Source organism: Schistocerca piceifrons, chromosome 7 (genome assembly GCF_021461385.2).
Source record: "Schistocerca piceifrons isolate TAMUIC-IGC-003096 chromosome 7, iqSchPice1.1, whole genome shotgun sequence".
In the NCBI taxonomy this organism is placed as follows: Eukaryota; Metazoa; Arthropoda; class Insecta; order Orthoptera; family Acrididae; genus Schistocerca; species Schistocerca piceifrons.
Window position 1 is genome coordinate 507,500,844 of NC_060144.1, and position 72,089 is coordinate 507,572,932.

A 72,089-nucleotide genomic window follows, 5' to 3' on the forward strand; every position below is an offset into this window, starting at 1 on the left:
TCCAGAAACGGATGACCAGAAGGGCTCTTGTGGCGGGACCAACGGCGCCATAGGTTTCATTTCTATGCTTCCGTAAAAAATTAGGACACTTGGAAAGATGGGGTCGACTCTGATCCGATGACAGCATATGTCACCCGGGGAACAGTAGATGATGACTGCAAAGTCGTCCGCCAACAGATATCGAATTAGTATAGCTATCAGAGGGCCACATGTATCTACCTTTTAATAGAGGTTGCTCACAGTCAGAAGCCTCAGTGTGGTGCAAACTTGTGAAACAAGCAGGCCACCATGCTACGTAGACGCACTCGTGTTCCCTACAGCCAACTGACCGAGTCTGAAAAGGTCAAACTATGGCCTTCCGAATGGCGAGATGGTCCTTTCAGAGAATCACCACAGAATTGCACGTGCTGCCTCAGTTGTGCAACGATAGTGGTATCAGTAGTCATGTGAACATTCTGGACAGAGCACAGACGCCCGCCAGGATAGTTGTACTGTTAGGACAGCAGTGGCAGACTGGTACATCTACTACAGCACAGATACGAGGGCTTGTGAGCACAGACGTGTCAAGAGGAACTGTTGCGAACTGATTGTTAGCACACCTCTAGCCCATCCTCTACTCATGCCGCAGCATCGACGTGCACAGCTTGAATGGTGCCGTCGTAGCGTCACTTGGAAGATGAAATGGCGCACCGTGGTCTTCAGCGGTGAAAGCAGATTCTGCCTGCATGTAAGTGACGGTCGTTTGGGCGCACGATGGAGACCTGGGGAGCGCTGTCTCGTAGAGTGCATTCGTCCATGACACACTGGCCCTGTCCCAGGCCTTCTGGTGTAATAAGCTACAACTCTCGTCCACCTTTTGTGTTTCTGGAGGGGACGCTAACCAGCACTCGGTACGTGTGTATGTAGGCTGTTTAGGTTTTTATGTTGGTAACGCCATGTAGCGCTCTATATGAAAATCACTGACTTGTGCTGTGTGCAGTCTGTGGCTGGTTTGCATTGTTGGACTTTGCTATTGTAGTGTTGGGCAGTTGGCTGTTAACAGCGCGTAGCGTTGCGCAGTTGGAGGTGAACCGCCAGCAGTGGTGGATGTGGGGAGAGAGATGGCGGAGTTTTGAGAGCGGATGATCTGGACGTGTGTCAATCAGAGACAGAAAATTTGTAAGACTGGACGTCATGAACTGATATATTCATTTGCTAACTATGCCTATCAGTAGTTGGTGACTTCAGTAGTTAGAATCTTTTATTTAGCTGGCAGTATTGGCGCTCGCTGTATTGCAGTAGTTTGAGTGACGAAGATTTTTGTGAGGTAAGTGATTTATGAAAGGTATACGTTATTGTTAGTCAGGGCCACTCTTTTGTAGCTGGGTGGTACCTCAGAAACGCTTGTGCTATTGATCTGTAAATCATTTTCACAGTTGCAGCAGTAAATCTTCAGTGGTTGGAAACCTCTAAAAGGGTGTCCGGCAGTGTATATACACTGAAGCGCCAAAGAAACTGGTATAGGCATGAGTATTCAAATACAGAGATATGCAAACAGGCAGAATACCGCGCTGCGGTCGGCAACGCCCTATATAAGACACGTGTCTGGCGCAGTTGTTATATCGGTTCCTGCTGCTACAATGGCAGGTTCTTAAGATTTAAGTGAGTTTGAACGTGGTGTCATAGTCGGCGCACGAGAGATGAGGCACATCACCTCCGAGGTAGCGACGAAGTGGGGATTTTCCCGTACGACCACTTAACGAGTGTACGGTGAATACTAGGAATCCGGTAAAACGTCAAATCTTCGACATCGCTGCGACCGGAAGAAGATATGCAAGAACGGAACCAACGATGACTGAAGAGAATTGTAAACGTGACAGAAGAGCCACCCTTTCGCATATTGCTACAGATTTCAATGCTGCGCCATCAACAAGTGTCGGCGTTCGAACCATTCAACGAAACATCATCGATATGAGCTCTCGCAGCAGGAGACCCACTCGTGTACCCTTGATGATTGCATGACGCAAAGCTTTACACCTAGCCTGGGCCCGCCAACACCGATATTACACTGTTGATCACTGGAAACATGTTGCCTGATCGGACGAGTCTCGTTTCAAATTCTATCGAGCAGATGGAGGTGTATGGGTGTGAAGACAACCTCATGAATCCATGGACCCTACATGTCAGCAGGGGACTTTTCAAGCTGGTGGAGGCTCTGTAATGGTGTCGCGCGTGTGCTGTTGGAGTGATATGGGACTCCTGATACTTCTGGATAAGTCTCTCACAGGTGACATACGTAAGCATCCTGTCTGATCACCTGCATCTATTCAGGTCCATTGTGCATTCCCACTGACTTGGGCAAATCCAGCAGGACAATGCGACACTCCACACGTCCACAATTGCTACAGAGTGGCTCCAGGAGCACTCTTTCTGAGTTTAAACACTTCCGCTGGCCACCAAACTACCCAGACATGGACATTATTGAGCATGTCTGCGATGCCTTGCAACGTGCTGCTCAGAAGAGGTCTCCACCCCCTTGTACTCTTATGGATTTATGGACAGCCCTGCAGGATTTATGGTGTCAGTTCCCTCCATCACTACGTCAGGCATTAGTCGAGTCCATGCCACGTCGTGTTGCGCCACTTCTGCGTGTTCGTTGGGGCCCTGTACCAGTTTCTTTGCCTCTTCAGTGTATATTGCGCATTACAATGTGTACGCACAACGGTCGTCGATCTACACGTAACACAATCCAGGGGCTTAATTTCTATGTATCACGTATTACAATGTGGAGTCACAACATTCGTCAATTAAATAATAGCACACTGGTCTGCACTGTGATCAGTTGTCACGCTGTAACGGAACGCATCTCGATAAGTATTTACCGCAACATCTGCTTGTGTTTTTGCACGTTGTCACGCGATTGGTGTCTATTAAGTGATGATATCATATTCCGGTTCGAAATTGATCAAATGGCTCTGAGCACTATGGGACTCAACATCTGAGGTCATCAGTCCCCTAGAACTTAGAACTACTTAAACCTAACTAACCTAAGGACATCACACACATCCATGCCTGAGGCAGGATTCGAACCTGCGACCGTAGCGGTCGCGCGGTTCCAGACTGAAGCGCCTAGAACCTCTCAGCCACTAGGGCCGGGTCTTATTCTGGGACTATAATCTTTGCATTACTTTTGAATGCATTATGGGAACAGCAGTGATCAATGTCTTGTAAATAATTACTATTAAAAACAGTCTTGATCACGATTTATTTTATAAGGTGACCGGTTTCGACCACTACTGTGGTCATCTTCAGACCATTGAGTGGAAACCCCTTTCTGTTGATTCTCCAACAGAAAGGGGTTTCCACTCAATGGTCTGAAGATGACCACAGTAGTGGTCGAAACCGGTCACCTTATAAAATAAATCGTGATCAAGACTGTTTTTAATAGTAATTATAATCTTTGCATTGTCTCTTTCTTCTTGTACGTGTGAACGTATTTGTGATAATAGATTTCGTTGAATTTCACTTCGCTTTTCACGTTGCTCTGGAGTTGATTTGATCGAAAATTCTTTTGAAGGGTACCATTGCTGGTTCTGTGGCCTAAATTGCTCCATCTTATCGACGACATTGCATTGCGGTCGTACTGTGTCAGTTCAATTCAGTTGTGTCGATTACGACACAATGTACGTTGCGAATAATCGCAATTCAACTTTAAATGAACAATTGATTCACTTTGTTGTTACTAAGTAACATTTTGCTACTTTAAAGCTCACAGTAGTTCGTAGGTAAATCTGAAATTTTGTTTGAGAGAAAACGATGAAACCTAATTCATTTCATGAAACTATTGTGATGGGCTTAAAACACAGTTTGAATTCAGGTGAAAATAAACAACTGAATCAGCTTTTCCATACAACGTAACAGACTGGATTGATTCGCAATATGACAATCAGCTGTCAAACGACATTACCGCACGCAGTAACGAAATAAATTGGAGTTCGGATAGAAATAAAGTTCCGTACTGCGTTTGTTGGACAGGTTCCGAAACATTCGTCTGTGTCGATGTGATCGGAAGGTGGTGTCTGTGGACCTAAATCTATCATCAATCAGTTTTTGTGTCATCGACTGTAACTAAAGAAACAAAATCTCTGTGTCCTGTATCACTGTCATTACAACCAATACAAGAAGCTCGTAAAAGTGTGATAATGGCTGTGACGATAAACTAGAATTCTCAATGATACAATTGTGGAATTTAAAAAGAAAAAATATATTTACCTACATATATGTTGCAACATAAAAGGGAAACACCCTTCCAACACTGTAGAACCGTTATTTATTTAATCACAAACGGGTTTCCGGCATGTTAGTTAATCATATAGTGGTATCTGAACATTTCAAATACCGATAAAATGACGTGTGACTTACTGAAATATTTATGATACATATAAAGACGGTAATTAACCTATAAAACAGAAGTATAAAGGAAGTTTATTAAATAGGAAATATTAATTTTTTGTGTGTTATAAGGGAAGGCGTTATCTTTAGAAAATTGAAATAGAATAGAATAGGAATAAAATAGAAAAAAAAATAAAAAAATGTTTATTTTGCTGTTATACAGGGTGATTCAAAAAGAATACCACAACTTTAGGAATTTAAAACTCTGCAACGACAAAAGGTAGAGCTAAGCACTATCTGTCGGCGAATTAAGGGAGCTATAAAGTTTCATTTAGTTGTACATTTGTTCGCTTGAGGCGCTGTTGACTAGGCGTCAGCGTCAGTTGATGCTAAGATGGCGACCGCTCAACAGAAAGCTTTTTGTGTTATTGAGTACGGCAGAAGTGAATCGACGACAGTTGTTCAGCGTGCATTTCGAACGAAGTATGGTGTTAAACCTCCTGATAGGTGGTGTATTAAACGTTGGTATAAACAGTTTACAGAGAATGGGTGTTTGTGCAAAGGGAAAAGTTCTGGACGGCCGAGAACGAGTGATGAAAATGTAGCACGCATCCAGCAAGCATTTGTTCGCAGCCCAGGAAAATCGACTCGCAGAGGTAGCAGAGAGCTGCAAATTCCACAATCAACTGTATGGAGAGTCCTACGAAAAAGATTAGTTATGAAACCTGAACGTCAACTACCCGACGCGATGGATCGGCCGCCAGGCAGCCCGTGACAGAGCACTTCATCACTGGCCTCCAAGAAGCCCTGATCTTACCCCCTGCGATTTTTTCTTATGAGGGTATGTTAAGCATATGGTGTTTCGGCCACCTCTCCCAGCCACCATTGATGATTTGAAACGAGAAATAACAGCAGCTATCCAAACTGTTACGCCTGATATGCTACAGAGAGTGTGGAACGAGTTGGAGTATCGGGTTGGTTGATATTGCTCGAGTGTCTGGAGAGGGCCATATTGAACATCTCTGAACTTGTTTTTGAGTGAAAAAAAACCTTTTTAAATACTCTTTGTAATGATGTATACCAGAAGGTTATATTATGTTTCTTTCATTAAATACACATTTTTAAAGTTGTGGTATTCTTTTTGAATCACCCTGTACTCTACACCCGTAAGGGAAACTTAATTTAACAGAGCTGGCAAAAGTAAATTGTGCTTGGTCACTTAAAATAAAGCCAGCGATCTGTGCCAATTGTTTACTCATTTGAAATATTTCCACATGAGACAGAATGCCAGATTATTTTTTAATCATGACGTTAGGAAGAATCCCGCTACCAGGTGGTAAAATTAGTGTTTATTAAAACACAACCGGTTTCGCTGCCAAAATCCGCATCATCAGTTGCAATCTACTCGGTAAAAAGCGAAGGACAGTGTCACTACTTATTCTGGATATTGAAATTAATAAAAGAATGTCTAAATTATACTCACAAAGTTAAAATATCATAGGCGTACCCACAGATCCTAGTCAAAACTGACTATTCAGATAATATTGCCTATACTACGACGAGCGTAAGGTAACGAAGACGTGCTCCACTGATTCTGGACAAATTGCTGATAGATGTAGATGAAAGTTGCGCTTACAGAGCCAAGTTTAAAAAAATTGCCTCCGTCTACCAAGAAAAAAGAAAAATATTTTATAGCTCGAGGATGCTTTACGTTTTTAAACTTTTCAAGGGGTCTTATTGGCGATAAAAAATCGTCACTGCTAACATGGTTAGTCAGGGCCCTATGTAAATTACTATGTTGAATGTATCAGGTAGCAATGTCTTACTGGTGTGGCTGCAGTGAAAGCCGGTTCTGGGCAAACGGCCCGCAGGAACGACAAAGAGAGACTAGCTGTCTAGCGCAACGGAAGCTATCCATGGGGATAGTGTATTGGCAATATTCCCTAGACGTACACACTACTTAATCTAACTTAAACTAGTTCTCGCTAAGTATAACACACACACACACACACACACACACACACACACACACACACCCGTGCCCGAGGCAGGACTCGAACCTACGACGGAAGGAGCCGCTCGAACCGTGGAAAGGCGCCGAGACCGCGCTGCTACCCCGCGCGGCGTATTATCCTCAGAGATCGTTTGTCCTCGGAGGTTGAAAACAGAAAAGGTTAACGTGATATTAGTAAACTGTAGGACCATCCGCGGTAAGGTCTCAGAATTAGTTCAAATGGTTCAAATGGCTCTGAGCACTATGGGACTCAACTGCTGAGGTCATTAGTCCCCTAGAACTTAGAACTAGTTAAACCTAACTAACCTAAGGACATCACACACATCCATGCCCGAGGCAGGATTCGAACCTGCGACCGTAGCGGTCTCGCGGTTCCAGACTGCAGCGCCAGAGCCGCGCGGCCACTTCGGCCGGCTCAGAATTAGTATCACTTATAATAACGTGCATACACTATGAGGAACAGAAAGTTGTTTGAAACCGGAAGTGAATAGTAAGGAAATCCTGAATACAGATAGGAATATAAACTACACTCCTGGAAATGGAAAAAAGAACACATTGACACCGGTGTGTCAGACCCACCATACTTGCTCCGGACACTGCGAGAGGGCTGTACAAGCAATGATCACACGCACGGCACAGCGGACACACCAGGAACCGCGGTGTTGGCCGTCGAATGGCGCTAGCTGCGCAGCATTTGTGCACCGCCGCCGTCTGTGTCAGCCAGTTTGCCGTGGCATACGGAGCTCCATCGCAGTCTTTAACACTGGTAGCATGCCGCGACAGCGTGGACGTGAACCGTATGGGCAGTTGACGGACTTTGAGCGAGGCCGTATAGTGGGCATGCGGGAGGCAGGGTGGACGTACCGCCGAATTGCTCAACACGTGGGGCGTGAGGTCTCCACAGTACATCGATGTTGTCGCCAGTAGTCGGCGGAAGGTGCACGTGCCCGTCGACCTGGGACCGGACCGCAGCGACGCACGGATGCACGCCAAGACCGTAGGATCCTACGCAGTGCCGTAGGGGACTGCACCGCCACTTCCCAGCAAATTAGGGACACTGTTGCTCCTGGGGTATCGGCGAGGACCATTCGCAACCGTCTCCATGAAGCTGGGCTACGGTCCCGCACACCGTTAGGCCGTCTTCCGCTCACGCCCCAACATCGTGCAGCCCGCCTCCAGTGGTGTCGCGACAGGCGTGAATGGAGGGACGAATGGAGACGTGTCGTCTTCAGCGATGAGAGTCGCTTCTGCCTTGGTGCCAATGATGGTCGTATGCGTGTTTGGCGCCGTGCAGGTGAGCGCCACAATCAGGACTGCATACGACCGAGGCACACAGGGCCAACACCCGGCATCATGGTGTGGGGAGCGATCTCCTACACTGGCCGTACACCACTGGTGATCGTCGAGGGGACACTGAATAGTGCACGGTACATCCAAACCGTCATCGAACCCATCGTTCTGCCATTCCTAGACCGGCAAGGGAACTTGCTGTTCCAACAGGACAATGCACGTCCGCATGTATCCCGAGCCACCCAACGTGCTCTAGAAGGTGTAAGTCAACTACCCTGGCCAGCAAGATCACCGGATCTGTCCCCCATTGAGCATGTTTGGGACTGGATGAAGCGTCGTCTCACGCGGTCTGCACGTCCAGCACGAACGCTGGTCCAACTGAGGCGCCAGGTGGAAATGGCATGGCAAGCCGTTCCACAGGACTACATCCAGCATCTCTACGATCCTCTCCATGGGAGAATAGCAGCCTGCATTGCTGCGAAAGGTGGATATACACTGTACTAGTGCCGACATTGTGCATGCTCTGTTGCCTGTGTCTATGTGCATGTGGTTCTGTCAGTGTAATCATGTAATGTATCTGACCCCAGGAATGTGTCAATAAAGTTTCCCCTTCCTGGGACAATGAATTCACGGTGTTCTTATTTCAATTTCCAGGAGTGTATATCGGAAGTACAGTTCAGACGCCAATGGTGGTGGAGTGTCTGTTACAGTACGCCGAGCTACTGAATTCAGTCTTTCGAAACTGTTTCAACGAGGAAGTTCGTAATACGTTCCCTCCTTTCAGTTATCGAACGAACTCCGAAATGACAGATCACAGAATAAAAAAGCAGCTAAAATTACTTATTAATGGAAAGGCATCTGGACCATGTAAGATACCGGTAAGATTCTACAGAAAGCGCAGGACATTCCTGTTTTGAAGAAGGCTCGTAGCACACATACACATATTTTCAGACGTATATTGCTCACGTCAATTGGTTGTAGAGCCAACGGCCATGCCTCAGTGGTACCAGTGGTTCCAGTCAGATCACCCAGACTAAGCGCTATCGAGCTGGTCTAGCACTTGGATGGGTCATCGTCTGGGTCTGCCGAGTGCTGTTGGCAAGCGGGATGCACTCACCCCATATGAGACCAATTGAGCAGCTACTTGATTCAGAAGTAGCGGCTCCGGTCACGAAAACTGACACTTACCAGGAGAGTGGTGTGCTGTCCACATGCCCCTCCGTATCCGCGTCCGCTGAGAGCTAAGAACCAACGATGACACGGCGGCCGGTCGGTCCCTTGGGCCTTCAAGGCTTGTTCAGACGGTGAAAAAAAATTATTGCTCTAGAATCACAGACCATGTTTTATGCTCACGTATTATTTCGTTTTTTAGAACGGATTTTCATCTACAAAAGTCCAAATGAATTCAGCAAACACAAATTCTGCGAAATTCAGCTCGCTCTGTCCCTCCAGGAGATCCTCAGCTCCGTAGACAACGGCGCTCAGGTTTATGCAAGTTATTTTACTTCTGGAACGAGTTTCTCGCTGTCCCGCCCTGGCGCTTACTGAAAGAAATGCAGGATTACTGAGTACTGGCACAGATTTGTGACCGGATTCAAGACTTCCTTGCAAACAGATCTGAACACATCGCTCTTAACGGAACAATAAAATCGGAAATGTGGAGAAAATTTCGGGAGTACCCCAAGCAAGTGTGACAGAACCGTTACACTTAACAATATGTATGAATGACGCCATACGCTCGATGATGCTGTTGGGAGATGAGGTTGTATGAAAGAAGACAGACTGTACCGAAGTGTAGGAAGACCTGCAGAGGATTGGTAAATTATTGAGGAAATGGTAGTGGACCTCAAGGTATGTAAATGTACCATACTGCGCATACGTAGGAGAAGAAATTCTTACTATAAAGTTAGACTATTGGTAACACATTGCTGCAAACTGTAACTATCCTAAAATAACTACGAGCTGCAACCAACTTAAGATGCCTGCTCATATCGTCTCCTAAATCTCTTATACTGTATAGCAGAGGAACAGCAGAGGATCTATAACACTACCTTGGGGAACGCTAGAAATCGCATCTGTTTTACTGGATGCCTTTCTGTTAGTTACTACGAACTGTGACCTCTCCAACATTACGAATCCAGCCACATAACTGAGAGGATATTCCATATGCACGCAATTTGACTGCAGGCCGCTTGCTTGGTACAGTGTCAAAAGCCTCCTCGACATCTATAAATACGGAATCAACTTGAAATACCTTGTCAATAGCACTCAACATGTAGTGTACCTTTTGCAATATTCACCATTATCGAGGTGAAACATAAATAAAAATGACTGTATGTGACTCAAAATGAATTGCAAACATCGATTTATCTGCGAAAGGTAATAACACTAACTGTAAAAATCTACAATATAGATCGATAGATGAAGAAAAGACATCATTTTTATTGTATGAGATTATAATGTGTAAGTAATTAAAAGAAATATTATCATTGTAAGAGTATAAAATACAATGCAATGCTCATTCTTCTGTCTAGTCTGTTTTGTTCTGTTCGTTCTGGTGTTAGCTGGAATAAGGTACGCAAGCTATTTTGCTGCGCTAGCATTTGTTTCTGTCGTAACGTAATTGAAAATATTTAATGGTGTAAACTGTGTCCTAGTAAGAATATATTCGTATAAAGTGATCTCCGTGTGTTATTTCAAGAACATACGCCACATTTATCTTACGAAAAGAATATTTAATGAAAATTATTTAGCATGTTTCCAGCTGCTGCGGAGCGAGTAACAGTGATCTCTGACTGTTAACAATTAGCCGCCATTACGCGGTACATTTAAAAATATTTTTTCACAGCACAATGTCTCATAGCCGGAGCGGAAGAAATTATGTAAAAATATTCACTGAGATTAATTGAAGGAATCCAGTGAAATAATTTTATTAAAACTTGTCTATTTTCTGTGATAGTGAACTGGAGCTGAGTAATACTACGCTATTGCATTTACAGTAATTTGTAGGGAGCCTGGCGCTCGATAAAACCAGATATAATACGTAATTGGCAACCTACGAAATTCATTATTTTGCTTATTATATCTCTTTTGTATTTTTGTTGAAAGCTAAACGTAAAAACTAACTACACTAAAAATCAGTAACATATCACGATAAATCAAAGGACAAACAAATTTACTAGGAGAGTGTTTCCCCTCTAAATAAATAGTGTATTTTTTTTAAGAGATATAATAAACACTGTGTGAGTAAAGAGCTAGTTCTGTTTAACAAGATCGAAGTTTTCTAAATCCGTGTTGACTGTTTATCAATAGACAGTTCTCTTCAAAGTGCTTCATAATGCTCGAACACAATATACGTTACAAAATCCTGCTGCATATCGTCGTTAATGATATGGGCCGGTAATTTAGTGGATTACTCCTAGTACACTTGTTGAATATTAGTGTGATCTGTGCCAGTCATTAGGATATCTACTTCTGCGTTACGCATATTGGCAGCTGTTCTTGATTCGAACTGCGGAATGTTTACTTCGCTTTCTTTTCTGAAAGAATTTAGGAGGGCTGTATTTAGTAACTCTGCTTTAGCAGCTCTGTCGTCGATAGTATTTCCATTGCTATGGCGCAGAGAAGGTACTGAGTGTGTCATGCCGCTAGCATACCTTACATACGTCCAGAATTTCTTTGGATTTTCTGCCAGGTTTCGAAACCAAGATTCGCTATGGAAACTATTATAAGCATCTTACATTAGAGCCGGCGCTAAATTTCGAACTTCTGTAAAATATCGCCAATCTCTGGAGTTTTGCGTTCGTTTAAATTGGGCATGCTTTTTTCGTTGTTTCTGCAGCAGTGTTGTGACCCATTTTGTGTACAAATGGGGATCAGCTCCGTCGTTCGGTAGTTCATTTGGTATGAATCTCTCAATTGCTATTTATATGAATTCAAGCCACATCTGGTCTATTCTTAAATTGTTAATTTGGAAGCATTGGAGGCTGTCTGTCAGTAAGGCGCCAAGTGAATGCTTACACACTGTTTTGCCGGGCGCTGTGGCCGAGCGGTTCTAGGTGCTTCAGTCCGGAACCGCGCTGCTGCTACGGTCGGGGGTTCGAATCCTGCCTCGGGCTTGGATGTGTGTGATGTCCTTAGGTTAGTTAGGTTTAAGTACTTCTAATTCTATGGGACTGATGACCTCATATGTAAGTCCCATAGTGCTTAGAGCCATTTGAACCATTTGAACAATTTGTTTATTACACTGGAATTTATATGGACAAATTCGTTCGTTTGGAAAACAATGACACATTGTCAAAGGAAGAGTCCGCCATTGACGCAAAAGTTTAACAATTCTATTGCCAGACATAATAGTTTTTCTTATAATTGCTGGTTCCGACTATTATTGTTTAACGACTGAGCTAAACGCAACAATACGAATATAGCAAAATTAAGAATACGACCCTTCCAATACAGTGTAACGAAGTACACTGTAACATACTGTGCCACATCTTGGCAAAACATTGTGCATGCTATCGCAACTGAGGTACATGCAAGTCTTCCATTGATACAATCTGTACTGTTTGATGGCTAACATTCTTGTGCTAATACAAAGATTGGCACTTCCAAGTGTGTTAGTTACCAAGTAACTCCGGAACGTGTGACACTCAGACAAATTTACAAATTATACAGGTAACGCAGAGGTTTTCTTGTAATGGAAATACCATTCCTTGTAGTTGTTATTTGGGTGGTACTAAGCTGTAATAAGTTTGGCGGAGTAAAGTAGATAGCACTCAGGGATAAGGCCATGGGCCTGTTCCCACTGGCCCCTGCGTATAAAGCAGTGAGAGGAGCGATCTGTGATCGCGGGACAAATGATCAGTATGTCGCCAGTCCACCCAGCAGTCATTTCCAGTACAAGATGCCTGGTGGTGCCCTTGCTTCTTTACCCAAGTAGCTCCTCATCTGGCCGCAGGGGGCTGAGCGGGCTATGTTCCGGAAGTCCGTACCTCTGAGGATTCTGAAGAGGTACCAGGAATCGAACCCGGGTCGCTCTGCACGGGAGGCAGCGATGAAACATTTTGCAGCCACAGAAATAGTTCATATGACTTTCGAACATCTATGTCCTTTTATGTTTAACAAAAAGAGTAAGGAGGAAAGAAATAAAAAGTGATTCTGTCTTCTCAAAATTTCCTGCCCTCTAAGGAACGAATAAAATTTACGTTGTTCTCACAACATTTCGCCGAAACAGCCCACAAATTGCTTTATTACGTTGAGTGCAGCACTCAGGCTATATTAATAATCATACGCATTTCCGTTAGTGCGTATGTTGTGAGGCCGTAAACTCGCCCACAGGTGGAACTGCGTGCCCGCTGCCAGTAGTGCTATCTAATCTTTGGTCGATACTCACAATCAGCTGCCCATTACCGCCACAGGCAGACATCCAGCGTAACAGCGGCCCCCTTCACCCCGTTGATCCCTTTCCCCCTTCGCTTCCCATACTCCTCCTCCTCTAATTCGTGCTCCACAGGCCAGCATCACTTAAGGTTCTGTGTGCTCTCGCGACGGAATCCAGCTAATTGACTGAAGCTTTCCATTTGCACACTATTCTCTGTAATGCGGGGGACAACACCTTTATTTACGTCGCCTCACGCAACAGAGGTATTCACGCAGCTTACTAGCATGCAGGCACACTACGTTCTCCTATAATTAACTTCGTAGTTCACACAGAGAAAAGGTTATTTAGTATGCGATTGCCGGCTTTCTCGGCGTATTTCAGCTATGGAATTTTCACAGGTTATCAGCCGAGTGGCGTCGTCTTCTGGTCGCAACGTTTCAATGTGTTGCGTATCCATTATCTTCAGACTTCGCCTGAAGATGATTGATACGCAGTCGATTCAAACATTGCGACTAGAAGACGACGCCACTCGGTTGATAACCCGTGGAGATTTCAAAAGTTATTTAAGTCACACTGAACAGTCTTCTGGTATACCAGTTTTCCCACTTGTGCCAACTATCCATTAATGTCAGTCGTTTGCAGGAAACTGGAAGAACAAAAGTGTGCACCAAATGTTTGTTTCGAAAGAGTGAGAGCTACATGTATTTTGTGTAAAGGTTATTTTTTTTATGTTACCGATACCAGTCACAAACTTTGTCAACTATTGTATTACTTATTTATTTAGCGACATGTTTCAAGGTAAACCTCATCTTCAGCCTAAATGGCATTACAAAAACAGATTTAAAATTGGACCATAATCATGTTACATAGTCTTTTCGTAAATGCTGTGGTCATCTTTTTTCTTCTGGCGTGGCAGTCTCGTAGTGATGCGCTGGGGTGAAAAAGAAAAATCTTATTTCTTTTTATAGTCAGGGTCGAAAAATGGTCAAAATGGCTTCACATTCTACATGTCTCTTTCTTTTTTTTCTAAATGTTCAATAGACAGCACATGAAATGTAAGGGGCCCCTCGCCGCAAAGTACAGTAGTTTCTCGACCATTAATCCCAGAGGATGGCTGCTGGAACAGCGATAGAAACACCGATTTTATCCCTTTAGTGACACTTATAATACGGGGTGACGTGGCCCTACACCCAGAGAGTTATTGTTATAACACATATCTGCCGCTGAAACCTTCCTAATTTCTGCATAATTGTGAATAAAAGAGAAATGGCAGATTGGTTGGTAGGTTGATATGGGGAAAGGAGGCCAAACAGTGAGGTCATAGGTTCCATCTATTTTTGGAAGGGGAAGTCGGCCGTGCGCTTTCAAAGAAACCACCCCGGCATTTGTCTGAATAGATTTGGGAAATTTACGGAAAACCTAAATCAGGATGCCCGAACGCGGATTTAAACCGGCGTCCTCCCGAATGCGAGTCCAGTGTGCTAACCACACCACCACCTCGCTCGACATAAAGTACCTGATCCGATGATAGCAGTTAGATGAAACGTGCAGCCCAAATTGGAAATAATGAAGTGCGACCAAGAGTGAAAAATTTAGTGTGCTCTAAATGCACTGGGTCCTTACAGTGTCTCGTGCACCCTAATCAAACTTGATTGTGGTGAAAATCACAGAAAAAACGCGCCAAAATAACATAGGATGTTTTGAATGAGAAATAATTGTAAATTAAAATTCTTTACTTCGAGATTATTCTTCAAAATGTAGTTCAGTGGTCTTACTAGTAATTGTGTGAAGTCACACACACACACACACACACACACTAGGGCTACATAACTGCAGACATAAATAATGCTATTCATTCGTGTGGTGCCGTGCTTAAAGTATACCGTGCATAGCAAACCAGCGCTATCCAAATAGGCGCCTTGGCCATTGCGGTGCACCACTAGCCATAGATGACAGTGTTGAAAGGCGGCTGCGGAGATGTGTACCGAAAAATATACGTTCAACTCTCGAGCAACTGACCGCTCAGATGAACCAAGGGTCTACAAACAGTGTCCCGTCAACGACCGACGAATTTGTAGCAGTTCTGAAGCGAATGCCGTAAAGTGTTTCATTCAGTTTAGAACTCGAGTTGAACTTAGGAGACCTTAAGTCAGAGGAGTGCAGTATGCGGTATAACACTTCGCAGCCCCGTCATCAAACAAATCAGTAACAGCTTGCACTGTACGTGCTTGAGCACTGTCCTGCAAAATGATAGTCAGGTCCTGCAGAAAGTGTCATCACTTCCGTCTCTAAGCTGATCGTAGGTTGTGTTCCAAAAATGAACACCATAGAGACAGAAGTGATGACACTTTCTGCAGGACCTGAACATCATTTTTCAGTACAATTCTCAAGCACGTACAGTACTGATTTGTTTGATGACGGGGTTGCTAAGTGTTAGACCACCTACTACACTCCCCTGACTTAAAGCCTCGTAAGTTCAAATCGATATCTAAACTGAAGGAAACACTTAACGGAATTCGCTTCAGAACTGCTACAAATTCTTCGGGCAATAGACGGCGCCGCTCGAACTGTCAACACAACTGGCACTGCTGAGAGTATCCTACGACTTCCACATCGCTGGCAACGAGTTATACACATTTCTGGTGACTACTTTGAAGTCAATAAAAGTTTGAAATACGTATTTGTTTTGTACGAGCTGTAAATAAGTAGTTGCCACTATTGAAGTTCCAAACCTCGTACATTCATTTAAATGGGTCACGTGTGACTTTGCGGCGGAGCGGGTTGCTCTCTCACTATCCTTTAAATAATCAGTCCACCTACCTGGATAGGTCTCAGGTTGTCTGTCCCTTCAGGCTGTGGTATTAGATGATGGTTTAACGATAAAAGCAGCGTTGACGAGAAGTCAACTAAATACCTACCGCGCAAGGTCACATAACTCCAGTCCACGGGCAGCATCTGAAAGTTAGTTAAACCATCGGGTGTTCGGGATTTTTGCATGGCTCGTTTGAGAGATGTCTAATATTTCCTGTGAGCTGGTTTATTGTCTTTAAAATACAAAAAATGGCTATCGTGACCCTAGATAATGTCCCGACACTAATTATGCAATGTTACTGACTGTCTCTATAACAAGTCCGCACCCAAAAGCAGCCAGAAGCTATTTAGACCGACCAGATATTTTTAACGCCCTAAACAGTCACTGACCTACGGCTACTTGCGAGTTAACATAGTCAGTGGTTCAGCAGTCTTCTTGTGAAGAAGTGCTCGCTATAATGTCTCGTAATTTGTACGAATCACGCCACGTGGAGTTTATGTACGACTTGAAATGTTGTCACTCGAAATCTCGTAAAATAAACCGCTCACGAAACTCAAACTTTCTCAAAATAAGTAACACTCTAGTGACTTTTCATCAGTTACACAAAAACCGATCAAACGCTCAGATATCTTCATTTTGGAACAGATTTGATCAGCGCGATTTAACATAGGTGTTTACCAAACGACGACTTCCGAGCGATTATCTCGACACATAGATCTGAGGCAGCAAGCCCAACTCAAACGCGCGGAAAATGCTGGGTTCCATTTGGCTAGTATGTTAAGCAGCCAATCAGATCATCTCCCGCACTTCTATACGGGTGGTATTTCTAATGTCAGCCAATCAGATTACCGCACTTAATTTAGAGTAGAAATCTCATAATTCCGAAAGTAGATAATATTTAACGAAAAACGGGATTCCATTTCCACAAAATAAATTACTAATAAATTACTAATAAATTTAATACTCAACGCCCCTTCTGGCTGCCCGTTACAAAATCGAGCTCACTCGGACAGCCGGCCGCGGTGGTCTAGCGGTTCTAGGCGCTCAGTCCGGAGCCGCGCGACTGCTACGGTCGCAGGTTCGAATCCTGCCTCGGGCATGGATGTGTGTGATGTCCTTAGGTTAGTTAGGTTTAAGTAGTTCTAAGTTCTAGGGGACTGATGACCACAGATGTTAAGTCCCATAGTGCTCAGAGCCATTCACTCGGACATATGTCACAATTCACCTATTACACAACAACTTTCTCACGCTTGCGTTTACGTAGCTTTAATAAAATATCACATTCTCACTTTAAGTATGCCCTCCATTCGCTCTCTTGTCTCTCCAAAACACTCACACAACCAAAAGACAATACAATAAAGCTTTTCCAATGTACCGTTAATTACGTCAGAAATCTGAAGCAATGAAATTAAAGAAAATTCCATGACATTAGTTTATATAAATCTATCCTCTTGGCTGTATGTTGTTTCCAGGGCTCTCGGGTATCCAGCCGGATGCGATCGTTGAAGTCCCACGATATTGGGAGACTGCTAAAACAACAAAAAATTGACACGGTCTTCCGACCACCATCCGAGATACAGGACAGTGAAAGACGGATTTGGCCTCAAGAAAGCGGGCGTATATAATATTCCATGTGGTTGCGGCAAATCCTACATCGGTCAAACAATCCGAACAGTCGAAGACCGCTCCAAACAACACCAACGCCACACGCGCCTAGGCCAGCTCACCAAATCGGCACTGGCAGACCACAGCTTGGAAACTGGACACAACGCGAAATACGAAGAGACCAAGATTCTGGCCTCTACCAGTTTCTACTGGGACAGCATCTCCAAGGAGGTCTTTGAAATTCGCCTAACGGACAATCTCATAAAGAGAGACACAGGTTTCCAACTAAGCAAGGCATGGCAACCATTACTTAACTCCATCAAGAAGTCACGCCACAAGCAGTCACAAGACCCTTCTACGACGGTCGCAGAGGACACTCCACGGAATTCTGCATCTTCCACCACCCTGCGCGGGTCGGCGCCCGCAAACGATTTGTCGGCGGCCGCAATCGAAGCGTCGGCGCTCGCGAATGGAATGTCGCCGGCCGAAATCGGACCGTCGGTGCAGGGAATCGAAGCCCGACTGACGGACATAAATAACACTGACAGTGAGCGAACAGACCATTCCATCAGAACCACCCGATGATGGCGGAAAGGTTATTCGCCGAAATATCGTGGGACTTCAACGATCGCATCCGACTGGGCACCCGAGAGCCCTGGAAGCAACACATACGCCGGGAAAGCCTATGATCACATAGTCTTGGTTGCAGTTTCAGTTGGTTCTATAGACGAATACATTATCGTCCCTAAATCGTTTTCACAATGCTAGCACAGTTATCATGTGTTTAGGTAAACATTTATATATCCGAAAGTTCGGAATTTCAAATGGTTCAACTGGCTCTGAGCACTATAGGACTTAACATCTGAAGTCGTCAGTCCCTCAGAACTTAGAATTACTTAAACCTAACTAAACCAAGTACATCACATACATCCAAGCCCGAGGCAGGATTCGAACCTGCGACCGCAGCGGTCGTGGGGTTCCAGACTGAAGCGCCTAGAACCGCTCGGCTACAACGGTACTGAAGTTATTGATTTGAAATTTCAGCAGTATGGTTCCGTTATCAGTACAATTTTGTATACAAGTATGAAAAAGATGGATTAATATTAACAATGCTTCTTCAAATTTATAGAGAGTATGTGTAACGTATTGAGCGCAACATTAGTCAAGCACACCGCTCGTTCGGCGCAGAAGCCAGCGTCATCTGTGGGAGCGCGAGAACCAACATGTCCTCTTCTCCCGGCTCCATGGCAAGATACGTTTTCAATACAAGGTGACAACTCCTAATATTCTGCTTCGTTGCAACTTTCTTTGCCAGCGTAGGAAATGTGATACGGTACTATGTTCCTGATGATCTCTACACCACGAAAATAGGATTTTTGCTTACTTCTCATAGAATGGATATCTACAAGTGAGAATCGACAATGTGGCAAGACAAACTGCAAAGATGGGTGATCGATCGTGGGTGGCGCTGTGTTCGCCGCTGTCTACTCTGCGCGCACCGCTCGGGCTGGTGACTGACGGACGCGACCCGCTAATTGAATCCTCTTCGTCAGCGGCGCTTCCCGCCTGCACCCCTGATCGCATTATCTGTTCCGAACGTAGTGTTGCGCGGCGTTTACCAGCTGTTGTTGCCTGTTGTTTCATCATACAGACGTACTGAGTTTAGGGCCCGGTATTTGCAATCAAAACGAACTCAACGCGGAGCACAATTACGATTCTGCTGATACTTATTGCTTCCGTGAAGCGAAAAACATCAGTTGCCGGAAGTACTCTTGCACAGCTGCCAGTACTACATTAATATTAACCTTTTAAATGCATAATTGTCGTATTAACAGTATTTTCCCCAGTAGTAACTTTTTGTGTATCAGGTGCTGCTTTTTTTTTAATTTTTGGCAACACGTGTTGCCTTAGAATCCCATGCGGTCAAGTATTCTAAAAGCGAAATCATCATCATTATTGGGCTGTTTGAACCTTTCCCGACGTAAAAACTGTTTGATAAATTCCTTGATGGTACTTGATGATGACGATCAGTGTAAGTTGGCTGTTTAGGTTTTCATGTTGGTAACGCCACGTAGTACTCTATATGAAAATCACTGACTGTGGTGTGTGCAGTCTGTGGCTGGTTTGCATTGTTGGAATATTTGCTATTGTAGTGTTGGGCAGCTGAATGTGAACAGCGCGTAGCGCTGCGCAGTTGGAGGTGAGCCGCCAGCCAGCAGTTTTGGATGTGGGAAAAGAGATGGCAGAGTTTTAAGAGCGGACGATCTTGACGTGTGTCCGTCAGAAAGAGTAAATTTGTAAGAGTGGATGTCATGAACTGATATATATATTACGACTTTTGAACACTATTAAGGTAAATACATTGTTTGTTCTCTATTAAAATCTTTTATTTCTTAAGTATGCCTATCAGTAGTTAGTGCCTTCAGTAGTTAGAATCTTTTATTTAGCTGGCAGTATTGGCGCTCGCTGTATTGCATAGTTCGAGTAACGAAGATTTTTGTGAGGTAAGTGATTCATGAAAGGTATAGGTTATTGTTAGTCAGGGCCATTCTTTTGCAGGGATTATTGAAAGTCAGATTGCGTTGCGCTAAAAATATTGTGCGCCAGTTTAGTGATGATCAGAATAAGTAAAGAGAGAAATGTCTGAGTACGTTTCTCAGCTGTTTGAAAATCAAATAACGTAACAGGTTTACCAGCACAGTAATTCATTAATTTTTCTAAGGAGACGTTTGATCAGTTACTTTGAAGAAATATTGTACAGTCCGCACAACACCATCGGACGCAACACCCGAGAATCTTTCAAGCAATCATCATTACACATGAAAGTTTTTCTGGGTCTTCTACCGCACCATATTGCAAAATACTAAAATACTAACTTTTCTGTGCTCTCATGAAGGCCGCTGTCACACTGCCGGAATGTCGGTTGTTTTACTACTTTAGCATTTTTAAACATTTAGTAAGATAGCGCGACAGTACATCCAGAAGTATTTTAATGAGACTGACAAGAGCCTCAAACCCTTACATACACCGCCTGACAAAAAATTAAACACCGGGAAGACATGGTCCGTTGTTAATGTAGCTTCGTGCACTTAGACACCACTGGGAGGTATGTAAATGATTTGGAGCTGCAATTCTGTGTGACAGGTGGAACGTCCACAAGAGTGCATGACTGTTGTTCGTGTTTGGTAATGTTACCAAGCCTCGTAGGGTACATAAGGGGCCTGAACAGCGTGACATATTGAGTCATTACCGTGAAAGACGTGGAAATGCCCATATTCGAGGGAGACAGCCTTATCAGTGCCTGACAGAATTTGAGACTGGTCTTATTGCAACCCTCCATTTAGCCAGCTGATGAAATTCTTAAACATGCAGATCTGTGGGGCGTTCGAATACAACGGTGACCTGATGTTGGACTGCAAGCGAACCTCACGTCAGGGATACACATCGTCACGGTTCCGTTCGACGAAGTCTGACAGTGAGAAGGGACGATAGCCGTATTGTGCACCCACCATAGCGTAACATCTTCACATCTGTGCCTCACTTCTGAGACCTAGTAGTGGGCTCCGTGTAACGTTACTCACTGTTGGTCAGAGACAAGGAGCAGCCGGACTATAGAGTCACCGTCTCACTTGCAGACAGCCGTTAACACCACAACACAAACGGCTGCATTTGATGCAGTGCTGTGACTGAGAAGCGTTGACTGCTGATGAATAGCATTACATTGTATTCAGCGATGAATCGTTGTTCTGGACTATCCCAGATGACCATTGGAGGTGAGTATGGCTTCGACCTGGGGAGAGGTCCCATTCTATCAGTGTTTCGGACAGCTACAGCCGTGGTACTGCCGGCGTCGTGGTGTGGGGCCATCGGGTATGAGTTTGGTCATTGATCGAGATAAATCTGACGGCATAGAGTTTCGTCACTGACATGTATCATCCTCAGGCGTTATCTCTCAGATAGCAGTATCGTGGTATCATCTTTAAGCAGGACAATGCTCATGCACACACAGCACTTGCCTTTATGAACTGTCTGCACGATGAGGATGTACTCCCGTGGAGAGCAAGATATCCGGAACAGTCCCCAACAGAGCATGCGTGGGACTACCTCTGGCAACAACTGTGTCCCAGTTCCAGTATCCAGCAAATCCAGCACCACTTCCAACAGTTGTGGGCCATCTTGCCTCGTGAGATTACACTACAGTTTTATGAGACCCATTCCAACCGAATCACTACCTGTTTTCGGGGCAGCGAGGTACAACATCATACTTGGTTCAAATGGCTCTGAGCACTATGGGCCTCAACTGCTGAGGTCATCAGTCCCCTAGAACTTAGATCTAGTTAAACCTAACTAACCTAAGGACATCACAAACATCCATGCCCGAGGCAGGATTCGAACCTGCGACCGTAGCGGTCTTGCGGTTCCAGACTGCAGCGCATTTAACCGCACGGCCACTTCGGCCGGCCCAACATCATACTGATAAGTGGGCTCGCACCTCCAAGTTCTTTGTTGGCTCTGAGAACTATGGGACTTAACATCTTAGGTCATCAGTCCCCTACAACTTAGATCTAGTTAAACCTAACTAACCTAAGGACATCACACACATCCATGCCCGAGGCAGGATTCGAACCTGCGACCGTAGTAGTCGCGCGGTTCCGGACTGCGCGCCTAGAACCGCAAGACCACCGCGGCCGGCAGTTCTTTGTTGATTTGAGTCCATTTTCTAATCAGTGAAATAACATCACATACCATATGAACCCGCGTTGTTTCATTTTTTATTCTTCTCTCCTTCTGCACGCATCCTTTTGTCAGGCAGTGCATTTACCTCGTTGTTACTAAAAGAAATTATAATCGTTACGAAAATATGGAAGAAATTTAGCACTTATTTGGTGTAATCAGGCCATTCTGGACGCAAGTGACAGCTCCCATAACCCACATCTGAGATGATGGATCGAACATCCACTCGAAGTCTACAGTGATGGCTTAAAAGTCGGAGAACTTCTTGTGAAAGCCCGTTCTTTCCAATAGCTGTTGAAAACAGACTTCTGGAAAACCTGGGCGGTAAGCGGAAGAGTGCTCTTAGTGGGAACAACGAGTGACAGATAAAGATGGCTGCATTGTGCTCCTGAGATAGGTTGGCTTAAAATGATGAACGTTGAAACTACAAGGTGGAGCCGCTTGGAACTCGGGAGATCGATGAGGATCCTGGCATGTGTAGAAGGCTAGTCATGTGTTCCCTGCGATGGAGGTGGTATTTCCCAATGTTCATCGCTTTGTAATTTGGGACTTACTGAGCCTTCATGATCATTGAAGCTACTTTCCAGTACAGAATTCACACGATAAATTGAAATAGCGCTCCAATGTGATGTTATGGAATTCTGTTCAGTCACTTTCCAGGCTACTGGTCAAGTTTAGTCGGCGTTCAGGTGCTAGGTTGCGAGATAATTCGTATCAGTGTACAGAGACGTTGGATTAATTGCATGCTATCTCGCTGAACTGCAGTTTCTCGTATGCTACGCTGAACTGATTTTCTAAGCACTAGTGTAAACAAATTGCTGTTGTTATATTAAAACATTTTAGACCATTTAATTGAACAATTTTTTGTTTTTTTATTGTAATATTAAAACATAATACATTTTATTGAGGAATCTTCATGGCAGATTATAACTGTGTACCAGGTCGAGACTCGAACTCGTGAAATTTGCCTTTCACACAAAAGTGCTCTTCGCTTTTCTCCCCCTGCCCCCCCCCTCTCTCTCCCCTCTCTCACACTCCCTCTCTCTCTCCCCCCCTCCAACAATGTGACGAATTCTTCAATGATAGCTCGCACAAAAGATGACGCTCAACACACTGCGTGATGTTCTCTCACCTGAAAATATAATTCCGCTATCTAAGATAAAGATGTGCGGTAGACTTCCTGGCAAAGCAATGAAATCTGTGCTTCGAACGTCGGCAACCAATACAGGAAGAACGGAAGAAGAATGCTTGGGAAAAAAAGCATGCTACTGAGGAGAAAATACGTACCAATGGAAGAACTGAGCGTGCTATAGAAACAAAACGACCTAAGCTAGATTTCATTTCATCGGTGCCAAAAAAGGGAAGAAAACATGTCAAACGGCGAGTTGATTCAAATTCAGACCATTCACGCCATGAAAGTAGCTCTGATATAGATATGGACTTGCTATTAGGCGAAGAAGTATCCGAAGAAGAAGAAGAAGAAGAAGAAGAAGAAGAAGAATCAGAGGACCTAACTATGTACACTGTTTACTAGGTAGCTAGATCGCTTAGCCACAGTAATTGAACTCATTCGTGCTATCCTACCAATCCCCCTTACGTGGAGAAGAAAGTATTGTTTTTGTACAAGTGTTTAAAGCGTTATGTTCAAATTTACGAGACATATCAATTCAGTATTGTGTTGTTTAACTTGGCTACAATACAATAATATTACAAAGGTTTATTTCAAATGTTTTTGATATTTTTATCCATGTTTATCTCAGAATGGGGCAAAGACCGCATTGCGGTCACTTCCCTCTATATTTTACAAATTATTCTTAACCACGCTCATTGTGACATTTTCTTATTTTTTTAATTTTCTTTGCCATTTGCATTGTACAAATTATATCCATTTTGACAGTTGTTGAGCATTCAGTTCACTGTAAGCTCACAGAAATAATATAAAATGTTCTTTATATTATTTAAAATAAGCATTAACAACTGTATACCAATAAGACTGTAACAGAAGCATACTACCCACCTTGCATTTCAAGGCGGTGGGTTACTCTGTACTGTTCATGAAATAAATAAATAATGTGCGGTACTTTATCCAGTTTTGCGGTGGAAAACCCTGCTATTTTGGTTATAGCTAAATTGTAAATTTATATGTAATTAATAATCAGACAGGGCTGAAATCTGGACAGGTTATAGTTACCAACCCATTGTATGACATCAATTTGAAATCGTGTGAAAACTTGCCCGTCACTGACCATTGTCTTAGAAGAACAGTAGCCACGCGGGTTTAGCCGTGCGGTCTGAGGCGCTGCAGTCATGGACTGTGCGGCTGGTCCCGGCGGAGGGTCCAGTCCTCCCTCGGGCATGGGTGTGTGTGTTTGTCCTTAGGATAATTTAGGTTAAGTAGTGTGTAAGCTTAGGGACTGATGACCTCAGCAGTTAAGTCCCATAAGATTTCACACACATTTTTTTTAGAACAACAGTAAATTGTCTTTCTTTACACCCATCTACCCTATCCGTTGCATTCAACTGCTCTTCCATGCCCTTACCAACTCTGTCAGGATACAGCATCATTGGGAAAGCGTTTAAATTCCGTTTCTTCAGCGTCAACAACTATTATAAAGTCATAGGCACATGTAGCAAGACAACAGTAGGTGTGACGACAAGCCAAACTGCAGGGGGTGAGGGGGGGGGGGGAATGACAGGCGTAATATGACCAAGAATAAAGAGATCAGAGGTGGCTGACTTGTTTTGAGTGCGTAGCCGGTCTGCACCCCCAGTGCGGCGGCTCGGTCAGTGCGCCACTGTTTTAACGCTTGACAGTAGGCCGATGAGGCGTGGGTACGGGGCGAGGTAGCGGCCGCTCAGTCCACGCGCTTCTGCCAAACACCCAGGAGTCCCGACCTGACGTCACGCGAACGGTTATAACTCGCAAAAGACGAGACAGCTTTGCACACGTAGGCGCCCAAAACTTACACCAAAGTGCAATACACCTGCACGGCGAGCAGAGCAAGACGATTCAGGTAATGCACTCTAACACAAATAAAACACGAACCACGAATGAATTATCCAAATGAGACGGAAATCGGCAGGTGTGATGAACATGTGCAGACAAACAAATGATTACAATTTCTCAAAACTGGATGATTTATATAATAGAAAGGGCTTTAGAAATTGAGCAAATCAACAACGGGCCGGCCGAAGTGGCCGCGCGGTTCTGGCGCTGCAGTCTGGAACCGCCAGACCGCTACTGTCGCAGGTTCGAATCCTGCCTCGGGCATGGATGTGTGTGATGTCCTTAGGTTAGTTAGGTTTAACTAGTTCTAAGTTCTAGGGGACTAATGACCTCAGCAGTTGAGTCCAATAGTGCTCAGAGCCATTTGAACCATTTTTGAAATCAACAACGCACTAGTCCGCCTCTGACTCTTGTGGAAGCAGTTATTCGGGTTGGCACTGATTTATGGAGTTGTTGGATGTTTTCCTGAGAGATATCGTTCTAAGTTCTGTCCAATTGGCGCGTTAAATCGGCGAAATCCCAAGTTGGTTGGAAGACCCCGACGATAATGTTTTAACGTTCTCAGTTGGGGAGAGATCCGACGAGGTTGCTGCCCAAGGTAGGGTTTGGTAAGCACGAAGACAAGCAATACAGACTCTTTCCGTGTGCAACGGGGCATTATATTGCTGGAATGTAATCTCAGGAGGGCTTTCCATGCAGGGCGGCAATAAAACAGGGCATAGGGTATCGCTGTAAGAGTGCCGCTGATGGTAAACAAAGCGGTCCTACTATAAAAAGAAATGGTACCCCAGACCATCGCTCCTGGTTGTCGGGCCTTATGGCGTGCTACAGTCAGGTAGGTATACCACTGCTACCTGGGGCGTCTCCAGAGACGTCTTCGCTGGTCATCGAGGCTCAATATCCAAGCAGGACCCATCAATGAAGGCATTTCTACACCAGTCACTGAGATTCCAAGCTCAGTGTGCCAGACACCACTGCAAACGGATTGTTGGCATACAGAGGTCAATGGTAGTCGGCGCAAGGTGTGCTGTGAGCTCATTCCCCTTTCTCTGGGTCAGATATTAATGGTCCTTGTCGTCACTGAAGCATTAGTTGCGAATCGATGATAATGATGTATCTGGCTCTGTGAGTGCCTCTCTGACGGTTGCTCGCTCCACGTTCTGTCGTCTCTCTGAGTCGACCACTTCCTTCTTGAAGCTGTGTGCGCCCATGTTTCACCATTTTCGTGCCAGCATCGTCGAACAGTGTCGTCGCTGTTATTCAAGTATCGCGTGAAACGCAGATTACTCCAACCGCCTTCTCTGTACCCAACTACATACTTCCTCACATGCTGACGTTAGCATATATTGTTGATGCTTCTGTGTGCGAGGCATTGTTGCTGTCCGACTCAGCACACGCAATAAAATTCGTAAACAATTTATGCTCTGATATCGGCATTTCCGCTGCGTATTATACTTGCTAGCTGCGCAGTGAAACTGCTTTGCAGTGTCACGCACACATCTATTGGCGGCCAAAGTTTACAGTTCTACATTTTCCGTCGATACCTGTGTGAATATCAATTTGCGTAACTGCTTTGTGATGAATTTTCTTTTGTTTCACAGTGTATATAGGTCTATAATACGCATGATATATAAACACATCAAAAATAGTTTTTGCATCACCTCGGTTCCGAGAGTTCCGGAACCTCTACAGAAAATTGAAATAGAGGTCAACATAAACATCAAGCTTTAACATCGCATTCCTGTATCAGAATTGTGACGCAGGCTGGTGATGTCTCTGACCCTCTTAATGAATGTAGATTCTCGAAAATTACTGTGTCAGAGGGACGGCAGCCATCTTTAGTATGAGTTCCAGAGTGTGCTTCTCTGGCTGGTTAGATGGCCACATGTTCTCGCGGACTTAAAAGTTTTTCAGATCGTCAGTTCCAAAACACAGGAATTGTTTCGTCTCTGTGGTTCGGTGGAACTTGTGCTTTTCATGTATGTGTGGACTTAGAGTAATTCTCTACTTGGTAGAAATCTAGCTCAATCGAGATAAGTGGATTAGTGCTGATCTGGACATAGAACATTTTGGGACAATGTACGGTCTCTGAGCCTTACGACAGCGATAAGAACAAAAGACAACTTCACCGTACATCGACAACGCGAACTCGATTTGCCATAGAAAAGCGCAGTGTTCACTTCAAATTTATACCGGCTGAATGGGAACCTATCACTGAACGGACTTGAACACACATTTCTGATGCGACCCACCAGAATCTCAATAACGAAACACTGCGCCCCTCGCGAAACACTTTATGTTTGAACAACCCTTTCCTGACGTAGATTCTGTATTGTATAATTTGCTATGAATAAAGCCTCTCCAAACATGCTTGGAAATGAAATGACGCAGTGTGACTCTCCCAGAAGAGGCGCTGAGGTCTTTACGCCACGTTTCCTAGCGGTGGATCAGCTGATCCCACCAGCTAGTCCGGCGTTGCTCAGTTGTTGGTAGCTTCGTTTTTAGAGCACCAGCTATTTGTGGAACAATGCCAACAGCAGGCGCTGTGATGATAATTTGTAGCGAAGAACACAGCTATGGCTGTAGACTTAAGTCACACAAAGGAGGCACACGTCACCGAGAGGGCATTGAGAGGTACGAGCTGTGATGCTAACAGTGACCCGTTGTCCGACAGAAGAACTGGATGTCGCAACAAGACCAGCAAAGGTCCAGTCGTGTCTCCACAAGCGATCACGCGTTGACATGGCTGATGCGTTTTCGTCTTGCCTTTAGGTGTTGCAAACTGTGACCTAGTCGAAATGTTTTAAATCGCTCTTTCAATAACTTTAAATTACAAGTAAATGATTTAAAGTACGAAGGCTGTTTTAAATTTAGATTAGTATCCTCGTGACGAGAATGATTTTTGTCAGTCATTTAGAGACGTTCATACTTGGGTACACTGAACGGCTTTCATTGTTCAATATGCGAACGAAGGATCAGTTTGGGAGGTTAAGCGTTCCGGTACCTTTTTCTGAATCTACCAGACGTAGCGATACAACCTAGAGAGGGCGGTTCTACGTAGTTTCATTGCCAGCACGCCCCTGCGAATGAGGAGAGCATCTTGGCTGCAAAAATAGTTCCATCAGTTACGCCTTATTGTGGTATGGAAAGCAGTATTTGTCATGAGGCTAATGATTGCCTCCACTAGGAGCAGATTTTCGGCACCTTATTAGAAGTTAATAACACTAGATAAAAAGGAAGGTAAAAGTTTCAGAGGCCCTTGAGCCAATGTAAACTCTCATCTGGACAGATACTCCTGAAGAAAGCAAACTGTAGTTCTACGATTCGAAGAACGTGAAAGGGAATCAGTAGTTGAGAAAGGTGTGAGACAGAAAATGTTCAAATGTGTGTGAAATCTTATGGGACTTAACTGCTAAGGTCATCAGTCCCTAAGCTTACACACTACTTAACCTAAATTATCCTAAGGACACACACACCCATGCCCGAGGGAGGACTCAAACCTCCGCCGGGATCAGCTGCACAGTTAGACAGAATTGTAACAATTATACCATGCTACTCAATATTTACTTTGAGTGAAAAAAACTATGGGAAATTTGGAAAAGGAATTGAAGTTCAAGGAATAAAAACGAAATTACAATTTTGAGTTTTGACAGAGACCTGAAAACACTGCGAATATCAATTGAACGACGTGTTTAGTGACTTGGAAACGGATGGTAAGATGAGCGTCAACAACAGCAGAGTGGGCGTAATCAGATGTAGTCAAATTCCATCAGCTGATGCGAAGGGAATGAGATTAGAAAGTAATATACTAATAGTAGTGGCTCTGGTTTCTGTTTCGGCAGGTAAATTACTGTCTATGGTAGAAGTGGTAGAAGTAGAGAGGATGTAATGTGATGGCTAGCAGCAGCATGAAAATTTTTCTGAAGGAATGACATGTACTGATGTATACTGTATTATTAGTGGGGGAAGTAAGGAAAAAAATTCCTACTGATAGGTGTTAAAAATTGTAAGTAAAGGCTACACAGTAATCTGTACACTAATAATAAATCTGTAAAACTCCCGTGTTTGTCTGTCTGCGAACACGCTAATCACATAAACTATTGGACGAATTTTCATGGGGTTTCCACTGTGAACTTGAGCTTAGCTGCTGGTAAACCTTTCGGGATGTGAGGTTGTGGTCCAAGAAACTCTTCCGTTCCTGACGTTTCGTCCAGGACTGCGCTGGGCATCTTCAGAGGCGCTCCTCCGCTGATTCCTGCTGACTGGCTGGTCGGACGTCCGAGAGCGACATATATACTGCAGAAAAGAGGCGTGGTCGAAGTAACACGTCAGGAACGGAAGAGGTTCTTGGACCACGACCTCATATCCCGAAAGGTTTACCAGCAGCTATGTCATCCGGTCGTGAAAACCATCATTCTATGAACTTGAGCTTAGTTTTGAGCACCGTATAGGCTTCAGTTCGTCAAAATCGTACAACGAAAAAAGAGATAACGTGACTTAAAGTTTTAACAACATTTTGTTGTCCATCTGTCTGGACGCGCTAATCTCCAGAACTATAAGACGGATCGCTGGGAGGTTTTCACTGGTAACTTCAGCGTAACTACAGGTGCCGTATAGACTATATTTCATCAGAAGCACATCACGGGAACAAAGACAGTCATATATATTAAAATGTATATACAGTGTTTATGTATGATTGTTCCACATCTCTTCCGAAACCGCTGGAAATATTTCTACAAAACTTGGAACAAATATCACTTACTATCCGGAAAGAATCGCTGTGGAGGTAAGAACAACCTGTCAAAGGGGTAAGGTTGGTGGTGGGAAAGAGGTGTAGATCACGACGCGCTAATACCATTATTTATTCATCTAGTATTCGAAAACGGGAGCACTTAGTGACTTGCAATGAACTTTACACTTAATTTCGAAGTTTTACGAAAATTATTCTGGTTTAATCCCCCGCAATGTGATGAAAGGAAAAAAGTTTACCACTTACTATATTTTCTGTTCATGCAGTAACACCGTCGTAAAGGAATGACTTTTTCATTTATTACTTCTGTACTACTAATTGTATTTAGGACTATTATTGCTTTGTTAACGTATAGCACGGACTATACTTGCAAAATTATATCATTGCACGGCATATGGATCGGGAGATGTGTGAAAAACTGTTGCATCGTGCATGTCGCTCTACATCTACGTGACTACTCTGCAACGGAAACTTAAGTCCTTATCAGAGGGTCCACAAAACCACTTTCAGACAATTTATCGACCTTTCCAATCTCGAATAGCACACTGAAAAATGAACACCTAAATTTTTCTGTGCGAGCTCTGACTTCTCTTGTTTTAATACGATAGTAATTTCTGCTTAAGATAATAGAATGAAGGCTTTCACGGCCGAAAGACATTGGTGCTGGTACGCCTTTCGGTGAATAAGATCGTGGCCAACGGAACTCTTTTGTTCATAACGTTTCGTCAGAACCGCGCTGCACATCTTCAGAGGCGTTGCTCCCCCACTGAGTCTTGCCGACTGACGGGTCGTACATCTGAGAGCGACAAATATACTGCAGAAAAGAGGCGCGGGCGGAGTTACACGTATAAGCATAAGGTAAAACTTAACTATTGATTGTCGTCTTTTCAAGGATGAAAAGCTATTAAGCGATTCTGCAGAGCTACTGTCAATATGTCACTAAGATTCATGGTGTCTTCTTCCCCATTAAGAGTATCCCTATGTTTATATATCCGAGTGGCTTCTCTACACAGCCGTGGATAATAGTTCGTCGTCGCAAATAAAATTTTTGTTTCAGAAAAACTTCACTTCGCGGCCTCCTCACTTACGAACATACTCTGCTTCAGTCTATTTGTCTATTTTCCGTGGTAGGCAAAGACTTTGGCGTGTACTGAGGCTTTTCTTGAAAGATTGGAAAGAACTTACAGAAATTTGACATCGGACCAGTTTTTACATCAACAAAGAAAATAGATCAAGCATTCCAATCTATGAAGGATAAACGACCTCCGCTGTCACCACGTGGCGTATGTAAAATTCCATGTATGTGTGGTGTAGTTTATATTAAAAAGACAAAAGAATTATGAATACATATTTAAAGGAACACAAAAGTCTTTGACGACCAGGAAAAATTGACAGATCGGCTGTAGCAGAGCATGCTCTTCAGCCAGGAAGTCACGAAGAGAAGTTTTCTAAAATTTACGATGAACTATTATCCACGGCAATGTAGAGAAGCCATTGAAATATATGAAGTTAGAGAAAGCTTTAGCAGGAAAGAAGAGGCGATTAAATTTAGAATCATATGGAGAGCAGCTCTGCAGAAACTCTAAACAGTTTTTTATCTTTGACAAGACAACTATCGGTAGTTAAATTTTACCTTTGACAAGGATCATCTCTTCTTAACACATGTAACTCTGGTAACGCCCTTTTTTTCTAAAGTATGTATGTCGCTCTCGGACTTCCGTAACGTCAGTCGGCAAGATTCGACGGAGGACCAACCCCTGTGAAGATGTACAGCGCAGTTCTGGGCGAAAAGTTAGGAACAGAAGAGTCTCGTGGACCACGACCTTATACCCCGAAGGGTTTACCAGCAGCATTTCTCTTTACGTCAACAAGCTATTTTCTCATTCAGAGGAGGAAGTTAGTGATTGAAATTTTATGAAGAGCTCTCGTGTTTGTATTAATGATTGCCACCCAAACTTACGTTTCATATTTGTGACAGTCTCTCGCCTACTCATCGATAATCAAAACGACCTACAGTTCCTTGAACTTTGTCGATGTCCTCCGTCAACCTTATCTGGTACGGAATCCATAACGCTCAGCAATATTCCAGATGAGGACGAGAAATCACAGTGTAGACAGTATCTTCAGTATATCTGATACGTCTTCTAACTGTTCTGCCAATAAAATGCAGTCTTTGGTTTGCTTTCTCCATAACATTTCATATCTGATCATCTGAAGTTAAATAGTTCTTAATCGTAATCACTAGATATTTAACTGAATCTATAAGCTTTAAATTTGTGTGATTGATCGTGTAAGCGAAATATATCGGTATTTTTAAGTATGTACTCATGTACTCAATCTATAAAGATATCTTGCCAAATATATTTTGCACTTCGTTTCGACCTACGGTTGAGTTTACTGGACGCCAAATCACAGCACCATCTGCATACAAACTAAGATGGCTGCTCAGATTGTCTCCTAAATGGTTTATGTAGATAAGGAACAGCAGAGGGCTTATAACACATCCTCGATCAAGACCAGATATGACTTCTGTTTCACTCTACAATTTCCCGCCGTAAATGCTCACGGCAGGAATACGCCAACAACGACCCAGCTTCACTCTTTTCGATGCGCTTGTTCCCAGGTGAGGGCTATGACAGTCGACTCGTTGCCAAATTCGCGCATGTCAGAGTGATATTGCTATTTTTGGCTTGTATCAGCATTAGAATGATTCCCTATTTGTCTCTGCTTTCCCTACTGCATCCTATGCCCTCAAAACCACCATGCAACATTCAGTCCCGTTGCGAGCAGTGGTTGTAATGTTTAGTATATGTTAACGTGAAATATAAGTTCCAGTGTTAAGAATGCAGGTTTACGTGGAAGTGAAAATTGGATTATAAACAGTGAAGATAACAAGGCAATAGAAACTTCTGAAAGGTGGTGGTACAGAAGAGAGGTGAAGCTTACATGAATATATAAGGTGACTAATCAAACGATGCTGAATCAAATCGGGAAGAAAATGAATTTGTTGTGAAAAATTGACCAAAAGAAAGAATCGATTGTTAGGACGGAATCTGTGGCATCAAACAATCGTCATTGTGGAGGAAACACGTGGGGGGTGGGGAGAGAGGAGGGAGCAGAACGGGTGAGTGAAGGCGTAAAGAGTGTATAAAGAGGCCCCAGGCTTTCGAATCGATGAAAGGTGGAGGAGTTACACAGAGCTGTTTTTGCTGACTTCGAAGTCTAGCATTACAAACAACAGCTTCGAATTTTTTTCATAGATCTCGTAGCTGCTTACACCTGGTGCCATCGTGGAAATAACACGAATTTTCAAGTACGATCGAGAAGAATAGATGTATCAGTTAGAGATATGGCTGCTGAGCCTTAAGCTGCTGAGCTGAGAAAAGGTAAGGCCGACCGGTGTGGCCGTGCGGTTCTAGGCGCTTCAGTCTGGAATCGCGTGACCGCTACGGTCGCAGGTTCGAATCCTGCCTCGGGCATGGATGTGTGTGATGTCCTTAGGCTAGTTAGGTTTAAGTAGTTCTAAGTTCTAGGGGACTGATGACCATAGATGACCTGCACTGCGGAGGCCAGCGCGAGACTGCTTCAAACTAGCGCGGAAAATATCCCTGTCTAGCCTAATGAGGCAGCACACCAAGGCATCCGCGTTCCGACGCCGTAAGGTGCGGTCGCGCACCTCGATGCATGCTGGAATGTGCGAGGCATTCTTTGCCAGCTTTCGGCGGCGCCGGTTGGCGAAGCGCTGCGCTAACAGAATCGAGGCGCGGGTCACGCAGTCTTACCCAAACGACGTTACAGAAACTTAAATACAAAAATTGTCTGTTTGTTCATTATAGCTTCTAACGGCACAGCCTCCGGTGGCATTACTTTTTCTCAATACCAGAATTATTTTTCGAATTTTGGACAGGTCAGTATTATATCCTTTGTTTTTCTGAAAACTTTCACACAATTTTACACACAGTTTGTTACGTTTCGAACTAAAATTTATGAAAAGAAATTACTTTACAAAATATTTTAGTTTCGATGTTATAATCGATGAGTACTAGCTCTGAATTTTAAGTTAAAACTATTTTTTAGAAACATTTGAAATTACAAATTATTTGGACACTTAAAATTTCTATTATTAATTATTGTTTACTACGTTTATTTCTGGATTCATTTATGAAATGATAATCGAAATTAATAATGTAACGAAAAGTAGTTGGAATTCAATTCTTAAGAAAAATTGCAAACCCTTGGGTTTATTATTATTTCCGCAGAGTGTGAGATATGTCATCGGACGTATTTTCGTATAATAGGTGCCAACAATGTAATTTAGTTTTTGTTAATGTGAAAATCAAAATACTGTATGATATACTAAAATGAGAGAAAATCAGTGGAAAATATATTTACGTAAGAAATTCTGCAACAACAATCTTCCAATTTATTTAGTTCAAATCTACCATGAATACCTGACATTAGATGTTCAGCTTCAAGAATCAGAGCGTTAGACATGAAGAACTGGCGCCATCTCAACATGACAAGCTAAGTAAACTTGAAAGTTTATTGTAATCTTCGCTCCTCTAAAATCTTTATAAAAGGCTTTGCTTATTAATTACTTATACTGGGCATTGTTTAATGTGGGCAGTAGAGTGAAGAAGGATGGAGGGTGGAGATTACAAGCTTCAAATGTCAGCTCCGTGATGAAGTCCCCATCATTGCGTTAATGGTAATAGTTATTGTAATATTTCCCTTTAAACTAAGACACTGCTCGAAATTCTAAATGTTTGCAATGAAAAATAGGAGCTGCTACGATTTTGAGTTTGATGCATATTTCATCTCTCTCCAGTCTCGAGAAAATTGGCTTTATGTACAAACTCAGATTCGATGGTGGGCACCAGCGATAAAGCTAGAAAGAAATATTCATAACATCCTCAGACCTCATATTCATAACATCCTCTTATCTCATAAACAGTTTGAGGTTTCGAAACGACATTTCGGTAAATGATGGCACAAATAGAGGAGAGTATTATGCCGTACGTTTAATACGCGAAACCTTATTACCTGCTACATTATTCAAATAAATCTTGTCATTTGTCGGTGAAACCGTCGTTTTCAAGGGCCACTGTTAGTTAGTGAAAAGAGAATTGCTGTGGGTTTGGAAAACAGCATTGTCTGTATGCACCCATAGATATAGCAGGGCTGGACAGCGTGACGAGTTGGCATGCAGATTACCGTCTTTGTGTTCTTACTTTTATGAATGTGAACGTCGCATGAGGCCCTCTCATAATCACTCTCACAACCGCAACATTTCTTACCAGGATATCCTTCTCTGACTCGATAGGTGACTGAAAATCAAACCTATTTATTTGACCCCACAAGACGAATCTTCCTACACGACGTTCAAAGAACTTCTGATTGCAAGTCCAAAGCTGAGCAAAGTGAGCAGACACCATATCGCTTGAACCACATAGGTGAAAGCATATCACAAGCAATATCTTTCAGACACACGGGTAGTACGTCTCTTAGACAAATATTTCTCCAATGGATCACATATTTGCTAACTAACATACTCCATACTATCGTAACTTGGTTAGGTCGAGCCTTGTGACCTAGCAGTAAACCACGTGGCTGGAGATTGAGAAGTCGTGGGATGGAATCTCAGTCGGACCATTGAAATTTATAGCCTTCCGTCAATCTGGCCGTCAGTTGTCCACGATGCCACAATTCGTCAGGAACAGTATATGGTTCAGATTCTAATTTTAACTGTAGTTCCACTTTATCCGATTAGATATCTGGGGTAAGTTAGGGACACGTAAGTCGCTTAAGCGCGCGACCGCTACGGTCGCAGGTTCGAATCCTGCATCGAGCATGGCTGTGTGTGATGTCCTTAGGTTAGTTGGTTTTAAGTAGTTGTAAGTTCTAGGGGACTGATGACCTCAGATGTTAAGTCACATAGTGCTCAGAGCCATTTGAACCATTAAGTCGCTTAAGTGGTGTCCAACTGAAAGATTTGCATCAGGCTGTTGAACCACATGAAATTAAAATTATTTACTTGCTTAGTTGTCAACAATGTGCTGCAATGAGGAGTGCCTTTTAGGAATTTAGTGTAAGGTGACTGATGGAGATAGGTTGCGAGGGATACTGCGTAGCACAAATCAAACAGTTTCTGAATGCTTTATTGTGGCACCCCACCATAGCTCACTGCAGGAAGTAGCAGCTTGGCTTCACCGACCTCCGTGTAGGCAACCCGCAATGCTGACAGAGTGCATCGTCGGCCGGGCAGTAACCCGTGACGCAACTGCTTCCATCAGCGGCGGCTCAAGCTGTTGACGGACGTTGGATAACTGCGACCTCATACTTTGTGACGTGGATCACACACCTCACGCTGTCCAGAAGACAGTAGCACGGTGATGCAATAGCAGTGGCCCACTGCACCTTTCCAAGCCTGGTGCTAGCCCATTGTGGCGGCGGATCCAGGACCCGTGGCCAAAGGGCGGACTCTCCTGAAGTAAGCACCATTCCAGACAGCGGACAAGCGACGCAGCCCCACGATGATAAAGTTGCGATAATAACTGAAGTGACTTTAGTAGATAGAAAAAAATCACAACATTAAAAAATATTGAACGTAGAGTAATAAAATTTCGGGAATACGTTTGTCTAGGTAACTTATAAACCATTTACCTACCATCGGGCCTCAGATTCCATCTGTGATGTTTAAAATCTTCTCTGTTAGTAACTATACATTTTATTTTAATAAAATTTTATGACTTTTCCTTATTTGACCACTTATTCATAATTTTGGAAAAAATTATAAAAATTTACCTATGCCTTCGTGTTAAAGTGTTGAGCAACGTTTGCTCCGGTAAAGGCCTCGCAGGCCCATGCGGTTAGAAGTAATTTTTCAACAAACAGATATCCGTGGGCACAGCGTCTGTCATTTGTCACTGTTGATTCGCAATGTTATTCTTTCACTGTTCAACAGTCCTCCTTGTGATAAGCGCATGTTTATTTTAGTGCAGTATTTCATAACATTTGGCTGTTCTACAAATAGAAAATGTTACAGGGAAGAGTACTAACAGATGATGAGGTAAGGGAATTGTTGGAGCAGTCTTCTGATTCCGAAAACCAACCTAGTAAATGAGAATCTCCCGTTGATGATGATAATGACGTAGATGTCGCAGATAACTCAGAACTACACGAAGACGATGAATTGAAGAATCCCCATACGCAGATGGAAAAGAACAATTTAGTGTAAATTCTGTTGACTGTGGCTTATTGTTCTCTCGTAACGGGAATGAAATATGAACTACAGCTCTCCAAGCTGAAATTTCTGATAGGCGGAGCAGGAGGGTGTATTGAAAGACCAGGGACCTACAACTCATTCCACTAGCGACAGTGATAATGAAGAAATTTGTTTTATGCTGTTCTTTCTTGTGCCCCTCATTGACGAAGTGTGTATGTGGACCAACAAGGCAAGCTGAATCATTTACAAGGACTAGATGTATATAGATATACATGAAATGAAAAAGTTTCTTGTTGTTCTAATACTGACTGGAGTTTACAACACAAGAGATAAAGATATCAGTCAGCTTTAGAATGTTGAGAATGGCCGACCACTGTTCAATGAAATAATGTCTCGTAACCGCTTCAATGCTATTCCGAGGGTGTTGGGCTTTGATAATGCAGCAGCCCAACGTGAACTCAGGTCAAGTGACAAATTGGAACCAGTCAGAGAAATTTTTGAGATGTGGGAAATTATGCTTATGCATGCCTACATTCCAGGACGATATATGACTTGGTTGAACAGCTTGTCACATTTCGAGGTGGCTGTCTGGTCGCTGTCCAGTTCGACAATATATCCCATCAATAGCTGGTAGATTAAGAATAAAGTTCTGCGCAGTTTGTGTTATCACAGCGGTATGTGGGCAAGGGTTATGCAGTTGGAAAACGCTCCCTAGAATGCTTTCATAATGGCAACACAACAGGTCGGATCACCGGAATGGGGTACAAATTTGAAGTCAGGGTGCGTGGGATAACAACGAGGGTGTTCCTCCTGTCGTACGAAATCGCACCCGAGACCATAATTTCAGGTTTACGTCCAGTGTATTCAGCATACAGACAAGTTGGTCGGAGGGCTTCTACTGGCCTCCTCCTAACCAACAGAAGGGCATCACTGGCTCCGAGGCAGAACCAGCTTTCATCATACACTACTGGCCATTAAAATTCCTACAGCACGAAGATGACGTGCTACAGACGCGAAATTTAACCGACAGGAAGCAGATGTTGTGATATGCAAATGACTAGCTTTTCAGAGCATTCACACAAGGTTGGCGCCGGTGGCGACACCTACAACGCGCTGACATGAGGAAAGTTTCCATCCGATTTCTCATACACAAACAGCAAATGACCGGCGTTGCCTGGCGAAACGTTGTTGTAATGCCTCGTTTAAGGAGGAGAAATGCGTACCATCACGTTTCAGACTTTGATGAAGGTCGGATTTTAGCCTATCGCGATTGTGGTTTATCGTATCGCGACATTGCTGCTCGCGTTGGTCGAGATTCAATGACTGTTAGCAGAATATGGAATTGGTGGGTTTAGGAGGGTAATACGGAACGCCGTCGTGCATCCCAAGGGCCTCGTATAACTAGCAGTCGAGATGACAGGCATCTTATCCGCATGGCTGTAACGGATCGTGCAGCCACGTCTCGATACCTGAGTCAACAGATGGGGACGTTTGCAAGACAACAACCACCTGCACGAACAGTTCGACGTCGTTTGCAGCAGCATGGACTATCAGCACGGAGACCATGGCTGCGGTTACCCTTGACGCTGCATCACAGACAGGAGCGCCTGCGATGGTATACTCAACGACAAACCTCGGTGCACGAATGGCAAAACGTCATTTTTCCGGATGAATCCACGTTCTGTTTACACTATCATGATGGTCGCATCGGTGTTTGGCGATATTTTGGTGAACACACATTGGAAGCGTGTATTCGTCATCGCCATACTGGCATATCACCCGGCGTGATGGTATAGGGTGCCATTGGTTACACGTCTCGGTCACCTCTTGTTCGCACTGACGGCACTTCGAACAGTGACATTTCAGATGTGTTACGACCCGTAGCTCTACCCTTCATTCGATCCCTGCGAAACCCTACATTTCAGCAGGATAATGCACGAGCACATGTTGCAGGTCGTGTACGGTCCTTTCTGGATACAGAAAATATTCGACTGCTGCCCTGGCCAGTACATTCTCCAGATCTCTCACCAACTGAAAACGTCTGGTCAATGGTGGCCGAGCAACTGGCTCGTCACAATACGCCAGTCACTACTCTTGATGAACTGTGGTATCGTGTTGAAGCTGCATGGGCAGCTGTACCTGTACATGCCATCGATGCTCTCTTTGACTCAATGCCCAGGCGTATCAAGGCCGTTATTACGGTCAGAGGTGGTTCTCCTGGATACTGATTTCTCAGGATCTGTGCACCAAAATTGCGTGAAAATGTAATCACATGGCAGTTATGGTGTAATATATTTGTCCAATGAATACCCGTTTGTCATCTACATTTCTTCTTGATGTAGGTATTTTAATGGCCAGTAGTGTAAACATGATACTTCTACCCTGCCCTCCAATGAGCTCTCGCTTCACACCACTGAAGTCACAAATAGTGGTGACTTGCAGTTAGTGTGATGCACACTACAGGGCATCCGGCTCAGAACTGTCCTTGAAGTAACCGATTTGTAAAAGTTTTGTTGTGTCACTGTGGTCTCTCGGTAGTGCCACGTGGCCGTCTGGAGGTTGGTTTTCTTGCGATCGTAAATTCTCGCGGCCATTGCAACCAGCAGTCAAGTATAGTTGCTACATTCTTGTCATATCTTTCTGCAATATCGCAGAAGGAATATCCAGCTTCTCGTAGCCCTATTGCAGGACCTCATTCAAACTCGTTGAGGTTTCGATAATGGCGTGTTTATCGCTTTAAATCATTTTTGCTTCGAAGACCGTTACTGCGTGTATTTAAAGCAAACCTGATTGCACCCTCTTAGTGGCTCTTCCTGGTGTTGCGATTTCGTTTCCTTTAGTGTATACACGTCTAGTTATTTATGCGCTTACAAGCATTTAGAAGCACTTGTTTGGGCTTTTCTATGCCTTGTTGCACATACGCTCATGATTTCGGTGTCTGCTGGTTTGGAAACGCTTATGGCCTGTACCACTTCAGTACTGCAGGGGAAGTTGTTCTACGCCCTGCCGGACTGTCTCGCCTTTCAGCATTGAGAAGGTGGTGTTACATTTTGTAAGGCATACTACCTGTACTTGCCTGCAGCTAGAGCTGCTGCAGTTCACTTTCAGCTTTCGCATTTATGACCATATATGATTGCTGCGGAATCCACCTGTTCGCCTCCCTCTGTTGCTTGCATGCTGTGTTTCACTCGAGTGTTCTATTTTCTTTCTTTTTGTATCATGCTGATTCTTTGAGACAAACTCAAGCTCCTGAAGGATCGTCATATTGTTCAGCAGGATTTACCTGCGAATAATACATACGCGAGGGTACAGGGACACAGCATACAGCGCTATTGCACACACTAATGTAATTCCACGCTTCACCATTAAATTGGATTGTGGGTTGCATACCCCGTGAATGGCTGGGTGTAGGTTCTGTGCGTGACACGCTTGTGACATTGAACTGATTGAAGGTTCCTGACCTACGAGAATATGTTGTTGGGTATCGTATACCAGTGTGTGCACGTAACGTCACCTGCATTGCACCAGTAGACTGGACTTTACGCAACATGACTACGCACACATTACACATGTGAGAAATAAATTTATTATGCCAAACGAATGACAGTTAGCAAGTTTCCGTAATTCAGAGGCAGAATTTCGCCCCAACACTTTCGGTCGTACCCGCCCGTGTATCGGAGGTCGCTAATGCACACCTGTGTGGTGGTTCTCCGCTCGAAGCCACCACCAATATTTCGCCGACAGGGGGGAGGGGGAGAGAGGCGGTTGCGTGAAGTTCTTGAGGACAGAACTTTTCACCAACATTTTGGATCAAATTTCAAACTTCTCCGCAGTGTCTCCTGGAGTGAGCGCATATGAAGCTGTTGGCCCGTCCTTCGGATGGGGACGTTAAACCCGACTCCTTCTTCCATCATCACGCGACATAAACATAGCACCACATTATGCACGTATCCCTTATAGTTACCTACGCTCAACAGATACACTTAAGCACAACTATGTTATACTCTGAATAAAGCTCCGATTGTGAGTGGGTTTTCCAAATCACAATTCACTCCCTCAAACTGATGTGTTTGCTCTTCTCCACCATCTTTGAAAATTTTTTTGATCATTACGAAAACACTTTTTATTGAGTATGATAACCGCTGCCTAATTGATTTCAACATAGCGTCAAATGACGTTCTTATTTTAGTTTTTCTTTGGGGATGGAAGGTGGTGGAGGTCATGATGCACGACTCATATTTTCTTCCATATTGTGTACGAGGGTGTACCAAACAAAAGAAAAAAAAACGGAATAACACTGCCGTGGGCGGAGCTTGTGTAGTACGCATTCCTACCGCCAGGCGTGTCTAGCGCAACTCATCGACAGTGCAGTACCTCCTGTGTTGTCGTCCTGGCTTGCTCTGTTCATCAGCATTGACTGCTTTTGATAGTGCGGTTTTGTTCTTGTTTCGTTTTTTATTATGGCAATTTAAAGTGAACAACATGCAGCTGTGAAATTTCGTTTTCCCCTCAGTAAAAATTCTGTTGAAACTTAGCAAGGTGACGCTATGGGAAAAACTCAAGTGTACGAGTGGTTTGCTCGATTTAAAAATGGTGACATGTTGGTTGATGACAAACCGCGTTATAGACGCCCATCAGCCGATCGAATCGACGACAATATTGAAAAGTTCATTAAGAGTTTGTTCCCCTAGGCCAGACCGTCAACCAGAGTTTTTATTAGGACGTTTTAAGGAGAGTGTACAACAGCGTTCGTCAAAAAAGACCCGATTTGTTGCAAACAGGAAACTGGTTCTTCCAACACGAAAACGCACCTGCACACACAGCCATCTCTGTTAGACAGTTTATGGCTAAAAATGGCGTGGTTCCGCTGCCCCACGCATCTTAATCCCATGACGTGGCTCGGTGCGACTTTTTCTTATTTCCAAACATGACAAGCGGAATGAAAGGACACCGATTTGACAACACTGAAGAAGTCAAGAAAAAAGGAGGGAGGAGCTGTCAGCCATTTCCAAAGAGGACTACAAAAAATGTTTCGAACAGTGGGAACACCAGTGGGTCAAATGTATTAGTTATAATGGAGAGTATTTTGAAGGGGATAAGATTATTTTCTGAAAAACTTGAAAATATATAGCTTTAAATTTTTTTTATGCGCTCTCGTATATCCTCCTGTACTTCACGAATCTCGCATATATTCAGCTTCAACGTATTCCAGTCACGCTCCATTGCTCTCTCTGTTGTCTACGTCGCTTGCCGGCCGGAGTGGCCGAGCGGTTCTAAGCGCTACAGTCTGGTACCGCCCGATCGCTAGTTCGCAGGTTCGAATCCTGCCTCGGGCATGGATGTGTGTGATGTCCTTAGGTTAGTTAGGTTTAAGTAGTTCTAAGTTCTGGGAGACTGATGACCACAGCAGGTAAGTCCCGTAGTGCTCAGAACCATTTGAAACCGTTTCTACGTTGCTTCTCTCATAATCACTACTAGTTAATAATTTAATGTTAGATATAAAGTCTCTGTAACATCAACGATCGACTAAGAAACACTAATCTTCACAAATTCCGCGTCGCTTTTTATTACTTTATTTTCTTTTAACCAGTTTCAGCCATATCATACTCAATGCGTATCTCCACGCTTGGGCAGCGCGAAGACAGCTCCATTAAATTTCGGGTGTGCAGCCGCGTAAATTCAGCTTCTTCTTCTAATATTTAGTCTCTTTATTGTTCAGCTATATTCAGCGTCAGCTGAAAACCTGACGTTTCTGCATTCACTCTGTCCATTTGGCTGCATGGTTAAAGGCGTCATGTCACGTATTTCGCGACCCCTCCCTCCGGAGGTTGTGTGTAAGTCTAGGGACCGATGACCTCAACAGTTTGGTCCCTTAGAAATTCACACACATTTGAACATTTGAACTCTGTAAATTTAAACTCCGCGCATCCGGCCACAGATACACAAGCGCCAGAGACGTTGATAGCGGGCAAAGGAGTACAGTGTGCATGAATTATCTCTACGACAGCACAGTCGATCTATCCTAGGATGTTGACGTGCCATTGCGAGTTGCACTGTCGTATCCTCAGCAAGCACAACGTAAAAGTGATTCTTCATCCTCCAGCCAAGACAGCAGCACTCCCGCATTCTGTTGAATATGATTTGATGATGAAACATTCTCGGATTTCAAGTCGCGTCAAGTAGTTTACTGCCCACGAGCTTTCCGCAGAGATCTCCTCTGCCATTGTCAAGTGGATGTCTGTCGTGTGGTTGTCATTGCCGTGCTTATATAGCCGCGCCGTCGCTAGTGACATCGCTCGTGACGTCACCGGTGTTCGGGCCCGCGCCATATATGGTAATGGTTTGGCCACGCGACCACCGGACCCGCTTCAACTCCCTCAACACCGGATCCACGCTGTACTCAGCTGCAATCCACCGTCTCTGTTGAAGGTGTTCAATGAATTATTCTCTGTTTTGGATAATCTTTAGTGCAATTCCAATTTTTTATTCAGCTCTTCTTTTGACTTATCTATTGGGATTTAATGATGTGATCTAATTGAAGACATTGCTGCTTAATCGGTTTTCGTCCATTCTTGCTAGGTGTCCATAAAATTTCAATCGTCTTTTCAACATTTTGTCCGTGATCTTTTCGGCGTACTTGTAGAACTTATTTTTCAATTCTTCCAAGAACCACCAGTAGTCTTCTGGACTCCTAAACTATCCTGAGAATCTTCTTTTCTCTTAAACTCTTCCAACTGGTACTTCTGCTACAATAACACATCTCTGAAGCATGGAGTCCTTCAGGTTTCACGACGGAAATACATTGCCTGGTTTTGGCCTTGCAGGATCTCGCTTGTTTACTGTACCTGTTCAGTGTTAGTTGTTCAGGAAGGTCCAATTTTTCGGCTCTTCTCATGACTGTCTCATCGTCCAGTCCATTGGGTTCAGTCCATTCTTCTAAATATTTGAATTTGTTTGTCATTATAATCTTTCCATATTTTCCCTCCAAGGATTTCTCCCTTTGGTGTCTGTGTTCCATAGATTCCGTCTTTCCGTATGAGACCTTTGAGACCCGTTTCTCCAGTGACTTCTTGTAGGACATTCAACATTCTTTACGCATCCTTCTGGTATACTGCTATAGGGTCAAGGTCATCAACAAAATTTAAAAGCCTAATTTCCAAGTGGTATGCTTCCTTCCCAAGATGTATTACACTTATTTCTTCTGCCTTCAGAGCTTGTTCCGAGGTACTCATTATTTTGTCAACGATGATGTTCAAGAGAATTCGGGCCAACGAGTCTCCGTGACTGACACCTGTCTTCATTTCAAAGGGCTTAGAGATACCACAAAAAAAACTAACTTTAGAGATGGTGTTTCTCACAGTTTGCTTTACGATTCCTCTTGCTTTCCTATCAATTCCGAATTCCTTGAAAACCGTAAATAAAATTTGGTTGTTGAGTACCATGCGTTTTTGAAGTCGACAAACATGTCTACTATGTTCTGGCTTTTTATTGGTGTAGTTCTCAGAATGCTGTTCAGGTTGAATATCGGTTGCACGCATGACCTGCATTTTCGGAAACCATCTTGATATTCTCCAATGATGTGACCAAACTGTTCTTCAACTACTCTCAGTAGGACAATGAAGGGTACATTATAAGCAACTGAAAGTAAGGAGACCAGTCTATAGCTGTTAGTATACCTTCGGCCGCCTTTACTATGGAGTGGGTACATTACCACATATTTCTAATCTTTTGGCATTTCTATAAAGCTGTGTATTCCATCTGTAGCGAACTGACAAGCAGTCTTCTGAATTTCTGCCACATTACCATATTCACTTGGTCCTTTTTTATTATTGACCTTCTTGATTACCTACAGGATTTGACTGAGTCTTGATGGTTTGGAATATAAATTATTATGGGTTTGTTTTTTGAGCATCCAGTCTTTCCCAAGGCTCTTCACAGTTTAGCAGCGATAGGAAATAATAAGAGATGACAGTTTTCTTTGTCGTTGTTACTAAGCTTACATCCGTTAGCCCGAAGCACAGATCATCATTGAAGGTTCTGTAGAAACCCCTAGTGTTGTCCTTTTTGATCTCTTCTTCCAACTTTTCCATTCTCCTTTTGTCACATTTCCTCTTCTCTGTTCCTATGATTTTGACTGTTTATTTCCTTTCATTACAGAAATCTTATCACTTTCTTTTCACAGTTCTACCTCTTCCAGTATCTTAATCTTTTTTCAAGTGCTTCATCACAACTTTTATTCCGCTCCTGTGTATTACTGTTGCCGTTATTAATTTGTCAACGTATTTTTCGATCACTTTTATGTTTCTAAAACTGATCTGAAGACTCCTTAACTAAAACACCTTACCAGAATAAAAAGTAGTAAAAAGCGACAAACACTGTATCGAGATTAGTGAGACAGTAAATTTACTGACATTAATAGCAAGCACTCACGTCTGTCTGAGAGGGCGGTTTTCGCGATCGCTTTTAAAGATTGCTACTACACTGCTGGGAAGTGTTAGGCGAGGTCTACCTGGTAGCGTGACGGAGTTTAGTTCCAACTACTGTCGGATGTACAGTTGGCTTTGTCGGGTAATAAATTCCACGCTTTATGGGCAGTAACAGGCAGCGAGGAGGGCAAAGAGAGAGAGAGAGAGAGAGAGAGAGAGAGAGAGAGAGAGAGAGAGAGAGAGGAGGCAGGTAAGGAGAACAGAGAACACCGAGAAGACCTTTCTGGGAGTTGATGTAGGCCTGATTTGTGGGTCACGCAACCGGATTTCCCCTTCTGAGTTGCTTACCCTGCCTCGGTACGAATGCATTTAATTATAGAAATGCGCTGCGCTTAATTAAGCCTGCGAATTTAATCAACCCACGGCCATGCGCTGAAAGATTCATTGCGCTGAATATTCCACTGCACCTCTGCTATCAGCATAATCCACGCAATTACGACTCAGTCCACGTGACGTAGAGTGGTTTGTGGGGAAAGGAGGAGGGGAAAGGGATAGGCGTACCGCTTTCTTTGTACCTTAACTCTAACGTGGAAATAAACGTTGCACAGTGTAATCTACAATATTCACTGTTAATTCATTGGAATTTTCTTATCGCGGAACGTAGACAAAACCCTTTAGAGTACGGTTTCAAATGGCCAAAGAAACTGGTACACCTTCCTAATATCATGTAGGGCCCCCACGAGCACGCAGAAGGGCCGAAAAAGACGTGGCATTGACTCGACTGATGTTTGAAGTAGTGCTGGAGGGAATTTACACCATGAATCCTGTAGGGCTGCCCATAAATCCGTAACAGTACGAGGGGATGGAAATCGCTTCTGAAGAGCACGTTGCAAGGCATGCTACATATGCTCAACAATGTTCATGTCTGGGAAGTTTGATGGCCAGCGGAAGTGTTCAAATTCAGAAGAGTGTTCCTGGAGCCAAACTGTAGCAATTCTGGACATGTGGGGTGTCGCATCGTGATGCTGGAATTACCCAAGTCCGTTGGAATGCGCAACGGACATGAAAGGTTGCAGACGTATAAGATGTCCCATATCACCCCAACTGCACACGTTCCACACCATTACAGATCCTCCGCCAGCGTGTAAGGTCCATGGATTCATGAAGTTGGCCCCATACCCGTACATGTCCATCCGCTCGACCCAGTATGAAACGAGACTCGTCCAACAAGGCAACTTATTTACAATCCTTAACAGTCCAATTTCGGTGTTGACCGGCCCAGGCGAAGAGTAAAGCTTTGTGTCGTATGGTCGTCAAGGATACACGAGTGGGCCTTCGGCTCCGAAAGCCTATATCGGTGATGTTTCGTTGAGTGGTTCGCACGCTGACACTTGTTGATGGCCCAGCTTTGCAATCTGCAGCAATTTGCGGAAAGGTTGCACTACTGTCACATTGAAGGATTCTCCTCAGTCACCGTTGGTCCCGTTCTTGCAGGATCCTTTTCCAGCCGCAGCCATGTCGGCGATTTTATGTCTTACCGGACTCCTGATACTCACGGTACACTCGTGAAATGATCGTAAGGGAAAATCCAACTTCATCGCTACCTCGGAGATGCTGTGTTCCATCGCACGTGCGGCGGCCTTAACATCACATTCAATGCATTTATATGTTGATAACCTGCCATTCCAGCAGCAGTGACCGATGCAACAACTTTGCCAGATAGTTGTCATCTTATATAGGCGTTGCAGACTGCAACGCCGTATTCTGCCTGTTTACATATGTCTGTATTTGAATACCCACGTCTATGGCAGTTTCTTTGGCGCATCAGTGAATGAACTCGTAATATTACTCGACGAAGCGTACTATTAGGTCCACCCTTGTGGAAGCTGACTGAGTCGCGTGACTAAGCGTCCGGATACGTATTATTAGACACTGATACGGAATGCTAGCTTCGTGACGGATTAAACTGTCCCGGGGACTGTTTCAATGAGGCTTCGAATTATCTGTCGAGGAGTGGCAGTACATATGTCCTCAGGACCCGAAACTAAAGGAGCTAGTGATGTTGGACGATGGGGTCTGGAGCGAAGCCGACGCTCTAACGCATCTCAGAGGTTTTCCACTGGGTTCAAGTCGCTACTCTGGGCGGGGCAGTCGATGTCAGGAATATCACGTCCAAAAACCATTGTTTCACAACCTCTGCTTTAGGACATGGTGTGCTATCATGCTGATACAAACAGTCATTGTTTCCGAAACACTCCTCTACTGTATACGGTACACAGTGCCGTAAAATATGTACACATTCTTCCGTATTCGGCGTTTCCAGATACGCAGTTATGGGACCACGCCCGAACCACATAAAACGGCCCCCTGCCGTGACACCACCCCTCCGTACTTAACTGTTAACATCACACGTGATGGCAGATAACCTTCTAGAGGTATTAGCCGAACCGAAACTTTACCACAGGTTATAGCGTGAGTTATCAAAGCCAAACACTCATTTGCCGACATCCACTGTCGTTCTTTACATCACCTCAAGGTTTGCTTAACACAGACTACATAAATGTGTGGCTTGTAGGTGACAGTTTGACCACTGTGCGCCACTCTCTTTAACCCCTGCACATGGCCAATTAGTCACCTGGGATGCTGGTAGCATTTTGAAACACACGAGTGATTATTTCTGCTGATTTTATGCATTTATTTACAGCCACCTTCCGCAGCCCTGAACGATCCATATCCGCAACGACTTGGGCAGATCCAGAAGTGTTTAAATATCACCGACGGATTTGTTACTCAGGTGACATCCAATGGTGAACGTTCGAAGTCGGTAAGCCCTACTGACCGACCCGTTCTGTTGTTCCTGCTACTCTACTGACAACACAACACTCCCCGCCTCCTCTTATACCGCCGTGTCCATCTCTCGTGACATCTAGTCATCAGTTCAACATTACATAAGCTTTCCGGATACTTATGATGAGACATTGTAGGTGTTGTCGAAGTGATGATGTCGGATGAGTACAGTCAAACAATTGTGTCGCTGTGTGTCTAGTTGTGCTGTGCGGGACACTGGTGGATAGCCGTGTAGTGTGTGACGAGGTCAGAATACTGGAATGTGCACTATGATGGCCTCCCTTCCCTGCTTCTTACGCGTACGCTTATGCTAAAACATCGCGATCGGCAACTGCATGACCGCATCGAAACCGTAGAACTAGAAAAGTAAAAATACCTTACATACACGAATAGTAAGAAAACCGAACAGGGGAAAACTAATAAGACTTAAAAAGACGTTTACTGCCAAAAGTTTTTGAAAGAATGAATCAACATTTGTCCTTAATAAACTTCACAAGCGATCAGATGCATAATTTCGACTAGAAATCGATCTGCAAAAAATTTTGTTGCACTCGTAGGATATGTTACATGCGTCAAGTATGTAATCCAAGGAGGACAAATTCCCCATTGTATATAAAATATCGTTGTTACGTGAATCTCATCAAACGGGATAATTAACATCTAATACACAGTCAAGTGTGATGAAATAAATAGAACTGTTCAGACCTAACATATTCTAAATACAAAATACATGGCTTAGGAAAATGGGCTAAGGCCAAACTAGTCAGCCAATAAATGACTAGCAGCTTTGGTATAAACTTTTAAAAATGTATTTTAGTCAATATCTGAGAGCTGCAAGACGCGACGTAGTGAAAACTTTAACCCCCATATTAGTACATGTTTATGTACCTAATTGCCCTGCGGAGGATGAAGTGATCAAAAATGCGAACAATGAGGTGAAAGAAATTATTGATAACAATAAATGAAACGAAATTTAATTACAATGGGACTAGAGGGTATTATAGTAGAGAAAGGAAGAGAACGCTAAATAGTAAGAGGACTTGAACGGTGGATACAGAAAGAAAGGTTGCCTGGTAACATCTTGCACAGAGCACAATTTAGTCTTCCATAACATTTGATATGAAAATCATGAAAGAACATTTTATACATGGGAGGGACCTGGAGACATCTTACGGCTTCAGATAGATTATATGAAAATAAGACAGATATTCTGAAATCAAAATTCAAAATACGAAACATTTAATTCGAATTATAAAACATTCCCAGCTATAGATATATCCTCTGGCCATAATTCATTGGTTTGAACTCGAAGTACAGCTGAAGAAATTACAGTGCGATAGGACACCAGGGAGATGAGATCTGAATACGTTAAGAGCACAACATGTTGTTAAAAGTTTCAGATGATGCTTTAGGCAACTACTGATTGAGAAAGGGGATTCGAATGCATTAAAAACAAATAATTAACTTTGGAAATGAAACGGTGATGTCAGCAGATGATGAAATTAGGAAAAACAAGATCCAGTCGAAATTCTTGAATATCAAAAGAAACAATGAATTCAATTGACTAATGGAAAAAATTATAAAGATATAGCAAATGAGGCATGTAAACAATACACAGAATTCTGAAAAATGTGATTGGCAGAAAGTGCAAAATGGCGAAGCAAAAGTCTCTATGGGGGTAGTGCAAAGTTGCAGAATCATGTATGGGAAATGCTGATATCACCTTCTGTTAAATTACACAAACCTTTGGAGAAAAGAGACACAGCTGTATCGACATCAAAAGCTCAGACCGGACGACAGGGTTATGCGAAGAAGGGGAGCATGTAATGCAGAAGCAGTGTATGGGAGGACCATATAAAGGAAACCACACTTGAAGATAATAAAATGAAAAGGAAAGTAGATGACGATGAACAGGCAGATACGATACTGCGAGAATAATTTGACAGGTCGAAAGACCTTAGCTGACACAAGGCAACGTGAGCGTATGACATTCCTTCACAATTAGATTAGATTATATTCAGTTTTACTCCAGAGACCAAAAATTGAGTTGATTATTGTGGGTGTTGAACATGTCAAAAAGTATAACATAAAAAACATAAGACGTTTGAATATAATACTTGCCACACTGGAAATTTGTCAGGAGATTGTCAAAATAGGTGATTACAGTAAACTGGAACTGCTTATATTTACAGAATTCATATACTGTCGGAATGAAACGTGGTTATGCACTTTTAATAAATTTATCGTACACAAAATACTTAATCTTGACTGCTGACATAACTGAACTCTAAGAGACATTTTTGCTCAAGCTGGTCTAACAGTCGCTGTTAAGATATTCGCCTATAGAGTAGAAGGAGTTGCCTGTCAAAAAGTCTTTCAAACCCTGGGTAAACTGTGCTTTACCTGAAACCAAATATTTAATGGTTGCTGGTAGTTTATTGAAAATGTGTGTTCCTGAATATTGGACCCCTTTTTGGACCAAGGTAAGTGTTTTTGTGTACATTGTTCTTATTCCTAGTATTGATAATATGTATTGAGCTATTGGTTGGAAATAGATATAACTTCCAACAAATTTCATTGAGGGATAAATATACTGAGAAGCAGTGGTTAGAATACAAAGTTCCTTGAACAGGTTTCTACATGATGTTCTTTAATTTACACCATAAATGATTCTTATAACACGCGTTTGCACGCTAAAACTTTTTCTTGGTTTGATGAGTTCCCCAGAACATGATCCCATATAACATAATAGAATGAAAGTAATCAAAGTAAGCGAGTTTTTTTATATTAATATCTGCTACATCTGAAGACATTCTCACTGCAAATACAGACTTCTTTAGGTGCTTAAGTAACTCTGTGGTATGCCCTTCCCAACTGAATTTATTATTGACTTGTAATCTCAGATATTTAACACTGTCAATCTCTTCGACCTGCGTGGCTTCAGATGTTGCACACATGCTGGAAGGAAATTTCTTACAGGTTCTGAACTGCATATAGTGGATCTTTTCAAAGTTTAATGACAGTTAATTAGCTTTAATTCATTTATTAATGCCAGTGAAAATTTGATTAGCAGCTATTCGTAAGACTGTGCTTGATTTGATACTCACTGGAATGTTTGTATCATCTTCAAACAAAACATACTTAGGTTCAGGCAGTGTAAGAGATGACAGGTTATTAATGTACACAAGGAAAAGCAATGGACCCAAGATGGAACCATAAGGAACACCACATTTAATTGAGTCCCAACCAGATGAAGACTGACTGCTTACGCACAGGTATTTTGCAACGACACTCTTTGTTTCCTGTTAGTTAAATAAGACTCAAACCATTTCGCAGCACTGCCCGTGACATCATTGTTGTTGTTGTTGTTGTTGTTGTTGTTGTGGTCTTCAGTCCTGCGACTGGTTTGATGCAGCTCTCCATGCTACTCTATCCTGTTCAAGCTCCTTCATCTCCCAGTACTTACTGCAACCCTCATCCTTCTGAATCTGCTTAGTGTATTCATCTTTGTCTCCCTCTACGATTTTTGCCCTCCACGCTGCCCTCCAATGCTAAATTTGTGATCCCTTGATGCCTCAGAACATGTCCTACTAACCGGTCCCTCCTTTTTGTCAAGTTGTGCCACAAACTCCTCCCCAATTCTATTCAATACTTGATCATTAGTTATGTAATCTACCCATCTAATCTTCAGCATTCTTCTGTAGCACCACATTTCGAAGGCTTCTATTCTCTTCTTGTACAAGCTATTTATCGTCCATGTTTCACTTCCATACATGGCTACACTCCATAAAATACTTTCAGGAACGACTTCCTGACACTTAAATCTATATTCGATGTTAACAAATTTCTCTTCTTCAGAAATGCTTTCCTTGCCATTGCCAGGCTACATTTTATATCTTCTCTACTTCGAGCATAAACAGTTATTTTGCTCCCCAAATAGCAAAACTCCTTTACTACTTTAAATGTCTCATTTCCTAATCTAATTCCCTCAGCATCACCCGACTTAATTCGACTACATTCCATTATCCTCGTTTTGCTTTTGTTGATGTTCATCTTATATCCTCCTTTCAAGACACTGTCCATTCCATTCAACTGCTCTTCCAAGCCCTTTGCTGTCTCTGACAGAATTACGATGTCATCAGCGAACCTCAAAGTTTTTATTTCTTCTCCATGTATTTTAAAACCTACTCCGAATTTTTCTTTTGTTTTCTTTACTGCTTGCTCAATATAGAGATTGAATAACATCGGGGAGAGGCTACAACCCTGTCTCACTCCCTTCCCAACCATTGCTTCCGTTTCATGCCCCTCGACTCTTATAACTGCCCTCTGGTTTCTGTACAAATTGTAAATAGCCTTTCGCTCCCTATACTTTACCCCTGCCACCTTTATAATTTGAAAGAGAGTATTCCAGTCAACATTGTCAAAAGCTTTCTCTAAGTCTACAAATGTTACAAACGTAGGTTTGCCTTTCCTTAATCTTTCTTCTTAGATAAGTCGTAAGGCCAGTATTGCCTCACATGTTCCAATATTTTAAACTGATAGTTCTTTGGGATTGGAATTATTATACTATTCTTGAAGTCTGAGGGTATTTCACCTGTCTCATACATCTTGCTCACCAGATGGTAGAGTTTCGTCACGACCGGCTCTCCCAAGGCCGTCAGTAGTTCTAATGGAATATTGTCTACTCCCGGGGCCTTGTTTCGACTCAGGTCTTTCAGTGCTCTGTCAAACTCATCACGCAGTATCGTATCTGCCATTTCATCTTCATCTACATCCTCTTCCACTTCCATAATATTGTCCTCAAGTACATCGCCCTTGTATAGACCCTCTATATATTCCTTCCACCTTTCTGCTTTCCCTTCTTAGCTTAGAACTGGGTTTCCGTCTGAGCTCTTGATATTCATACAAGTCGTTCTCTTATCTCCAAAGGTCTCTTTAATTTTCCTGTAGGCGGTATCTATCTTACCCCTAGTTAGATAAGCCTCTACATCCTTACATTTGTCCTCTAGCCATCCCTGCTTAGCCATTTTGCACTTCCTGTCGATCTCATTTTTGAGACGTTTGTATTCCTTTTTCCCTGCTTCATCTGCTTCATTTACTGCATTTTTATATTTTCTCCTTTCATCAATTAAATTCAATATTGCTTCTGTTACCCAAGGATTTCTACTAGCCCTCGTCTTTTTACCTACTTGATCCTCTGCTGCCTTCACTACTTCATCCCTCAAAGCTACCCATTCATCTTCTACTGTATTTCTTTCCTCCATTCCTGTCAATTGTTCCCTCATGCTCTCCCTGAAACTCTGTACAACCTCTGGTTTAGTTAGTTTATCCAGGTCCAATCTCCTTAAATTCCCACCTTTTTGCAGTTTCTTCAGTTTTAATCTACAGTTCATAACCAACAGATTGTGGTCAGAGTCCACATCTGCCCCTGAAAATGTCTTACAATCTAAAACCTGGTTCCTAAATCTCTGTCTTACCATTATACAATCTATCTGATACCTTCTAGTATCTCCAGGATTCTTCCATGTATACAACCTTCTTTCATGATTCTTGAACCAAGTGTTAGCTATGATTAAGTTATGCTCTGTGCAAAACTACCAAGCGGCTTCCTCTTTCATTTCTTAGCCCCAATCCATATTCACCTACTATGTTTCCTTCTCTCCCTTTCCCTTTTTGACATCATAATATTTTAATTTACTTAAGAGAATGCTGTGGTTCACACAGTCAAAGACTTTTGACAGGTCACAGAAAATTCCAGTGTCCTTTAGTTTATTGTCTAATGAATAAGTATACTCTCACTGTCAGCGTAAATAGCTTTCTGCGTATTCGATCCCTTAACAAACCCAAACTGTGACTTGGACAATACATTATTTGCAGTCAGATGCTTAAGGTGACACTTGAACAGAACCTTTCCAAATAGTTTCGAGAAAGCCAGAAAAACTGAAACTGGTCTATAGTTTGATGGTGTCTCTTTATCCACCTTCTTGTAAAGAGGCTTAACTTCAGCATATTTTAGCGAGTCTTGAAATGCTCTGCAGTGAAGAGATTGGCTACACAAATAACCTAAGATAGAACTCAACTCACATGAGCACTGTTTGATTAACTTCGTTGATATGTAATCATACCAACTAGAATACTTAGATATTAAGGATTTTGTGATGGATGCTACTTCTATAGAAGATGTGAGTATCACTTCCATTTTACTGAAATTATTTTTGAAGACTTGTCTCAGATACTCCATTGCACTGTTCACTGAAACTGATAACCACAAGCTGTCAGTAACAGAAATGAAGCAATTGTTTAAGAGGTTTGCAACACTACCAAAGACCCACTTATTATTATAGCTATCTGTTCCTTTTCCTTTTTGGCCCCAATTGTCTTTTCTTCACAATGTCCCATACAGTTCTTATTTGTTGCCTGATGTAATTATCTTTTATTTCTGGATTACTTGCTTCAGTATTTTGCAGCATTCTTTGTAGTGCATTATAGTGCTAACATCAGAGCTGTTCCTAGATAGTAGATAGTCTCCTTTTATGTCCCACCTGATATTTTTATTCCTTCTGTAATCCATGGTTTATTTTTTGTTTTCTGTGTGATTTGAGTTACTTTTAGGACAAAACGATTTTCAAAAGTGGAGATAACTTTATTAATGAATGCTTTGTATTTTCCATTTGAGTCAGATGTATTGTAAACGTTTATCCAGTTCATGTGTTTGTGAGCAATTTCTTGTCTTTCTCAATTTTTGACTGATCTATTACCCTCCTGTACTTAGATTTAATAGAATTTTTATCCTGAATGTTTCAGCACATAACACAAGATGCTGCATGTCATGATCAGATATCCCATTTACTGTTGGTTTTTTGACATGACTTTTTTCCCTGGATTTGTCTACGAAGATACTATCGATAGCCGTCTCAGAGCATTTTTGTAATCTAGTTGCAAAGTTGCCAGTAGTAACTGAATTGTGATAGTGTTACTGATTGCAATAAAATAATCGTTCACTGACTGAGCTTTTCAATAAATCGGCATTCAAACCACTAGCAACCTCTATTTCCTTGTGTTTTACTGTGAGATGAGAGAACAGATTCCAGATACTTTACGAAGAGGCTAAAATTTCCTGAAGGTGTTCTGTATATACTTACTGTTATAAAGGACTTATTATGAAATACTGCCTCTGTGGCACAAGCTTCTGAGTGCTGCTCTGAGGAAATTTTTATTAACATCAGTATTATTGAAATCAAAACAGTTTCTGACAAATGTGGCAGCTCCTCCTTTCTCCATATTTTCTCCACAGAAGTAAGAAGCTAACTTTAATCCTGTAACATTTAACATATCAATAGCATCGTTTTACTATTATACTACTACTGTTATAGAGATCGTTGGGAGAACTGATCATGAAAAATTATTCCACCTGATGTACAATATATACGACAGAGTCGAAATATACTCAGTGTTCAGGGACAACATAATACATCTAATTCCAAAGAAGGCAGGTGACGGCAGTTATAAATATTACAACTACTTAGTTAACCAAGTCATTTTCGCGAAATACTGAAACTATTTGCGGAAGAATCGAAAGACTAGTAGAACCCATCCTCTGGAATTATTAGTTTGTGATCTGGAGAAATATCGAAGCACACGACATAATACTGAGTCTACAACTTACCTTAGACTGAATAAAGGGAGACCTACTTATGGTATTTGTTCCTTTAGAGAAAAGGTTTGAGGACGTTGAATGGAAAACACTGTTTGGAATTCTGGAGGTCCTGTGTCATCTCTGCCGATGGTGTCATCTTTGGTGGTATGAATGGGCGTGGAATCAGCACACCACTTCCTTGCCGTTGTCAGTTTTCTTGACCTGGAGCCGCTCCTAATCTGGCATCACGAGACGGAGTACATATCGTTCCAGTACTTCCACCAAGGAAAATTCCCTGCAGAATCGGGAATCGAACGCGGGTCCTTAGCGTGGCAGTTATTCGAACTGACCACTCAGTTGGAAAGGCGGACGAATTCTGTAGGTAGCCGAGATATATTACGGGGAGCGAAAGGTTGTCTATAACTTGCACTAAAACGAGATTGTAGTTGTAGGAGTCAAAGGATAAGAAAGAGAAGTCGCAATTGAGAAGTGACAGAGACAGGCTTGTAAATTATCCACGATACTATTCAATCTTTTCATTGGGCGGGCAGGAAACTAGAGAGGAATTTTGAAACAAAAGTCAAGTCCAGGGAGAAGAATTAAAAATTTCGAGCTTTGGCGATGACGTTGCAAATCTACCAGAGACGGTAGAGGACTTTCAGAATGACCAAACGTTAAAATAAATAGATTACATAGAACCAATGGCGATGAAATGGACGGCGCGTCGTCGGAGTCCCTGGTGGCTCCGCCAGCTGGCCCCGGCTAACAGCAGCTTGGAGACTCGGTCTCGGTACGGAAGTCGCGCGCAGTTAAGACCGTGACACAGCGCAGGCGCCGCGGCCAGAAATACTCGCTGTCACCTCTCAGGTCACATGCCGGCGCTAAGGCGGCAGCTACGCTCCCAACACTGGCTGGGTTACAGTCTGTCCACCAGTGATCTATGCTTACAGTCAAATGTTACTTAGTCGACACGTCACGTGTGAGGTAGGAAGTTGCGACGCTGTTGCGACACTCTTTGGTAGCAGTGGTGCTACTTTTATTCGCGCGTAGCTTACTTTTAGGTCATAGCGCCACACTTCAGGAACAAACATAATAAGTACATAAGGTCATTTACATGTTTGGAGGCCTTGTGTAACGAGGATAGGACAGGTAGTCGGTTGTGGCATATACACTCCCTGATCGAAAGTAACTGCTTGCCCCTATGTTATGCGGAACTGACTACTATGAATCAGGAGACATGCACCAGCCATTATACACTACCGGCCATTAAAACTGCTACACCAAGAAGAAATGCATATGATACACGGGTATTTATGGGACAAATATATTATACTAGAACTGACATATCATTACAATTTTACGCAATTTGGGTGTATACATCCTGATAAATCAGTACCCAGAACAACCACCTCTGGCCGTAATAACGGCCTTGATACGCCTGGGCATTGAGTCCAACAGAGCTTGGATGGCGTGTACAGGTACAGCTGCCCATGCAGCTTCAACACGATACCACAGTTCATCAAGGTTAGTGACGCGTATTGTGACGAGCCAGTTGCTCGGTCACTATTGACCAGACGTTTTCAATTGGTGAGAGATCTGGAGAATGTGCTGGCCAGGGCAGCAGTCGAACATTTTCTGTATCCAGAAAGGCCCGTACAGGACCTGCAACATGCGGTCGTGCATTATCCTGCTGAAATGTAGGGTTTCACAGTGATCGAATGAAGGGTAGAGCCACGGGTCGTAACACATCTTAAATGTAACGTCCACTGTTCAAAGTGCCGTCAATGCGAAGAAGAGGTGCCCGAGACGTGAAACCAATGGCACCTCATACCATGACGCAGTGTGATTACGCCAGTATGGAGATGGCGAATACAAGCTTCCAATGTGCGTTCACCGCGATGTCGCCAAACACGGATGCAACAATCATGATGCTGTAAACAGAATCTGGATTCATCCGAAAAAATGACGTTGTGCCATTCGTGCAACCAAGTCCGTCGTTGAGTACACCATCGCAGGCGCTCCTGTCTGTGATGCAGCGTCAAGGGTAACCGCAGTCATGGTCTCCGAGCTGATAGTCCATGCTGCTGCAAACGTCGTCGAACTGTTCGTGAAGATTGTTGTTGTCTTCCAAACGTCCCCATCTGCAGACTCAGGAATCGAGACGTGGCTGCACGATCCGTTACAGCCATGCGGATAAGATGCCTGTCATCTCGACTGCTAGCGATACGAGGCCGTTGGGATCCAGCACGGCGTTCAGTATTACCCTCCTGAATCCACCGATTCCATATTCTGCTAACAGTCATTGAATCTCGACCAACTCGAGCAGCAGTGTCGCGATACGATAAACCGCAATCGCGATAGGCTACAATCCGACCTTTATCAAAGTCGGAAACGTGATGGTACGCATTTCTCTTCCTTACACGAGGCATCACAACAACGTTTCACCAGGCAACGCCGGTCAACTGCTGTTTGTGTATGAGAAATCGATTGGAAACTTTTCTCATGTCAGCACGTTGTAGGTGTCGCCACCGTTACCAACGTTGTGTGAATGCTTTGAAAAGCTAAGCATTTGCATACCACAGCATCTTCTTCCTGCCGGTTAAATTTCGCGTCTGTAGCACGTCATCTCCGTGGTGTAGCAATTTTAATGGCCAGTGGTGTAAAAGGATGCGTGGAGTACTGTGTTGTCAGTAGAGAAACAGTAACAACAGAATTGTTCGGTGGGGAGGGCTTAGTGACTTCGAATGCGAACACTGGTTGTTATCTGAGTGACAAATCCATCAGTGACGTTTCAACCCTTTTATAACTTCCCAGGTCCACGGTTGGGGATGGAAATGTGAAGGAACAACGCCAGCTAAACGAAGACCAAACCTAGCGTACTGAGCAACAGGGACCGTCAAGCACTGCGAAGGGTGGTCGTAAAAATCGCATGAAATTAGCGGTTAGTTGGTTGATTCGGTGGAGGAGGCTAAATAGCGAGGTCATCGGTCCTATCGGATTAGGGAAGGATGGGGAAGGAAGTCGGCAGTGCCCTTTCAAAGGAACCATCCCGGCATTTGCCTGAGGCGATCTAAAGAAATCACGGATAACCTAAATCAGGATGGCTGGACGCGAGTTTGAACCGTTGTCCTCCTGAAAGCGAGTACAATGTGCTAACCACTGCGCCACCTCGCTCGGTATGAAAGCAGCGGAAGTATTCATCCAAAATGCTACTATCAGAGTCGCTAGTACCATAAGAGCGCGTATAGAGTTAAAAAGAATGGGGCACGTTGATCGAGCAGCTACTTATAAGAGGCACATTTCCGTCGCCAGTGCTAAGAGGTCCTCGAGATGGTGTAAAGAGGGACGACACTGGGCAGTGGATGACTGGAAACGAGTCATTTGGAGTAATGAATCAGACTGTACCCTGTGCCGGCCCCACACCGTGCTTAAGAAAGCCCTAAGTGCTGACGGATATCAACTTATCTTACAGCATCGTGTACTGAGTGCGGTAGTGAAACAGTCTGAAGACGGTGATTTTTTTTGTATCAGCACGACAATGCACCCTGTAGTAAAGCAGCATCTGTGAGATAATTGTTTGCAGGCAGCAACGTTCCTGAAATGCGCTGGCCTGCCCCTGAGTTCCGACCTGAACCCAATGGAACACTTTCGGGATGGGTTAGAACGCCGACTTTTCTCCAAATCCCAGCGTCCAACACCACTACCTTCTGAGATTTTGGTTGGTGAGGTAGCATCGGCTGCCATTCCTCTGCAGACGTTCATACATCCGTTTGTGTTTCCAGCCGTCATGGTGGCAAAGAGTGGACGTACCCCATATTAATGTTCTCTAATAGGTGTCCTAACAATTTTGATCACATAATGTAGTAGTAACGATCACGGCATTCGCGTCAAGCAGTTTAGGGGAACCACGAAAACCTAAATCGGGTCAGGTCGAAATTGGACCCACGTCCTATGAAATATGCGACTACTTTGTTTGCAACAGTGCAACCTTACTACGTTTATGCGTAGTGCACAATGACGAAGAGCCGGGCAAAGTGATCATGACGTGCAAAATGGCTATTGCGGTCCTGGGACCATGAGCAGTTAAAATCACTCAAAAGAGGGAAGGCCGCTTGACCTGATGGGATACCATTTCGATTTTACACAGAGTACGTGAAGGAACTTGCCCCCATCTTGCAGCGGTGTACCGTAGGTCTCTAGAAGAGCGAAGCATTCCAAAAGATTGGAAAAGGGCACAGGTCATCCCCGTTTTCAAGAATGGACGTCGAACAGATGTGCAGGAATATAGGCCTACGTCTCTAACGTCGATCAGTTGTAGAATTTTGGAACACGTATTATGTTCGAGTATAATGACTGTTCTGGAGATTATAAATGTGCTCTGCAGGAATCAGCATGGGTTTCGAAAAAGGCGATCGTGTGAAACCCAGATCGCGCTATTCGTCCACGAGACTCAGAAGGCCATAGAGACGGGTTCACAGGTAGATGCCGTGTTTCTTGACTTCCGCAAGGCGTTCGATACAGTTCCCCACAGTCGTTTAATGAACAAAGTAAGAGCATATGGACTATCAGACCAATTGTGTGATTGGATTGAAAAGTTCCTAGATAACAGAACGCAGCATGTCATTCTCAATGGACAGAAGTCTTCCGAAGTAAGATTGATTTCAGGCGTGCCGCAGGGGAGTGTCGTAGGACCGTTGCTATTCACAATATACATTAACGACCTTGTGGACATCATCGGGAGTTCACTGAAGCTTTTTGCGGATGATGCTGTAGTATATCGAGAAATTATAACAATGGAAAATTGTACTGAAATGCAGGAGGATTGACGCATGGTGCAGGTAATGGCAATTGAATCTCAATGTAGACAAGTGTAATATGCTGCGAATACATAGAAAGAAAGATCCTTTATCATTTACCTACAATATAGAAGGTCAGCAACTGGAAGCAGTTAATTCCGTAAATTATCTGGGAGTAGGCATTAGGAGTGATTTAAAATGGAAACACCATATAAAATTAATTGTCGGTAAAGCAGATGCCAGACTGAGATTCATTGGAAGAATGCTAAAGAAATGCTGTCCGAAAACAAAGGAAGTAGGTTACAGTACACTTGTTTGCCACTCCTTGAATACTGCTCACCGGTGTGGGATCCGTACCAGGTAGGATTGATATAAGAGATAGAGAAGATCCAACGGAGAACAGCGCGCTTCGTTACAGGATCATTTAGTAATCACGAAAGCGTTACGGAGATGATGGATAAACTCCAGTGGAAGACTCTGCACACCTTCAGGTGGCTTGTGGAGTATGGATGTAGATGTAGATCGCGCGGGAAATGTTTCACCGTATTCTCCCTGGATGTCCCAGTTACTCCGAGAAGCTTAACCAGTTTGCTGTGCCGCTCCTTATAATTCTTTCGTTGATTATAGTTATCCTGATGAAGGAAAGTGCTCTCTTTGTGTATTTATTAACGAGAGGTAGTATCACTTACGTCTTTTTGATGAAATTGTGTTGAAAGTGTCACATCTTGACACCATCATCCTACTGCAGTTATAAAGATCGGTCATGCTCCTAGACGGTATACAGTGCCAGAAGAGCAGCAAATTAAGAACCAGTTGGGCTCCCTCTCGGCTCACGAACTCTGAAAAAGCGTTGAGAAACACAATTTCACTTTTAATTGTGAAAACTGTAATTCGAAACTTCTTTCATAGTATAGTATATCTAGTTCTTTGTTAAACCAGATTTTTAAACGTTGTTTCTGAGGTTAAATCTACGTAGGCACTTTTGATCGCTTTGGCCATTTTGCCATTTTGGTATTTTGAATTGTTTAAAGTATACAATTTGATCCTAACGTGATTAAAATATTCTGTATTATACTTCAATACCTGTATATTACATTCAGTGATTTTTAAGCATTTCCGTTGCGTGCTATCTAAAAATAAAATGAAATGATGAGTGGTGGTGTGGCCCTGAACTACGTTCTCTCCGACTTAGAGTTGCAATATTAAAAGGTTTGGCTGGTTTCGTTGTCTAGGGGCTGGGATACGTAGTTGCCCCATTACAGGCCAAATACTGTGGAGTCTACAGTATACGATAAGAATACACACATAAAACGAGTGGTCGAATGTTCCTATCACTTGGCAATTGCGAATTATGAATGTAACATATAAATTTATAAATGAAAGAGTGCATTTAAATAAAATCTGCAGGCACTATCTTAAAGACTTTTAATGATGACTACAATAGTAGAAGTACTTTTGAGAATGCGGTATACAGGGTGTTACAAAAAGGTACGGCCAAACTTTCAGGAAACATTCCTCGCACACAAAGAAAGAAAATATGTTATGTAGACATGTGTCCGGAAACGCTTACTTTCCATGTTAGAGCACATTTTATTACTTCTCTTCAAATCACATTAATCATGGAATGGAAACACACACCAACAGAACCTACCAGCGTGACTTCAAACACTTTGTTAAAGGAAATGTTCAAAATGTCCTCCGCTAGCGAGGATACATGCATCCACCCTCCGTCGCATGGATTTCCTGATGCGCTGATGCAGCCCTGGAGAATGGCGTATTGTATCACAGCCGTCCACAATACGAGCACGAAGAGTCTCTACATTTGGTACCGGGGTTGCGTAGACAAGAGCTTTCAAATGCCCCCATAAATGAAAGTCAAGAGGGTTGAGGTCAGGAGAGCGTGGAGGCCATGGAATTGGTCCGCCTCTACCAATCCATCGGTCACCGAATCTTTTGTTGAGAAGCGTACGAACACTTCGACTGAAATGTGCAGGAGCTCCATCGTGCTTGAACCACATGTTGTGTCGTACTTGTAAAGGCACATGTTCTAGCAGCACAGGTGGAGTATCCCGTATGAAATCATGATAACGTGCTCCATTGAGCGTAGGTGGAAGAACATGGGGCCCAATCAAGACATCACCAAAAATGCCTGCCCAAACGTTCACAGAAAATCTGTGTTGATGACGTGATTGCACAATTGCGTGCGGATTCTCGTCAGCCCAGACATGTTGATTGTGAAAAGTTACAATTTGATCACGTTGGAATGAAGCCTCATCCGTAAAGAGAACATTTGCACTGAAATGAGGATTGACACATTGTTGGATGAACAATTCGCAGAAGTGTACCAGTGGAGGCCAATCAGCTGCTGATAGTGCCTGCACACGCTGTACATGGTACGGAAACAACTGGTTCTCCCGTAACACTCTCCATACAGCGACATGGTCAACGTTACCTTGTCCAGCAGCAACCTCTCTGACGCTGACATTAGGGTTATCGTCAACTGCACGAAGAATTGCCTCGTCCATTGCAGGTGTCTTCGTCGTTCTAGGTCTTCCACAGTCGCGAGTCATAGGCTGGAATATTCCGTGCTCCCTAAGACGCCGATCAATTGCTTCGAACGTCTTCCTGTCGGGACACCTTCGTTCTGGAAATCTGTCTCGATACAAACGTACCGCGCCACGGCTATTGCCCCGTGCTAATCCATACATCAAATGGGCATCTGCAAACTCCGCATTTGTAAACATTTCACTGACTGCAAAACCACGTTCGTGATGAACACTAATCTGTTGATACTACGTACTGATGTACTTCATGCTAGTACTGTAGAGCAAAGAGTCTCATGTCAACACAAGCACCGAAGTCAACATAACCTTCTTTCAATTGGGCCAACTGGCGGTGAATCGAAGAAGTACAGTACATACTGACGAAACTAAAATGAGCTCCAACATGGAAATTAAGCGTTTCCGGACACATGTCCACATAAAATCTTTTATTTATTTGTGTGTGAGGAATGTTTTCTGAAAGTTTGGCCGTACCTTTTTGCAACACCCTGTATTTCTGCAAAACACTTACTGGTGTCGATGGTCCAGCAATTAAATAAAATATAAGTTGAATTACAAGGAAACAATACATTCCTACTTCACGTGGTTAGTTATAAACCACAACATATTTCCCGAGATATTCACTTCTGAACGCATACTACGTCTTCACTGCAGAAGCCACGGAAATCACACAAGAGCACAGGTCGGCACTCCGAAATATTTCTATCCTCCACGACCACGTGCAAACCGCTCCCTGTCCAAGTCTTTCCGCCGAGTGCCGCGTCCAGCACTTCCCGTGTCTTGTGCCGTACTCCGCCTCGCGCCGCTCTGTTCCAAACTCGCTCGTGTCCTCTCCGGAAACGATGCTCCTCCCTAAACTCCATACGTCTCTCTCAGTAACGAGCGCTCTGACTGGCTAGAGTGCTCCATCCATGTCTCCAAGCCAATGTACAGGATTTACTTTTAAATAACTTGAAATTAAATAAATATCCCTATGGCTGGACCTTAAACAGGCTATAACACACGTTATTAAATACAACAACAAATTAAATAAACATATATCAAAGGAATAGCAACAAAAGTTAGGCCAGTAGCCTAATGTCTCTGTGCTTTCTAAAATACAGTAAATGTTTAACCAATTTCTTCATGAATAGTATATATCGGATATAAACAAAGACATAGATGAATAAATATATGTTCTGGTTTCCTAGGTTTGTCATTATAAATGGGTTCTCCGACTATCCGATATGTTCATCCTCGGTTCAGACTCGTTCGTTATTGGTGAGTGTATTAAATAAGGTTGATAACCTTACACGATTTTCTTTGTATTTCTAGTTCTTCATCTGCATTCAATTTGCACATAGCTTAACTAGGTCCTTGCTTTCCCATTTTTAATCCTGCATTACTTTTTCCTTCTGGGATTTTTGTCTTTGTAGTAATGGGACTGGTTGATGGGGTATGTTTTTCAGACAGGACACTCTACTGAAGGTATCTCATTTTATGCGTTTTATGTTACATTTTAATGTAATTAAATGTTAATACATTCAATTACGACTCTTTATGCCATGGTGTCTCATCCCTTTCTTTATTCGCCCCAATCCCCTCCGGTTACTATTTGTTGATTACATCCCCTCTTCATGGGGTTGGGTTCTGTGACCACGAACGTTGGGGACGTCTTCGTGTGCTAATCTGTGAGACTCTGATGTAAGTACTTTTATTTAGGTTCACTTATATTGGCTGCCATTTTTAATTACATAGGTTACACGTATGCTTTCTTTTCTATTAGTATCACCTGAATATTCTGCTTTAACACAGTGAAAGAGTGCGTGTGAATAACTCATCAATTAACAGCTGCTTGCGGCTTGATACAATTCACTTCTGCATGAATTTCAACAGCTGTGGCTACGCACATTCTAAAATTGTCTTTCATTATAGTCCTCGCATATTCCTTCCTCCCAGTTGTATTCCACCAGAAACTGAAAAATGTAGATCATTTTGAACATTGTGTTGCCAACATATTGATCTGTTCGTATCATGGATCCATCTCTAATGAACGTGCTGTCGACGGGACGTTAAGATCTAGTCTTCCTTCCATCGTACCACATTTTCCTCTTGCGTTAAATGTCACCCATGATTTAATATACACTCCCGGAAATTGAAATAAGAACACCGTGAATTCATTGTCCCAGGAAGGGGAAATTTTATTGACACATTCCTGGGGTCAGATACATCACATGATCACACTGACAGAACCATAGGCACATAGACACAGGCAACAGAGCATGCACAATGTCGGCACTAGTACAGTGTATATCCACCTTTCGCAGCAATGCAGGCTGCTATTCTCCCATGGAGACGATCGTAGAGATGCTGGATGTAGTCCTGTGGAACGGCTTGCCATGCCATTTCCACCTGGCGCCTCAGTTGGACCAGCGTTCGTGCTGGACGTGCAGACCGCGTGAGACGACGCTTCATCCAGTCCCAAACATGCTCAATGGGGGACAGATCCGGAGATTTTGCTGGCCAGGGTAGTTGACTTACACCTTCTAGAGCACGTTGGGTGGCACGGGATACATGCGGACGTGCATTGTCCTGTTGGAACAGCAAGTTCCCTTGCCGGTCTAGGAATTGTAGAACGATGGGTTCGATGACGGTTTGGATGTACCGTGCACTATTCAGTGTCCCCTCGACGATCACCAGTGGTGTACGGCCAGTGTAGGAGATCGCTCCCCACACCATGATGCCGGGTGTTGGCCCTGTGTGCCTCGGTCGTATGCAGTCCTGATCGTGGCGCTCACCTGCACGGCGCCAAACACGCATACGACCATCATTGGCACCAAGGCAGAAGCGACTCTCATCGCTGAAGACGACACGTCTCCATTCGTCCCGCCATTCACGCCTGTCGCGACACCACTGGAGGCGGGCTGCACGATGTTGGGGCGTGAGCGGAAGACGGCCTAACGGTGTGCGGGACCGTAGCCCAGCTTCATGGAGACGGTTGCGAATGGTCCTCGCCGATACCCCAGGAGCAACAGTGTCCCTAATTTGCTGGGAAGTGGCGGTGCGGTCCCCTACGGCACTGTATAGGATCCTACGGTCTTGGCGTGCATCCGTGCGTCGCTGCGGTCCGGTCCCAGGTCGACGGGCACGTGCACCTTCCGCCGACCACTGGCGACAACATCGATGTACTGTGGAGACCTCACGCCCCACGTGTTGAGCAATTCGGCGGTACGTCCACCCGGCCTCCCGCATGCCCACTATACACCCTCGCTCAAAGTCCGTCAACTGCACATACGGTTCACGTCCACGCTGTCGCGGCATGCTACCAGTGTTAAAGACTGCGATGGAGCTCCGTATGCCACGGCAAACTGGCTGACACTGACGGCGGCGGTGCACAAATGCTGCGCAGCTAGCGCCATTCGACGGCCAACACCGCGGTTCCTGGTGTGTCCGCTGTGCCGTGCGTGTGATCATTGCTTGTACAGCCCTCTCGCAGTGTCCGGAGCAAGTATGGTGGGTCTGACACACCGGTGTCAATGTGTTCTTTTTCCCATTTCCAGGAGTGTATAACAAATGAGAAAACAGGGCTATTTCAATGGAAGCAATAGCGTTACTTTTTAAACTGTGGACACTTCTTAATACAAAATTCTTATCTAATATCAACTTAATATGTAATTTTGTCAAATAAAGACGCGATTGCAGGTCGTGGCTGTTATGTGATATAAATTGTTGATGATGTACAGCAGCAAGCAGCCACAAAGTGTTTTCGGCGCGCTTTACTGAAAAACTTCCGTTTCCAGTTTCGAATTTATACAATTCATCATAAAGTGGTTTGCATGCTTTCGTCAAGACACATGTTATGTTGTTTTACTAGTGATTTGCCCTAGGAAAAAGAATAATTTACCGTTACAAAAGTGCAATAATGACAGCAGCGACCTGTATTACCATGCAAGTTACGTGAAACGTCAGTCTTGAATATTTGTTTTTTTTCAGTTTTTACGCAACGAATAGTAATCATATTGCTTTTTGTATTTTCACACCGGCACACATTGGTTTTCATTATTAAACTCTTTCGTTGGACCAAAAAACGAAATTACGAATACGAAAGACCTGTCTTGACTCACAGAGTATGAGAGAGTGGTTACAATGTACGTTGTGAGTGTCGGAGGTGCTGCGATATGACGATACAGTTTTAAGATACAGCATGTCGGGAAAGTAATGCATATATTACTGTTATATTTAACTGAAAATGTATTTTACATTAATAGAAGGCTTTAAATGCAGGAAAGTAAATTAAATTTACTGATTTATAGCATTTCAAACTTATTTTACTAAACGGTAGAGAAATAAGTGTGGATAAGATGGTATATTAAAACTTCATGTGCTATTGGAGCGTTGTCAACGACGACGCATTAACTTTCGTTAGTATTTAGTGATATGAAACGCACTGACCATAGAAGATACAAACATTTTTGTTAGATTTGTAGCTCATTTGCAGAAAGATGGAGAAATTTTATTTATATTGGGGAATGGAAATTAGTTTCTGGAAATTTTCATGAAATGCGTACTAGCCCGCCAACTTAATCTGCTCATTAAGGATACGGTCAACGGAGCTCTTCTGGTGTGTGTGTATTTATATTTTTTCTAAAAGATTCATAGTGTCTTCTATATCTGCCAAGAATAATATTTCCATTTTGTACGCGACGCTCTTCTCCACCTGTTCCCTTCCCAGGAGTGACACCACTTTTTCTCGTTGCAGGTCAGTGGCCTACCATACAACGTTCAGCTAATAATCTACACCTCCAGCATCCCGGCATAACTTCTTTTCGCTGTGAAGGTAAGGAATATTTTAATGTATTCACACAGAAACCTCACGTCAGGGACGTGAGGTAAAATTTGATGGTGCCAAATTTAATCATAAAAAACTGATTCAATCTATTTTACTTTTACTCTCATAGGCGAACTTAATCTGACTGTGCTCTTATACTTCAGAACTTTTTTTTATGAATCCATGATAAACAAAATTGCCGATCAGTCAGTGTCATGTACCAGACTGCAAAGAGACGAGTTCATTGAATGTTGCTAAACTGAGCTTCACCATATGATTGTGCATATTCAATGATATCATCGGACTAGAAATGTCATCCACTAACAGTCGAGGCTAATACGACGGAAAACCACTATACATCACTGTCGTCGTCAAAGACCGCTTTAGTGCCAGAACATTACAAGAAACGACCTCGTCGTCGATGCGACGTTAGAACGCCAATTTTCCTTCCTTCCTTTGAGCAGTTCAGAGCGACTGAAGGAGTAGTTCACAAAAGACGTGATACAGCCCTTTCAGTGGACTGTGTCTACATCTATATCTATATTTACAGCTACCTGAATGCTCTGCAAATCAGACTTGAATATATGACAGAAGGTTCATCGAAGCACCTTCACCATATTTCTGTTTTATTGTACTCTCGAAGAGCGCGAGGAAAGAACGAACACCTCTATCTTACTGTGCGATCTCAGACATCCATTATTTTATTATGATAATCGTTCCAACCTCTGTAGGTCCGCCTCAACAAAATATTTTCGCAATTGGAGGAGAAAGTCGCTGACTGAAATTTCTGGATAATATCCCGCCGCAACGAGAAAGGCCTTTATTTTAACTTTGTCCATCCAAAATCCTTTATCATGTCAGTGGCACTCTCTCCCCTATTTCTCGATAGTACAAAATGTCCTGCTCTTCTTTGAACTTCCTCGATGTACTCCGTTAATCCAATCTGGTAAGGATCCTAGGAGTAGACCGTTGCATCTTCTAAGTGTTCTGCCAATAAAACGCAGCCTTTGGTTCGCCTTCCTCACAATATTTTCTGTTTGTTCTTTCCAGTTAAAGTTGTTCGTGATTGTAATTCCTACATATTTAGTTGAAGTAACGGCCTTTAGATTTGACTGATTTATCGTATAACGGAAGTTTAACTGGTTCCTTCTAGCACTCATGTGGATGATCTCACACTTTTCATTATTTAGGGTCAATTGCTAATTTTCACACCATACAGATATCCTTTCTAAATCGTTTTACAGTTTATTTTGATCTTTTGATGACTTTACTAGGCGATAAACGAGAGCGTCATCTGCAAAGAGCCTAAGACGGTTGCTCAGATTGTTTCCTAAACCGTTTATATAGATAAGGACCAGCAAGGTTCAAAGAGAACTCGAGTCTGATTTCAAATAAGTACCCGACTCATACGATAATAGTTGGTGGTGACTTTAATTTACCCTCGATTGTTGGCGAAAATACATGTTTAATTCCGGAGGTACGCATAAAACATCATCTGAAATTGTGCTAAACGCATTATTTGAAAATTATTTCGAGCAGTTAGTTGATGAGTCCACGCGAATAGTAAACGACTGTGAAAACTCACTTGACTTCCTAGCAACAAATAATCCTGAAAAACGAGCTTCAAAACGGAAACAGGGATTAGTGAACACAGGGCTGTCGTAGCGAGATTGAACATTGTAGCCTCTAAACCCACCAAAAACAAACGAAAAATATATCTATCCAAAAAAGCAGATAAAAATTCACTTGATGCCTTCCTGAAAGACAATCTCCACTCCTTCCAAATTAATAACGTAAGTGTAGACCAGATGTGGCTTGAATTCAAAGAAATAGAGTCGGCAACAATTGAGAGATTTATGACAAATAAATTAACAAACGACGGAGCTGATCCTCCTTGGGTCAGGTCTGAACACTGTTGCAGAAACAACAAACAAACATGCCAAATATACACTCCTGGAAATTGAAATAAGAACACCGTGAATTCATTGTCCCAGGAAGGGGAAACTTTATTGACACATTCCTGGGGTCAGATACATCACATGATCACACTGACAGAACCACAGGCACATAGACACAGGCAACAGAGCATGCACAATGTCGGCACTAGTACAGTGTATATCCACCTTTCGCAGCAATGCAGGCTGCTATTCTCCCATGGAGACGATCGTACAGATGCTGGATGTAGTCCTGTGGAACGGCTTGCCATGCCATTTCCACCTGGCGCCTCAGTTGGACCAGCGGTCGTGCTGGACGTGCAGACCGCGTGAGACGACGCTTCATCCAGTCCCAAACATGCTCAATGGGGGACAGATCCGGAGATCTTGCTGGCCAGGGTAGTTGACTTACACCTTCTAGAGCACGTTGGGTGGCACGGGATACATGCGGACGTGCATTGTCCTGTTGGAACAGCAAGTTCCCTTGCCGGTCTAGGAATGGTAGAACGATGGGTTCGATGACGGTTTGGATGTACCGTGCACTATTCAGTGTCCCCTCGACGATCACCAGTGGTGTACGGCCAGTGTAGGAGATCGCTCCCCACACCATGAAGCCGGGTGTTGGCCCTGTGTGCCTCGGTCGTATGCAGACCTGATTGTGGCGCTCACCTGCACGGCGCCAAACACGCATACGACCATCATTGGCACCAAGGCAGAAGCGACTCTCATCGCTGAAGACGACACGTCTCCATTCGTCCCTCCATTCACGCCTGTCGCGACACCACTGGAGGCGGGCTGCACGATGTTGGGGCGTGAGCGGAAGACGGCCTAACGGTGTGCGGGACCGTAGCCCAGCTTCATGGAGACGGTTGCGAATGGTCCTCGCCGATACCCCAGGAGCAACAGTGTCCCTAATTTGCTGGGAAGTGGCGGTGCGGTCCCCTACGGCACTGCGTAGGATCCTACGGTCTTGGCGTGCATCCGTGCGTCGCTGCGGTCCGGTCCCAGGTCGACGGGCACGTGCACCTTCCGCCGACCACTGGCGACAACATCGATGTACTGTGGAGACCTCACGCCCCACGTGTTGAGCAATTCGGCGTTACGTCCACCCGGCCTCCCGCATGCCCACTATACGCCCTCGCTCAAAGACCGTCAACTGCTCATACGGTTCACGTCCACGCTGTCGCGGCATGCTACCAGTGTTAAAGACTGCGATGGAGCTCCGTATGCCACGGCAAACTGGCTGACACTGACGGCGGCGGTGCACAAATGCTGCGCAGCTAGCGCCATTCGACGGCCAACACCGCGGTTCCTGGTGTGTCCGCTGTTCCGTGCGTGTGATCATTGCTTGTACAGCCCTCTCGCAGTGTCCGGAGCAAGTATGGTGGGTCTGACACACCGGTGTCAATGTGTTCTTTTTTCCATTTCCAGGAGTTTAAATACACGCAAAATCCCCAAGACTGGCGATCTTTTATAGAAGCTCGAAATTTAGCGCGGGAATCAGTGCGAGATGCTTATAATAGTTTCTACAACGAAACTTTGTCTCAAAACGTGGCAGAAGATCCGAAGAGATTCTGGTCGTATGTGAAGTATGTTAGCGGCAAGGAACAATCAATGCCTTCTCTGCACGATAGATACTATCGAAGACAGTGCTGCCAAAGCCGAGTTACTAAACACAGCCTTTCGAAATGCCTTCACAAAAGAATACGAAGTAAATATTTCAGAATTCGAATCAAGAACAGCTGCCAACATGAGTAACGTAGAAGTAAACATCCTCGGAGCAGTGACGCAACTTTAATCACTTAACAAAAGCAAGTCTTCTCTTCCAGGCTGTATACCAATTAGGTTCCTTTCGGAGTATGCTGATGCATTAGCTCCATACTTAACAATCGTA